This window comes from Pezoporus flaviventris, unplaced genomic scaffold (genome assembly GCF_033815535.1).
Source record: "Pezoporus flaviventris isolate CSIRO_AGI_PZ_B2104156 unplaced genomic scaffold, CSIRO_AGI_Pfla_v1 ptg000036l, whole genome shotgun sequence".
Lineage (NCBI taxonomy): Eukaryota > Metazoa > Chordata > Aves > Psittaciformes > Psittacidae > Pezoporus > Pezoporus flaviventris.
The window spans coordinates 1,007,505-1,079,593 of NW_026892584.1; the positions used below are offsets into that span (position 1 = coordinate 1,007,505).

Sequence of the window (72,089 nt, forward strand, 5' to 3'; positions counted from 1 at the left end):
CATCAGATGGCAGACCTCACTGTAGTAGTGAATATTTGCCTTGGTTTGTGGCAGACTACCATGCAAAGGTTCCTATGCACCTGCGTTAATCTGCATTGCCTTCTGTCTAATGTTACCTCTTAAAGGTTGTAACCAGTCACATTAAACAACATGAAACATTTAGCAGCAAAAAATGGATATATTTAAAAGCCACTTCCATAAATAAAATGCTGACACTTTAAACAAAAATCTGTCATGAAACCTTTCATAAAACCACTTAGGGACTGAGCTTATGTGTTTTTATACAATACACATATATTCTACTAAGTAAAAATGCAAAAACATGACGATCATCAGGAGCAACTTCTTGCAGACACAAGTAAAAATAACAAAACCCAACAGTCTTTAAAAACATCAGTTTCATACGTTAGAACCATCTGGCATATTCACAAATGTTTGTTAACTCTAACATATGTTTATCAGATCAAATACAAAAGGACTGGAGTTCAAATCAATTTTACTCAAAATATATGATATGTTCATAAAAATCTTGTATACCTCAATAACCTGCAGTAGAAGAAAAATAAAAAGTATTTCATGCAGTATTAAGAAACATCCAATCTTCTAAAAGACATTACAATAAAATATCATTAAAATAGAGACGATTAATCTAATGCTTAGTAAAAACTGTAAATAGTATGACAGGTAATAGTAATAGTATATAATATAAGACAGTAATAGAATAATAACAGTAAATATTATAAGACAGGTTTCCCATGCATGCAACCCTCTAAATACAAGAAGGAAATTTTTTGTCATTCATTTTTACATGAATAATCTCAGTACCACATTTTCAACATATACAGGCACATCAAGACTACTCAATGTAACTAGAAATACGTAAGGTCATTTAACTGCGGCATTGCTGAGGAACAAGAGAATAAGACAAGTACGTATGCCTTCACAGCATCTAACTGTTTTTTAAAATAACATCTTTTTCAATGTGCTTTTCACCTCAGTAAGTACATGCATATGTGTAAGGATACAAAACTATTGTCTATCAGAAATTCATGTCAATTGCAGACTGCAAAACCAAAGTCCATCAAACGTTTCAATACATAGAATCTGAAGTATATTTACTCAGTGAACCCCTCCACATGAACTTACAGAAGGCAACAAGGCTGAAAATGAGCTATGTATATTGCATAAATCAAGTATTAAGGCTATTTAGTACTTTAGAACCTTTATGCCTAGGCATACGAAGGTGTGCAAGCAAAGCCCGTGGTAGCTGGCACAAGGGGGAGCAGTCGGGTAATATTAACAAGGCTTGTGACCCCCCTTGGAAAGGCTCAAGATTCAGGTTTGCAGAGCCTGCTCGCAGGCTGACTCAGCCTTCGGACTAGCTGACATGCCCTCGGAAGAGCACCTACCAAAAGAACCAGAAAGCTCACTTTGTCACAACCATCCTCTCCATATGAGTACTCCAAAACAGCTTTGGCAATGGCAATGCCTGATGCAATGTTTGCACCTGTTTTCTAAAAGTCAAAATGAGTAATCACAGCTGCAATTGGTTTCTGTTTCTCCCTTAGCTTCAATACCCAAATGTTTGTTGGGGAGAACTTCCATACAATTATTTCATTTTGGTAATACAGCAACACTGCAAATCAAGTGAATTACAAGACATCAGAGAGTATCATGTCAGTCTCTGTGTGCTCCTGCATTTCAATTAATTTCAAATGTTATAAGGAAATACCAAATGTCGGCTTTTACTCCACCCTGAGGGAGCTAGTTAGTTGCAGCACACATTGAAATATATTAAAAGGACTCTGTAAATCATTGGCCCTGTGAGCAATCCCTCTGGAGATATCTGGAAGGAGATCCTCAGTCCATGTTCACTGTCACAGTCTACCGTGATGTTCTTACAGATTAACACAGCTGTGGCACTTCCTGTGTTAGCTGTCTGGAAACCACCTTCTCCAATACCCAGGACTGTATGCTCTATAAGGACTCTGAATTCTTTTAGTTTCATATTTGTAAAGCACAGAATTAGACACAACCACCTTCTGTCCATGACTAGCAATCTTTGCTACTACAGATAAACACCATTTAGAACAAAAACTGAAAAAATAATTATCTCTATAAAAGAGGTAACCATTCATACTGAAGTGCCAAATGAAAACTGATTTTAAGGAAAAACAAAAATCATCAAGCAAACAGATTAGAAGCAGTGAATCAGACAGTCAGAGTTCACTTCTAATCCAGAGCTTCAATCAATAACTGCTTTCTACGTAAGAGATATCTTTCATAAATTAATTTGTACTATTATTATATTTAAGTCTTCATAATTCTGAGAAAGAAAACTGCAAATACCAGACAGAAAAATCCTCCATCCAGCCATTTTACTAGTGATTATTCCACATTTTAGATAGCTTTATAAAATAAATTCATACGTGCAAAACCCCACCTCAATTCCACAGAAACCAAGGTGATTGTTTCCACAGAAACTGAGTGAGCTTCACCAGCTTCACATTGTTCACTACACCACAGACCGCAATCTGTCCATTAACATTTTGAAATGCACTAAAATACTAGAGCTTCATACTCAGGTAGGATACAAAAAAAAACCCAAGCAACCCATACCTTTTTAATCCTTCCAATCAGTTTTATGCAAGCTCTTTCATAAATTGAAAGGATCATTACCTCAGTTTGTTTAGACCTCGGACTTGACCTCTCCACCCTAGAAAAATTCTATAATCTGAGGGACTACCCTCATAGGATAATTTACTCTAAATACTTGAAAACCATTACTCGGCAACACCTGCAAGCAAGTTTTATCTGCACAGAATTGCTGAATTTGTTTCACCAGATGAGAAGACCATGATCATCATTGAAAGTAATGTAACAGAATCCCTTCAGCACAGCAGAATCTGAAATGCAGGTCCAATAAATCAGCCAGTTAGTTTAATTATAAAGGATATTTAGAGTGGAATCATTCCAAAAACATTACAGATAGGCCAATTAGTTACCATCTTCCCTCAGAATAAAGTGAACGTAAACTGTATTCTTACTTCTGTAGGTTCCATGAAGATTTTCATCTGGAAGAAAAACTTCTCTCATTTAAATCCACACTGTTCTTTTTCACTTACTGCACAAAGTTATTAGAAGGAAAGATTTAAGGTTTTTTAACCAAAGTATCTGTTTGAAGTTCCAAGTAAACCCTTGACAGGGCCCAGCTTGCCAAGAGATGTGCTTTCTACCAGTAAGCAAGGAAATCTATCCATAATTTTTTTTTTTCCTTTTTTTAAAGAAAATAAAACATTTCCTTTGGAATTTATTCTCTCTTTTAACCTTATGCTCACTGCCCAACACAAACACACACCTTTCCCCAAGGACGGGGAAAAGCTCCAAGCACCCCAGGGGACTCTGGTGGTGGTGAAGCCCCCAGGGCAGGGCAGCCATTTTGTGCCCCTTCAGGGCACAGCCCCAGGCAAGGGGGCTCAGACAGCCTGGTGTTTGAGGCTCTGGCTGTGCCATACACACATGACATTGCTTCCTGCGTCATTCACAGGTTGTTTCTCAGCATTTTTGTGCAGAAGACCCAGCATTTTTCTTCAGAAATACCATCGCCTCCCATGGGTATGGACATGGTGCCTGAGGCATAAGGGGGAGCACAGGGGAACCACTGCCAGAGAGGGCTGATAAATGGCTGGGGGTAGAGGAAAGGTCTTAACCTTGCAGTGTGTGTTTTAAAAAGAAAGGGGCAGTCTTTTTAGGCCTTGCATTTGTCTTCCTTATATGAGGAAAATGCTATAATCTGAAGGACTGCACTTTTGTTTTCAAGGATAGTTTGTTCTAAATACGTGTCATCATCAGTATGACGGACTGATAAGTAAATCGAATAAGAGTGTTCCAAACCATTCACTTTTATTACACAGTAGCTGGTATGTTACACTACAACACTGTCCACCTGATAAATCCAGTTCATACAATGGTGCTGAGATCCGTGATGTGCCTATGAAGAAAAAAGGACACTTATTTTATCTAGTCTAGATAGTAAGAAGATAGTCTCCTATCACCTGGTCCAAGGCTAGTTTCGCCAACAGTAAGAAGGAGATCTGTAGTACGTGGTAATCTGGGGTTTTCTTCTCTATAAATTATGTTGTATCACAGTGAGAGATTTGTACAATCTAATGAGAAAGCAGTGAGTGTATGAGAGCCAGCCCAAAATTCAAGAAAACATTAGCCCTGGGCAGGTTATTTAACAGGGCCTCTGGAGTGCAGTCATAAAAAGAGGGATGAATTTCAAAGGTAACACAGCACAACAAACGGCTGAGCAGCAACAACGTCATGTAACTGCCAAGCAGAATATGGCTGACGCTCAACAATTCACAAAAAGCAGAAACTTGATAAGAATAGAAAGGATGTTCATTTTCAAGCAGAAGATAAGATATAGATTAAAGTTCAATCTCAGGGTAGCGCACAGAAAGATTTTACGGCTACACTAACCCCAAACCAGAAAATTTCTTACTGAGTTAAGTAATAGGGTAAATGGAACCACAGTATTTATGGTACACACTGTGTGCTGCTGTGGGATGTAAATCCTCGCACATTCACAGTGCTGGGATTCTGGCAGCCTTTATTCTGGAGTTGTGGTAGAATTCAATTTTTGTATTCTTTACATTTCCCTCTCTGATTTCATCTACATGGACATTAAATTTATTCATTACTGTACGTTTTTTACCTCAGTCACTTGGTATTTAGCTCTCCCTCAAGAAAAGGAAATAACCACAAAGAGGGTGGTAACCACGTAACCTCTTACATACAAATAATGTTAACTTTCTTTCATTTTTTCATTGCATACATATCATTTCTACCCAGGTATATCTTGGCCTAAAGATGATAATTAGTTAATACATTGGAGAAGGAGATCTTGGGAAGGAAAAGTCCTGGACAACAGGAGCCAGCTCAAGGAAATAATTCCTTGCTTTCTGATAAGCATTGCATGCACTGCAAATTAACTGGAGAAGCAGCAAACAGATGGGTTGACAAGGCTTGTATCACTGGCAAAAAAAAAGGCAGGGAAGAAGGACTGAGAACACGATTAGTTAGGAAAAAGGCAAACAAAGCTATACATGGTTTTTAAGCCAACAAAGAAAATTAAAGTAGAATAAAAATCTACCAGAGCAATTGAGAAACTGTATTAAGTTTCTTACAGACCTGACAATGGATCAGCCTTCAAAAATGTTCTAGGACACTCCTAAGGTGTATAGTGTGAGCGAATTGAGTCCATTATTCAAAACAGGAATGAATATGAATCTTTAGCTTTTAGGAATCTGGTGCTGCCATTATATCTTGATGGAAGCATTGCGGGAACTGACTGACTCATTTTTGCCACCATTTTAGCTTCCTTTAGGTCATTGAGCAAATCACTTGATGCTGGCAGGTCTCCTTCTGTAATACAAATCTGTTGGAAATATTTCCCTTTGCCCATTTTTTGTCTAAGCAGGCTATAAACTCTCTGAAGAAGCATAGTCTCTTGCACAAAAGTGCTGCAGCAATGAAAATAATAATTTCTGAGGTTTTTTCAAACTGCAAATTCTTGCTTTACTAAGACAAAATATCCAGATTTGAAAGACTTGATGACATTTTCTGAAATGTTATTAAGGATTATCCATAGGAATACACCAGAATTCACCAGAAGTTCATTAGTCACCTTTTTCAGGCTATGAAGATGTATTTGTTTAGATTTATATGGAAAGGATCAGCAGACTTTTCCAGTGCCCCTCTTGTCCTACCCTTCCTTTCATGTCTTTCTCCCGCTCTCAGCTTCACTTTTTTTTCCATGCTGCCTCTTATAGTTTGAATAACTTCCCATCTGCCACATGCCAAATCTCCTTTAGATCCTTCTTTAAAACCTACTTCCTTCACACAGCCTATTTATGCTGATATTTTCACCAAGACATCTCCATTCATTCCCCATCTGAACTGTTGTCCCATAAATCATATTTGTCTTGCTTAGATTGTCAGTGCTAAACATAAAGCATGTCCCGGATGTTCTAGCAGTCATTCCTAGTCTGCTGCCATATGAATGATAGCAGGGTCTTGTATCAATTTCTGTACATTTCCCAGAAGGACAGAGGAGAAAAAATTATTCAAAGAACTTCACAACAGCCCTCAAGGCTTGTCTGTATTACACAGCTGGGAACAAACATCTTTCCCTCCTGTGAACTACAACTCACAACATTATTAGTTAACCAGAGGTTAAGGGTAAGAAACAAATGTTTGTTCCTATTACACCCGACAGATCCTTACACATACACAAGCATCTCAGCAGATATTTAAACATGCCTTTCTTCTTGCTTCTGGAAGTGAATATTTCAAATGACACAGGAAAGGAACCTGAGTAGGAAGAATAGTTATTAGTCCTTAACAGTCAATAACAGATATGAATTGCTTAAAATTTGATGAGAAAGATCTGTGAGCAGTTTTGAATATGAATTTTGTCAGGACATGTTCAGTCAACAGCTCTTCATTTCAATTGTGAAGATTAATGTTTTTTTCCATGAAACTAATGCCAAAACTTTGACTCACTGGAAATAAAACATTAGTTTAAAGAGCTACTCATTATCATTTGTTTTACAGTAAAAAATAAATTTCATGAATTAAGATATAAACCATTTTGTCACATAACAGCACTTTGGAAAAGACATGGAAGGTGACCTATGTACAAATAGTTCATCCAGTGTTTCCAAGTTCCCAACTACTGTAACACTTGCACAGTTTACATGGAAAAAGGGAAGGAAGCTTTGCTTGCTCAGGCTGTTGACTTAGATTAGCTTTCCTCTGTAAACTGAAATTACTATTCTGTAAAGTAGAAATTATAATGCATACCTTACAAGAGTACAGTGGTGACTGACTGCCATTTTCGTTGCCCATAGTGTGCAGAGTGTGCAGAATCCTACCCTGTATGTTAACACACGTGGATCTAGTATCAGCTGTGGCCTGGATGCACCCTCAAAAATATCTTCTGGGACATGACAACTTTACCCATGTGAGTAGAGATTTCTCAGAAAAAAAAAAATCCTGGCATAGGGCAAAGAGGTTGTATGGGTTGTAATAGCAAAGTAATGAGCGTTTCTTGGAAGTAGATCTGCATCTTCAGCACTTATTGCTGCTATGTGAAAGACAGTAGCAATAGATCCGAAAGCCATCTTCTTGTCTGCAAAGATTTTATCCACACAAGAAAGCAAAACTTGAGAGGTTCCAACTTCTGTGAAATATGAATGGGAACGGATGGTGTACAGCATCTTGCAGAAGAAATTCATGTTTGTTTGAAATCAAAACAAAAATCTTTAGCATTGAAAATCTATGTTAAATATCTAAATGAGACAAGAAAAATAGAGATAAGCATTTAAGTTTTTAATTTTTTTTATATATAATAATAATTGTCAGTTCTGGAGTATCAAAAGATCACACTGGGAATTCTTGCAAATTTTTTATATCGTTAACTTCAAATTCTCCTGTATTTTCTAGAAAATTCTGTGGACAGCAGTTGTTCTGTCATGCATTCAATAGGATAGATCTCATTTTATACTGCATTTAATTTAAGGTTTTATTCTCATTTTTGCTTTGTGACACACTGTTTCTCTCAATTTTGCTCTCAGACCACATTATTTTTTTCAGCTTTTCTTCCTCTACATAGTATTTTAGACTCATTATCAATTTACTGAGATCTGGAACTGGTATTCTTGGCTTTAAGGATGCTCTAAAATGACAAACCTGGGAAAACACTGGCAAATCATGACTTTGCAACTGAGGACATATATTCTGCAAAGGCTGAGAATCCTTGGAATCTGCAGAATTCCTAAACCCCAGTGGGTTTAATGCTCCTGCTGCCTCTAAAATACCAGTGCTTTGATGTATGTCCCATTTCCTGGATTCACTAGCACTGTGAATTTTGGGATATTTGCAGACCGTTTAAGTTTTCATTTCTGAATACACATCCTAAATATTCAGAAATACTTCATTTTCTGAAGAAACTAAAAGTGAAAAAGTTTTTACAGAGCACATGTAGATAACTTGAAATGTATTTCCTCTGTAAAAGCTGATTTCTCCAAAGTTCCTAATATTGGACATGATTTTGGTTCTGCAATATGAAATACCTTGAAAAGGTTGTGATTTTTCAGAAGACAGATGAGTAGTTTCAGAAAACAATACATTTTCCCTTTAGAAAACAATAGAACTTCAGTGTGCCCCCACTTGATTACTTAAAAATGGAAGCAAAGTTTTTAGTTTCTATGGATAAGCTGGGCATGCATAAAATCACTCTGGATTCTTATGCTGCTTCTTGTTCCACGTCCAAAAGTGCTCCGTTTGTAAATAGGAACTTCATCTTCCCTTACTGTCGGTTTTCTAAGCTCATTTGGATCTTAATATTTACAAGAAAGACTTTTCATGCTTTTCACATTATCACAGATGGTAATTGCTCGGATACATCTGTGAGAGCTCGCTACCTTCATTTCAGGCTCTCCAGTTCTAATTCAGGAATGCACTTCAGCAAATCCATCATTTCTAAGCAGTGTGTAGACTACAGACATTTTTCTGAATGGGAATGTTTTCTTATAGATCATACATCTGGAACCCACCAAATACATATTGTCATGCAACATGAGGAAGTTTTATATCAAATCTTATATCAAATTTATATCAAATCTTCCTGGGGTTAACTGTTCGCGGAATACAAAAAATCCAAAATAACAAAACCAAACATGTTTGGAAATGAAGTTATTAGATACAACTGAAGGAACAGGTTCCTTGAACAAGCAATTTTACATTGCCATTCTTGAAAGTCAGACTGGAGTTGAACAGTTGGGAAAAAAGCAGGAATTACTTGAATGAAGACATTATAAAACTGGGAGTTAAGAATTAATTTTAAACAGACTTTCTGGTGGAGACAGTAAGATCTTGCTAACTTATGTTTGACATTCTCATAGCCTGAGTGGTAGTGAGTGACACTGCTGTTAGGAAACCAGCACTGAGGACACAGTGCGCAGTTAAATCCCATCTGTGATGTGTGTGAGGGAGTGGTCTAGTGCTTGCCCTGTAGAAAGGACAGTTGCCATGAAGGAAGATACTATTTACATTTCAGAAGCCTGTGTATTTCTTACAAAAATAAACACCATCAGCATTATCTGATGCCAATTCCACAGTATACACAGTGATTCAGCCCCTGATTACAGCAAAGTTTTTAGGATCCATACTTCCATCCATTGAAAAAGTGCAAATACTCAGACTTCAGGGAAGTCAAAGTATTGTGCTTCTAAAGGATATTGTGCTGAGCATATTGTTCATTTCTTGATTCTATAAGATCTCCCTTGTTGAAGCCACTCAACATTGCGCCAGGATTTCCAGTCTACCAGTGAAGTTCAGAGCTGTTATCCCAGCAGTCTGTTCTGGCTTGCTATGCGACATAGAAAATATTTCTAGTAACTGATTAGCAATAGACTGTTTTTATAACAGTGTGTTCCTGTACACATGCCCTCCTCCAATACCCTTTCCCTATTCCCAGGACAGAGACACCAACTCAGTAGTCACAGACTACTATATTACATCAGAGAGCCTCATTAAATCACTCCAGACACAATTATCTTTTGTATCCATCAAACCATGAAAGGTTACCTGAGTTACTAAAAAATTCCAGGCTTGTCTTCCTAATAAACAACAGTATAGTGATTAATTGCCAAAAGAATCTGGTGCTTTAGGAATAGCTTTTATTTGGAAAGTTTAACATACTCATTCACCAGACAACTGAACTCTCCACTTCTCACTTTCTCAGGTCACCTGCAAGTACTAAAGATTTATGTGAGCAAGAAATATTGTTACTTTTTAACATGGTGATGTTTTTTTAAGCAACATATTTCAGATAGAGATTTAGCCCCATGATGCATACAAAGAAAAAGACTTTGCCTTGAGAGGATTTGGTATGAACTGGGTCACAAAGGCAATTAAAAGTCTTAAACCAGATGTATTATGTCTGTTCTATCCTTTTCATTTGTGTCAACGGGTGAAATCATTGCATGGTACGCCCTGGTTCATTTTGTCATTCTAAAGCTGGAAATGATGTAAACAAAAAAGCAGATTTCTTTTTTTATATAGTATTGTGAAAGATACTAATTTTATTCCACTAAAATCAATTATAAATTTGAAGCTGAAAATACATGTGTGTTTTTAAACATTCTGATTCTATAAAGTACATTCCATAGTCTGGATTCACTTTAATTGTGATTAATTTGCTTTCTTCTATATCCCATAGTATATATGCACAGGACAAAAACACACATAAATAAGTCACACTATTAACACAGTGTTTTCATTCACCTGTGGAATCCTGCATAAGAATTTTTTTTTTTATTTTAAGTGCACATTTTAACTTTCACACGATTGAGCTGGGCTTCCAATACACTTTCTGCTTCTAGGGAAGATCAGTTTAAACACAGTGAAGTAAATCATGTGTGTTATTGCTCAGTACAGAGTTACTCAAGTTAATTATATTTCTGTTGGTTTTGGCTAACAACTAATGCTACAATATTTACTTTAATAAGCTGAAGTAAGCTCTGAGCCTCTTTAAAATAATACTCTGTAGCGTGCAAAAACTTTAAACACCGCAGAATGAGTGTTCCACTTGCAAATAGGTTCATTACTTATTTGCCAAACTTTATGCAAATGGGGGAGGACTTGCTACTCTCTGTAAGGTGTCTTTATAGGTAACTGCTGGGAAAACTGTTGCAAGAACTCAGTAGCACTGAGCAACTGGTGCGGTGATATCGTTCCTGAACAAATGCCATCTTTGAGAGCCCACCCACTGTGGGACAGTAAGTCTCTTTGGCCTCTTTGCTACCTAATAGAGTGAAGATCAGAACCTAGTGAGTTAATAAAACTGACTAGCTTACATGTCCCCTTCTCTGCTCTGGTCCCAAACAGCTATTATGCCTGGCTGCCTAGGAGATCTCCAGAAATACAGGGTGCTGTGGCACAGAGGCATTACCCTTATTCCTTCAGGTTTCCTATATTCCCTGTGATCCCAGTCTCTATGGCAGAACTAATAAAAATGGGTAGAGATACACATGACTGCATGTGAAGAAGTTCATTTTCATTAACCGTCTGGTTCTTTTTTCAGCTTGCATTGTTTTGGTCATATTTGTGCTCTCGTCTTCACCTATGGGGCTTTCAGACTCATGCCTGACACAGTTATTTGCACTTTTCAGGGAGCAAAATGCCATATGTCATCCCTAAATAGCTTACTTTCTATAGCCAGATAGAAATGTGCCTCTAATTTGTTTTATACTGCCAATACTTTTTGTGAGAGGAAATTGTTGGGGCACTGGAAGTTATCTATTTTCCAATAGATTTTATTAGGTTATTTCCTGTTTTTCTTCCTGTTCCTTTGCTCTGTCTAATTTGGCAGATTGATTTTCTTCTTGCACTTTCCTTCCTTTTAGTTCTCACAGTTCTACTCACCATCTCCTTGTCCAAACTTCTGGACATCAGCTGAACGTTAGAAAGTAGAGCTGGCCAAGGATTTCAACATTTAAAAGGTTGATAAAGCTTTTGAGGTAATTCAAACTCTTGGGCTTGCCATTAGAGTTAACTCCAAATCTAGAAAACTGTCGTTTCCTCTCTGATTTTTTTTTTCATATCTACCTATCTATCTATCTATTTTTGCTTTCAATTTATTTTGCCTTTCAGTTTATTTCCCCCAAACTTATGTTAGCCCCCGCTTTATCTTGTTCCCAGTCCCACTGAAGACAGCTACACTGTCCCAATTCTTCTACTTTCTATATTAGGTATGGGCATTTTCCAAAGACCCAGGTGCCTCAGTAGTTTTTCAGCAGTTAGACTGAGACTGGTAGAGCGTAAAAGATGTGGGAAATAATATTCCTCATACCACCTGATGAGTGTTGGGCAAAACAGGACATTTGTTTGGGGTTGCATAAGTTTACCTGGCTTAAAACCTTTACTGCTGAACACATTCACCTGCCTTCTCTGCTAATTTCAGTGAAGTATAATTATATTAAAAACATTTACTTACAGGTGAGTACAGTATTCAGCTTTGGCCTCCAGCTCCATCTCTGTTCTGTATTGCTGATTTTATTGTTGTGTTAGGAAGGTAACATTGTTCATCGCATGATAAAAATTAACCATGTTTCTCTGGAGCTGGTACCAGCTCACGCGTTTCTAGTAAAATACTTTATGCTTCAGGAAACGAGTCCCTCTAAAGTTAGTGCTCTTCTAGATTCAGATAAATTGAACAATATTAGACGCATCTATAGCTTGGGAAAAGAGATCATTACATTCAATTCTCAGAGAAATAGCTGCAAGGGATCTTGGGCTTATTCAGGCTAGCCAAAAGCCATAGTCAGCACAGCAGAAATTCCAAAATTTGACATATTTAAGCTATTAACTTGAACTGCCAAATAGTCTTTAGACATATTATTACAGAGCTCTGAAGTGGAATTGCTCAGTGATTAGTTTTACTCATCAGCTGCATCAACACATGTTCAAGGAAGGCAGGAATGTTGGGTTATTCCTGCAGCTTTTTATGATTTTTCATGAAAAAAATAAAAAAGGATTTGTATTTATTTTTAACAAAGACATTACTTTACTCACAGTTCTTGAAAATAAAACTATAACAGAACACTGCTGATTTACCTCAATAGCTCGTAAAACTATTGGAGAAAAGAGACCTTACAAAATATTGTCATTACAAAACCCAAATGAGAAAAACTCATTTGTTTTAGTTACACATTTAGCAGTGACTGTGTGCAACACATCAAAACTGGAGAGGGAAACTCCTAACATTGCTTTCCTAATCAGTTTCTAAAATGTTATCTAGGTTTCAGGATTTGTTAACTAAGCACAAATTTGATAGCACTGAAGGGGAAGCAATACACTCAAAAGATATTACAGAGACAAGAATATGCTGATACTAAAGGCAGTGAAAAAATATTTTTTATGCCAAGAGAGAAAAAAAGCTTGGGGTATGACCTGGAAATTTGAACAGTTGAAGAACGAGGGTTCAGCATTTTTTATTTTTCTTTTTTGGCACACTCTGTTTGCTCCAATTTACAGCTCATGCATTTGGACACAGATTCAACTGTCTCCTGTATCCAAGGATAATGACCTACCGCTCCAGTGATTTAGCAAACCTCAACTCTGTGCAGCCACTCAATCAGTGATGGGCTAATCCCTTAATGGCCATTTGTGTCTTTCCAATGCATCCTAAGGAGTTCTGCAACACTCCAATTCTGCTGCACAGAATTATGTGCACTTCTTCCACCCTTGTTATCTTATCAGGTAGCTAATTCCCACAAATGATCATGCAGTCTCAAGTTTAAGATGAAATTGCAATTGAATCATAAATTTGTCACTCTCCAGACAGCTGCTAAGTCGGTAAAAACTTGATCAAGTGGGGATTAGACACTGGATTGAACAATTAAGACCTGTGAGTGCATCTGGCCCTTTGACAGAGACATGTTTATTGATAAAAAAATAGTTTATGTAGAGGTTTAAAATATTATTAATTCTTAAGTGGGGCATAATCCTTTATCTAGTATATTGTGACACAGAGCTAACTATCCCACTAATGTCTTGCTCTGCTCAATCAACTAGTTAAACAGGATTAATCTTTTGAAATAACGATGACTGTGAGCCTTTATAAATTACCAGAGCAGAGTGCAACGAGAGATGTAATATACAAAAATTGTTTGCTTCAGAGGGAGGTTTTTTCATGTAAAGGGAAACAGCCTTTCAGACCATCAGTTATGTTTTTATTAAAATGTTCATATACATTAAACAATATATTTCCTACACAAGAAAAATATGTTCCCTGCAGAGAACTGGCATATAAAAACATCTCCTAGCCCTATTCTGAAAAAAATTAAGGCACAATGGGATAATGGGATACTATCTTGTGGTGCTCATTACATAATGGAAATAAATAAAGGAGATAAGCACTTCCCTCAAGTTAGTGACCCATATCCAAAGTTTTCTGTAGTAGAGATTTCTCCCATTGTATCACATATCTATGTTTTACCATGATCTATTTTTGTTAGTTTATTGCAGGAAACAGTAGATCTCTGACAAGTGAAACATTACTGTTCCATGGGTGTTAATTTTGCATCTTTCATATTTTGATCATTGAGATAGTTTCTTAACTACAGGTGTAGATGGACTGAGATCCTGGCTACTTCTATAATTCTTCAGGTATGCAGTTTTCATTGTATTAACAACCAGGTGTGAAGAATTCAGCATAGACTATAAGCCTCATTTCAGGCACATCACTAACAGCAGCAACTTCTGTTCATCTTTGTTCTGACTGAGGTTTCAACTAGTAAACTCAAACTAAGTGATTTAAGGTATAATTCACTAACTATACCATGAGTGAGTACAGTCTTGTTACCTGACAGATTCAGCACCCATCAGGTCTGTAGTAGGTCATTACTGGCCAACCTCATCCAGTGCCACCAGTATCAGTGTTTCTGATTTATCTGGTGTAATGATAAAAAAAAAACAAAGAAACCCAAAAGCAGCATTACTGGATCTGCAGATAAAAATGTGATTTGCTTGCCTGATGAAAATCTCCATGTTGTACTTGCTTGTTATGAAAAACATTCACTGGGATTACATCAGGCAAAGGAGAAAATTGAACTTGTGTTTCCTGCAGCCCAAATGCTCTTATTCCACAGTGCTGAGTACAAGACTTCTTCTTTAGGCAGATCTGTACTCTTCAACCCCTTTGCTTTTCTCACAAGATACTGAAATGAAACATTCCAGTTGCGGTTTGAGAGAAACACATTCAAGTTGCCTTCACAGTTTTCAGCATTTTATTTCTACAAAAAAAGACCCAAAAGATTAAATGTAAACATGGCCCAGTGACATTGAAATCTGGGACAGATACCTAAGTTTAGCTGCCCATATGAAAAATCAATTCATATTTTTAATTAACTTAGCAGTGTGCCTTATACTGCAATATTTCACAGTTCAAAGCCACATCAACATAATCAGAATGGGTTAACTCCACACAAGAAACCAAGATGAACTAACATTATGGAGAAAATTAGTATGTCCCGATAGTAACATAGCGGTGATATTTTTTACTTGCACAGCTATGCCGAGCAGCACCAAATGCAATATCACATGCAATTTACAATCATCGTAACATTTAGCTGTGTTAAGTGTTCACAAAGCTCAGCTGGAAAGAAAGGTATACATAACTTTGACAGTGCATAATTACCTTCTGTGTCTTAAAAACACTCTTTATCCACCACTTGTTACCAACTCTGTGACTAGTGCAGACTTAAGTAAAGCATAGAAACAAAACCATGGTTGAAAACGTTCTCATGGAACAGTTTAGTCAGGCAAGTACTTTTACCTGTAGTATAATTATTGGCTGGATTTAGCACAGGGATATGGTGGAAAACTTCAAGTCTAGACTAACCACCTTCTGGGTTTTGAGCAGAAAAGCCCAAGAGAGAACCTGCCATTCCACAGACACATTTCTGCAACCCATCTGGCACAAGGAAACCTCAAACTCTGATTTCAGTGGCTCACCTATGTAAGCCAAAATTACACCCTCAAAGATACCTTTTGCAGAATTCCTGAAGTGCTTCATTCACACCCAGCTACAGGCTACAGCACACAGAAGGGGAAAGTTTAGTCGCTGTTTAGTCAAAGGTAACCACTGCCATAGGCAATGGTGTGCAGAGGTGGCCAAGACCCTCGGGACTGCTCCTTATCTGGACAATGCTCAGTGCAGCATTAGCACTGGCTGGTTGGTTAGGTGGGTGTTTGGGGCCAGGACCCACACACCTGCTGAAGCTGGAATATTTAAATTCCTATTCACTACGGCATATTCTTTCTCAGTATCACACCCTATGTTCCTTGTCAAATCACAGCTGAAGGGCCTCTTACTCAAGGAACACAGCCCAAATTCTTCTGACAACCAGGTTGGATTACGGTGATTCACTTCATGAATCAGACAGAACATGCCCTACGTTAGCTGTTGCCTTCCATGCTGCTCAGAAGCATAATTTTGTAAATATTCTAAATTCTCATGGGTCACAGTCATTTTATTTTGCCCTTGCCTGTGGCTGATTAATGCAAATCAAATTTCATACCAGTCAGCTCAAGCAATCTGCACATTGTACAGAAATCAGCATTTCAACTAGAAGGCACAATAGTTTTCACCAGTTATTAATGTTCTCAGAAAAGGTCAGAATTCTAAATGCACTGATATAAAAGAGAAGAATTAAACCATTCAATCCCAATAATCTTTGATTTAAAAATGCAATTGAAAAATCCAGCAGGGTAACTTGAGATTTTTTTTCTGAGTTTACTATATTTTTAGGGTATTTTTTTACATTTAAAATGTAAAACGACAGCCCTGCTTTTAAAGATGGATCTCTGCAAAAAGAGCCAGGAATGTACTAAATATTTCCAGCAAATGGCCAAGTTAAATAATGCACAATGACAAAATTTCCCCTGACTACAGTGTTACACAATTCATGATTATTCTCTATATTGCTCCTGAAGTGAGTTCATGTTTGGGGCCAGTATTTCAACTGAGTCTCAAGATTAGCTCACTCCTATCTTCTATTAAAGTAATTAAATCTCTGAAACTAAATGCTCATTCTATACAAAGAGTGGAAGTTAAACAAAATAAAAGCTAAAACCCATCAAAGCAACTGCCTTAGGTTTCCTTGTCACCTGCATTTTCATTCTACACAGAAGTGCTGGAATCCACCTGAACTACATGATACACAGAATATAATCCCAACATAGACCTTCCTGTACTCTTGTTATCAATGTGACAGAACACCCTTTAACTGTATAACTAGGATAATAAATTTGGAATAAACTGTGGGTTTTGAACCTAACCCAGCAATTTTTGGTCAGGTAAAAGTCTTACTTGTATTAGCTTCAGGACCATGGGGCTTTTCTAACTAAGAGTCTAATACTGCAGATTCAGCAGAGGCTCATAATATTAGAAGTGCATTACTTTATATTACATTTACTAACAAGGGAGATTAATGTTTTAACTGGGTGGTCTCAAAATTCATTGTTAATTGTGACATTCAGAGTCTTTAGTATTTTTTGGTTCCCTGTAGTACCCAGTTTCAATAAATATTCTGGTGCCATTACATTACATTGCATAAGTCTCTACCAAACAAAACATTTCAAGATGTAATCTCTTAAAAAGGGCAATATACATTTTGTTGAGGACATTCCCCAAGAAATGTTTGGGGCCAATTCCATATTTTGTATGATTTGGATGTCTAGCCCATTCAAAACACGAAGCAGGTCAAAGGAAAAAATGTGAAGTCTAGAGGCTCTTCACTAAGAAAAACTCACATCATTTTTTTCTTTGGCATTCTTTAATGAAGAATTTTAACTCTTGTATGCTCAAGAAAATACCTGTTCTCTAGGCAAATGCCATCTGTCTATCTATGAGGTTTTAAGCGTTGTGGTTCTAAAGCAAGTACCTCTGAACAGCCAAATAACACTACCAAGGTATCAGCTGCTTCATGTTTGTCATTGTGGATATGGAATATCCTCCTGTTAGCTGGCTGTCATTAATTTAGACCATAATAAAATGCTTGGCTAGGTGATCTGTGACTGAAATGAAGGGAGCCTGGGGCCTTTGGTCCAGTTTCTAGCAGCTGTGCTCTCCACATGTGAGGCTGTGAAGCATGAAAACCAAAGACTGGGAGAGCAGGAGGAGGAACCTGCTGCCTCTCCACAGGATGCGAGTCCAGGACTCTCCAGTTTGGATCTGAAGAACAATGATAAAGGCCTGGTGTGAAAAATATACAGCTACGACCTAGTCTGTCTGTGTTGCATAGCTAAAAGCAAGGGTCTACCACTTGGGTAAGGAGTATTTCCCCATCTCATATTCATTTTTTGCCTTTAATAGTTAATGATTTGTAAAGGAGAAAATGGGAATGTCTTCAGTGTTTGATTCAGCTTTAGAAAAAGAAAAGGAATGTTCTGAAAGATTTAATTACTGGATGTGTGCGGTAGATGAGAACTAAAGGGTTAAAAAAACTAATGGTAGGCAGCCATCAAGCAGCAGAGAGTAGCAAACATACTGGACACAAACAGGTGATAAAAGGCACTAAGAGAGATGACAAAATTAAGAAAATAAAGAACACTGTTATAAAGATTTATAGATCAGCTAAAGCAGAGCAAAATAAATGATAACAAACACTGACAAAAAAAGAAACAGGGCATCAGCCATATAAACATGCAGGAAACTTCAATGCTTCTGTATAGTACTATGACACTGCTTTGTTTACACCAGCATTGACCTTTTGCTCCCAAAGAAGTTTATTAACCATCTTGCTCTTTCTTTGTGTTGCTTTACGCATCAAGAGAAAGTTGTACAGGGTTGATTCTGATGAACGGCTTTTTCACAAAGTCAAGTTATCCTTGACTAGATGCAGATGGCCTAGTAAAAAATGAATGCTGCCAGCAGACATTGTCTTTATCAGTAGAAAAAGTTCAACAGGGACTAGACTTCCTCATCTCTGGCCAGAGAAACCCAGCCTTCTGTTTCAGCACCATATCACATATTGTCCTAATGAATTCTGGTAACACACTGCAGCCCAGATAAATATGCTTATATTAATGTTTTTTGGCAGTCTGGGGCATGGTACAGAATTGACACAAGTGTTTGGATTCTGCCTGTAGCAGACACTAGGAATTTATACAGCTTAGAAATATTAAGCTGTTGTTAGGTTGTTTGTACTGTGTGATAATCTTCAGTATTGGGAACTGCAGCTCATCCTCTTCAGACTGGATTCACAAAGGGGAAGCCTGCAGCAAGGCGCACTGAAGTCTGGCAGCTCTTAGCAGGCTGAGGAAGTGACTCCGCCAGTAGAGGGTTTCATTCATTCCACAGCAGTACCAAAGCTAATTTGAGATTTGTAATTCAGACAGTCCAGAGGACATTCACCAGGGCAATATTCACTGCAGGCAATTCAAATCCTGCTGCCATGTGACCTTTCCTTTCTTTGATTCTCTTTTAATTCTTCCTTCTAATACCAGAAACACGCATCTCCATAGTTCTGAGGTAACAGAATAGTGAGTGATTTAAAGCACACCTCTCCCCAGCAGTGTCCAAGGCAACCTGAAGGACAGCAAGTGCTTGGCCTTTGAAGAATGCCCCAGGCTACCAGATGTTTAAAACTCTGGTTCTCAATAGCTCCCCAATCCACTTGGATAAATGCTGCAATTACAATAACAGCACAATACCATACTCAGGCTACTGAACTGTATCTGAAGTCGTTACATGACAGTCTTCAGCTCTGACTGCTGCTTTGTAAGTCCTGTAACTTTCTGTTGCAGGTTAGGCAATTCCTCCAGCAGTGGCTTGGCCTGAGATGCAGCAGTCGCACAAGTGAGCAAACCCGCCAGGCCAAGCCGTCTAGTGGCTGAGAGCGAAACAACTCTCCTGCTCTAAATGTGGGTCTTTGTTGGGCTGGAGTAGATAAAAACCTCTTTATTTGACTTTACAATGTACTTCTATTGTGCAGCTAGACCGATAACTTCACCTAAAAACCTCAGCAATATGGTTAAAAATGTCAGAGACCTTCCTGGGAGGAAACACTGAGCAGACATGATTATTGTGCGAGTACAGTACGTGTGCAAGGACATGCTGTTTCCCAAAAAACTCCTGGGAAGGACTTTTTCCAGGCAGTGAGGATACTTTTTCTTTTTTCTTTTTTTTTTTTGGTAGATGTTTTTCAGCATTTTATTCAAATGAATGGCAGTTATGGGGCATGACTCAGATGAGAATAAGGCATAAAAAGTACCAGCCTGAGAGTAAACACAGTTCTAGTTCTTTCCCGCACCTCCATAATAAGGTGTCTCAGAGCCCTGGGGTTTTTTATAATCCCCTTGTGCCAAAAGGGCTTCTTTCATTGCTGGGGAGCGGCAACTAGTTTTATATTAGATTTACCTAGTCATTCAAGCCAGGATGATCAGCCAGGTCTTTCCATTCTCATTTGCAGATTAGGATGTTGGTTCTGCCCGAGTTCATCAGAACATAACTAGCCTGTTTCACATATTAAATCATATTAAATCATATTTCATGCTATTAAATCATATTAATACCTATGGGATTGGCATTTAGTCATTAGGAACGGGAAAGCCCTGCTGGGGACTAGACTTTCTCATTCGAGACTTTCAGTGCCTTTATACACTTGGTCTTTTAAACCCTCACCTGTGGCTGGCAACTTATTCAGGGCAGAGTATTCCTGGTATTCGTGGTTTCTACAGCACCTAGCACAAGAGCTGTCCAAATTATGTGTTTTAGAGGACAGGAGAATACATCCTTTCACACCGTCCTCACTGCTCAGAGCCCTTTGAGGCATCACAGCAAACTTTTTTAGCAGCAGAAGCTGGTGTTTGTGTTTGGATTGCAATCTTACATAGAAAACAGGACTTTGTGTATCTAATGTGCTGGCTTGATTCCAGTGGCCATGCTGGCCTTGGTTCCCTCACCACCACCATCTAACAGCCTTACTGGGCTAGTGGAACCACACCTGCTTGTCAGGGCAGAGATGGGAAAACCAAGCACGTAAAACCAGGCTTCTTCATGCCACTGTTTGAAGCCACAGAAGTTCTGCCAGCTTTTCCTATAGGAATCAAGCTATGCTGACATCATGAAAGTATTCAAAGCTTCCTACAAACAGAGAACAACATAACCTTTGTATATATTGTCTTTGCTTCATTTGACTCATATTCTACCCAAACTTTTCTTTCCCATATTACAAGCAGTCTTAAAAAAAAAAAAAATAAATAAATACACAAAACAAATAAACAAAACAACCCAAAGTTTCTTTCCTTTCTGTTTTTTCTTCCGGTGTTCCAGTGTTTCTGTGCTTTCCACTGGTAACTTGCAAGAAGACAAGCTGCTTGGGTGGAAGTTCTTCAAAAACCTGACTTTCAGCAAGCCTGGCAGTCATCTCACCTGTGAAACCAAGGGTAACTTTTGGGAGCAGCACAGTGAGAGCACACCCACTGCTGTCTGCCAGGCTCACCTTCCCCTCAGACTGCTCTGGCAGTTGCCCCTCATCCCTTGCAGGAGGCTGCCGACAGCCGGGTAATTCTCTGCAAGCACCAAGAGCCGCTCTGCTCCTCTGCTGAGCACCGGGACTCAGAGTACTCTCTGAGGCTATTGGCCCACCACTGTCCTCCAGGTTTATCTCAGCTCTACCCCCGGTTTTGTCACTGTATCCTTCAATCCCCTCTCTCCCCATAAAAGTGTCTATCTGTCTCTTAAACTCACTTTACCATTTGCTTCTTTGACCTCACTTGGCAACTTATCCTTGTGTTTATTATTTGAGGTGAAACAGTTCTGGCTACATTCCTGGTTTTACTCTTAATTGTCTAATTTTTAGTATGGTGTCAGTGAGGTTGGGATTTGGGTTTGGGCTTTTTTTAACTCATCGTTCTTCTGTTTCATTAGGCTCCTCTGTGTCACCAGGATTTCCAATAACTAAAAGAATCCAAATGAATCTTTTATTGAATCTTCCCAAATATTGCAGCTGGGATTTCTCATCCATTAGTGCCATTCTGAACTACATACACTGCCTTTAATTACTTTGTTATTAATTGGAGGGGAGGGAGAGGGAAGGAGGATTTTCCCCAAGGAAGGAAGAGTTCCCCACCTAAAAAACTGAGTGACTCCCCCTGCCCATACTTATCCCATGGGGAAGGTACAAACAAGGCTTGAGTGGGACTGAGCAGCAGAACTTTTTCTTGCCCTCTGGCAGTAGCAAACATGTGCCTGCTGGTTGCCTTTTTGTACCTACCTCATGTCCAGGTGGCTCTAAGGTGTGGGGCTGCAGGCACCTTCCCAAAGCCCCTCAATCCATGCCAGAGCCTTGTCGGACTTTTGGACAAGGTCACCATATTGGATTTGCTGTCAGGTCACACTGATAATGGGAAAAGACTGCATGACAAGGTTTTCCCAGTTCCTGTCTGGGGAAAGGGAAGGAGGAAGAAACACTGGTTTAAGTCACCTACCTGCACCTTCAGGAACTGTTCCCAGCCTCTGTAAGGCTGGTTGGTGGCACAGTGAAATGAATCCTACTGACATCCTGAAATAGATAGGCTTGGTTGGAGTGGCTCCTAAAATGAACAGTTCACCTAATCCACCGTGGAAAGAGAAGGAAAGAGCTATATCTTTGCAAGTCCCCCCTTTCCTTACAGGAACCTGAAGGATGAACTAGCTCCAGGTTGGGTGCCTAACTGCAGCAAGATAACACCTTTGTGCCTTCTCTGAGGTCAGTACAGTCTGTACCCTTAAAGAACCTCACATGCACCAGCAGCAGAGCACATGGTTACCATTCAGACACGTTAGCTCACATTTTCCCAAAGCAGAAGGGACACTGCTGCATTCACCTGCCTTAAAATAATTGGTGCAGGTAAACCCCTGAATCCTAGCTGACACCACCAGAGAGAGAAGAGACCACATTCCCTTTCCAACCTAACACATCTTGTACACCACAAAGAAAAAGTAGATAGAATTAACATTCTCCATCCTGGGGGGCTGTGAAAGCTACAGGACAGGAGTAGCATGCCTATCATGATACAATATTAACCATCAGCCAAAATAACATTTCCAGCTTAAGAACAGAGGGCAGAGCTATAAAAAATTTGCTCAATTAATTGCGGGACTGAAAATTTTCCAGAGAGCTAAGGGTACGTGTAAGATACAACAGAGCACAGCCCCCTCATCTTTTATATGGAGGTCAAGCTCACAGAAACTCAGCCTGCTTGCTGCAAAATGAGGTATTGCATGCTGCAAGAACCAGTGTCTGGGGGCTGCTTCTGAGAAATTCATGGAGTAAAGCATTGCCATAAAGGTGGCTTACCTTGCTGATAGAAATCCTGAAAACCAGGAAATGAAAGGGAATCACATAAAGTGTCTCCCATGACAAAGGCTGTAAAATAACTAGGAATAAAAATAATATCTAATAAGAATCATTTCACACTGTCCTCACTGTACGCGGTGGGGTGGGGGATGTGACAGTCATCAACTAGTGGCATAGCAGTAAATGCATTCATTGAAAAAGTGGCGACAGCAGCTACAAAAGGACAAGCTCTGTCACTCATCAGCCCTGCTTTGTTTCTGGTAGCCACCTACTTTTTTGCTTTTGGCACAAGACTCACCAAGCAGCAAACCCCTGGCTGTAGTTACTTACATGTCACTGGAAATGCGGCCGTGCTGCAGTGGAGTTCTGGTTGGAGTTCACAGGAAATAGTTTTATTTACGTTTGACTAATGCAGACACAATGGGAGGCTGCTTTTTCTTTTTTTTGGCTTTCAGTACAAGCACTCGTGGCAGCTCTCTGGTTTGGGTGCAGGCTGAAAAACAGACTGTTTTGTAGCTGTTGCAGACTGCTGCTGGGTAAATCAGAGGACGTTGTTATTGCGACTGAGCTTTCTCTGAAGAAAGCAAGAAGAGTTGCTTCATTTTTTAATTCTGTGTAGTTTTATGTACACCGTTCGCTCCAAATATTAGATGTTTGCCCCACTTGTTATGAGTTTCTCCAGAGAGATGCTGTCTTTTGGCAGCCAAAGATAAAGCTGACTGATACAAATGAGTCACAGTACCCCAACAGTAATTACTGTTAATTAACAGTGATGCAATACCCATGCGAAAAAGAGGACTTGAAGAATTAACTGTTGAGTTTTCTTGATGATGCAGCTGCTCTTTAAGATAGAAAGCTCAACCCATCATAGAACTCCATTGTGTACATTAGAGAAAAGAGCTTGGCAAGATACATTAAAGATTTTTGCTAAAGAGATACAAATATTTTGCAAGGTCAGAGGGCACTGAGGCAGGCTGTACTTACATCCAAAGGAAAGCAGGCAGTATGACAAAGAAACAGAAATATTTTTTTATCTGCATTTTCACACTTCATCATCTCAGAGAGACTTTTTCAACCTGCTGAACTGATTTAAGCCACCCCGACTCTAAGAAGTTAACTTTTACTTAAAAGTCATCCTGTGACATCCTAACCTACGAAGCTCTCTGTGCGCTGAGTTTCAGCTTGGTCCTACAGAAGGCCAGCGCTGCTATTTATAAATGGGATTTTACTGTTCTATAAAGTTCTTACGCAAATCTTACAGGTCAAAAGAAAAGGAGCAGTTTGGTAAGCAGATGAGGGATTGAAGCAACTGCTTTATAGTACAATACGAAACTTGACACTGTTTGCTCCTGCCAGTATGATTCCCAAGTGAGATGGATAAATTGTGGTCAGGACCTGGACAGGTTAACTAGTGGTCATCAGTGATGGTGGTACCTTTATATACAGGGAAAAAAAAATGAAAAGATACTATTGGACAGGGCATTTGAAATTTAATACCAGACATGAAACAAGACATCTGCTGGACGCTCACTTGTTTCTCTTTGAATGGGCTTTAATTGAAAGCTCAGTGAAAAATGCAGGTTACATTCTTAGTGTTATCAATAGTTTGTAACAGCAACAACATCAGAACAGTGATGCATCTAATATTTATACACTTTCTAATTTTAGATGTCTAAGAGCAATACATTATCAGATATACATATACACACAATTTCAAGCAATTAAAAGTAAATAATAAATCCCTCCTCCCAAACCCCTGAAACAATATATTTTGTTACACTAATAATGTCTTTTTCACATATACTTGACAAAGAATCTTTTTAAGTTACTTATCTTAAGAGTAATCTGCTAATGGAGATCCTGGACCAGCCCCATTAAAAGTTCAGTTTTAAGTTTATACAGCTCGCCAGCCACATAACCAGTGTGGCTTTACATTGTAAACAAATCCCAAATGTCTACAATGATTGCAATTAGGTTTGTGTAAAGAAGATCTATGCATCTTACAACAGAATAAATTTAAACCAATACATTAAGCAGAGACAGAGAAAGGGAGAGAGTTAATTGACAAAAAAAAAAAACAAACAGTTTGGGGAGGATCAATTATATGATTATTTTAAAAACAAGTTAACTTAATAGTAAGATTCTTATTTTCTGTACAGAGAGGCTCTGGGTCATCTATCTTTAGCTGCTCTAGAAATATGTCCTTTAAAAACGTTTGATTTGTGAAATTCAAAAGCTGATTTTCCAATTTAAAAAACTTGCCCTTTGGTAGTACAAGTACAAAGTTTACCTGAAGTATCTCAGGTGATTGGTCCATCTCATTTTGTGAGGATAGCTGTACTAGCATTGGGAAACCTCAGTGTATGCACAGATGAAGTAAGCATAAAGCTTACCTTCAACAGGGAGGATCCACCCACCCACTGTAGGACTTAAAAAGGCACAAGACTTTGCACCTAGAAAACTTCAAGTGAAAATAAAACCAGAAAACTAGAGACAGATGAGAAAGGTTAAGCATAGCTTATAGTATTCTATAACTGTGGCAACCTTGCTTACTTTTTAACAAAAGTACAAATAAAAATCTCTTGAACTTATTGAATGGGAACTTGTGTAAGTCCAAATGAAAGACAAGGCTGAGCAGAATCCTACAGTTCAGTTAACTTGTGTCAAATGGGATGCGAAGACAGATGCGGCTTTCTGACAGAGGTGATCGAAGATGGCTGATAAAGTTTGCAATAGCTCATAATGTCCCACTGGTTTATTCACTTGTTTGGACTGCCTAAAGGGCCAGCTGCAGCTTAGTCATGTTCCTCTGGTGCATGTTGTGATGACGAACTAATTCATCAGACCTGGCAAATTTTTTTTGACAGCTGGGCCACCGGCAACTGAAAGGCTTTTCACCTGTTAACAAAACACCCTGTTATTAACTGGGTATACAGCTTGCCTCAGACACTGCTATTTGTTTTCTTTCTGCAGGGCTGTAAGGGGTCAGGCAGAGCCCCTGTCAGGAGCAAAGGCATCCCGGGCTGTCCTAAGAGAGTGTGGGAGAGCCCTCAATCCCTGATCCCATCAGCACTCAGGGCTTTCCTACACCTCCCTCGGCTGATCTCTAACAACAGCCTTTTCAGATGATGTAGAACTTTTTGCAGTGTTTCATTCCTGATGACAGGCCCTTACTGAACATCGCATCGCCATGTCTGTGCTACTCTCAGCTCTTGAAGGAGCTAGTTTAAAAGTCACTCTGGCATTTGCACAAGCTTCAGTCACACCTTGGACTGTGGTGCAGACATACTGTTAGTCACTGTGAAAATTGTCAGTGACTATTTAGAACTTGACCTCAAGTCAAGGAGAGTTTTTCCAGCTAGTTCAATGAGTTTTGGCTGAAGTTCTTTGAAACTGGTGAGTGTAAGTGAATATGGTAGAAGCAATAGAGTTCAGCACGAAGTCTGCTGAGCCAGACTGAAACTTTCCCACTACTGTCTAAATAAAGTAGATGCACATCTACAGGAGGTGTTACAGGCTCAAACATTCCCATGAGCATAATCGCTAAAAAAGACAATTCAATTTTAACAAGAACTGCCACCACCTTTTTACAGTTTAATCTGGTCTCTTGATTTTCTACAATGTTTACGTGGAATATCAGGCCATGTTTGTGACGCTGCAGGAATGCTGATGGAATGCTTTCATTAGCTCAGAGCAGTGCCCAGTGATTCATGTTTCTTCTAGAATTGCATTTTCTCTTATTTCCCCAAAAATATTTTAAAGTAGGTTCAGCTCTGGGCTGGGCTCTTCAGTGCTGTCTACACACCTCTACTCTCCAATTCAAGACACCCTGGGGTGGTACGAGCTCACCCAGGCATCTTCTCCTCTTCCTTGCCTCACATTGTGCCTCACAAACATCAAACTCAGACAAAAGGGGATCTGGGGTTGGAGTAAATATGTATTTCTGTTTGCAAAATTTCATGCAATATATTTAAGGGTGTTTAAAATCTACTTTATCCACTTAACACACATGCTGGCAAAAGCATCAGCTATCTCACATGAGTGCATAAAACAGTATGAGAAAAAAATTACCTGGTCAGGGCTACTGATAAAAATCACAGATTGTATAAAGAGGTCTTCTTTCATCTCGGCAGCATTAGCAAAACCATCCTGTGAACTGATGTGAGTTACCTATCACTGAACCACCACAGTAAAAGCAGCAGAGTTTGGCTGTTTCACAAGCAATTCTGGTTGTCCTCTCACAACAGGAGGCAGCTATCTCTATTAGTTCTGTGCTGGGCACAAATTCCTTTGCACAGCTTCTCTGTACAGATATCAGAAATCACATTTCCATTTCTAACAATGTATATAGATGTATGGAGTTGTTTTTTGACTCATTTTTTCTACAGCAAAGATTGCTGTCAGAGTAAAATTGCTTGTGGAGACAAAACCCCCTGAATTTTTAGCCTAAGAAATAGTTTGGCAGTTGACTTAAAATTAGGATGGAATTAGATGGAAGTCACCTATGCTTTCCTTCATTGAGATTTAACATGGAGCCTGTTAACTTGAGCAAGGTGGTCATGTTGCAAGCATGGCAAAATTCAGGGGGTACAAGAAAGAAAGGGGAACAAAGCTACAGGGCAAGATGGAGATGGAAAGTCCCCACCCACCACTTGAGCTCATTCCCTTTGGAATATGTGTATTTTACAGTCAGAGCCTGACACATCCAAAACAGCCAACAGAACATCACAGCAGCACACAGCTGAGCTGCAGAGCTTCCTCAGAACCTAAGCCTGTGGCAGGCAGTGAGACCACCCAAAGGTCTGTGCTGTGAGGGCATCAGTGTGCAAGGGACGCTGCTTTCAGCAATGACAGCAGTGTGGGCTTGCAGCAAGGAACAACTAGAACAGGGATATGAGCCTCCTTATTAAAAAAAGAGCGAGTTCTTCACTGATTTAGCTAACCTGGGGTAAAAAATTACTGGAGTCACAAAAGTGTTGAACTGGCAGATCAGGTAGCAAAGAACTGTGATGGGAAATGTAGCTTATCCTGGCTTGCTAGCATGTGACAACCACTTGCCATTTGTTTCTACCAGAATGTTACCTCTTGCTGATGAAGAAAGGCCCTGCAACTCATCATGAGACCATGGGGTGAGCCCAGGAACACAGCCATGCACTTCACCATTTTCAGGTTGCAAGTATATATTTGGCCGTTACTTGAAGCATCTATTTGGCCAGTGCCGCAGAAAATGCCATGTTCTCAAGTGAATCATTTGTTTTATTAAAATTTCTCTTTTATTTTTGAAAGTATTAAATATGTGTTTTACGGTCCAGAAGAGAAATAAGAATCCTTAGCAGGGAGAAAAAGATTTTCAGGCTCCTTGTCCATCTGTGCAGAGACTGAATTTAAAAGGTTAACACCAGTATAGAAAACCCTGTGACATCTAATAACATGTCAAAGTGCTCGGTAAACAATTACTTAGTAAAAATACTGCAGATATAGTGGAAGGGAATAGAAAATGTCAGTTCACAGGAATAATTCTGAAACTTGAAACTAAAATGCAGAGGTTGCTGCAGTTGCTCCTTAGCGGTGTTTACACTTACATGAGAGCAGAGTAGACTAAAATGGCCTCCTATTTTTTCCCTGCATTTATACAAACTACTGTGTTTTCCACAAAAACGTCCTTGAATATTTGAGTAAGCTTTTACTTTAGTGTCTGCCAGTGTGAGTTTGCAAAAGGCACTCCTTTTATCTTCTGGGGAGATTACAGTACAAGCAGCAAGAGCAAGAGCTTTGCCATGCTATCCTGCATTAGGCTCAGCAGACACTTAAGCATGAGTACGCATGAATACTTTAGATTACAGACCTTCGGCTGAAGCTGGAATTAAAATTTCTGTCTTGTAGGGCTTTTTCAGTAAAGGCAATAGATCAACTTGACATCTGTGGGCTGAGACTATGATTTTCATTTCACAATAGCTGACAGAATAGATTTTGCCAAGCAGAAATGTCTTTAAACATGAAGAAAGCCTAGTTTCCAAAATCATCTAAAGCCCTTTGTGAAAAGTGACTGCAGCACCTGGGGAATGTAGTCATATTGAAAAACCAACACAGTCTGAAATTCTTTCTGTTATTTTGTATATTTAACTCCTGGTTAAGATACTTTCTAATCATATAATTTACAACAACATTGGATTTAAACTTTAAAAATAATGAAATATAAATGTGAAGAAAAGTTTACGCACTTGTTTTACCTGTATGAGTCCTGGTATGAGTCTTCAGATGATCAGATCTGGAGAACTTTCTCTGACAGGTTTTACATTGGAAGGGCTTCACACCTGAAGAGACCAAAGAAAAAAATAAAATCTATCTTATATCCCAACACCTTTTGGAAGAGTGAAAGAAATCAGCTATTTCTGAATTTTGAAAAGCCTGGGGCGTTTGTACTAGCTACTGTAACTGCGCCTCCTAACTTCATGCCTACAAATGATAGAAAGTCATTAATTAGGCTACCATCCCTTTGTAACCTCTTCTTCTGATGTTTGGGTCAGAAGCATCCAAACAGTACCATTATGAACAAACACCCACTGTTGGACTAAGCAGGATCTGCAAATGTTGTGAATTCTGATCCTGTGGCTTGGCACCAGCACTATCATGTATGAGCAACTATGACATAAAAATAGAAGTACGAAGGTATATATTTACATGCTCCAAATAGGCTTACACTTCTACTACTACTTTACACACTACAGAGAAGTCTTGGGGACTGCTTATCACAGATACGTTCTAGCAGGCAGTTGCTAAAAACTATCATAACAAGAGAGTATTTCTATACCAGCTTTAAAAAACACTTCCTACCTGTCCCAGTAATACCATTTAAATGAGATAGAACATCTTGAGCAAGAAAAGTGGTAGGCAGAAATCCACCACACAACAGTGAGTAAACCAGCTGTCAGGCCACTCCCCGAAATATAGGAGACCCAAATGCAATTTCTTGCTGCAACTCAGAGGAGCACTCTGAAGCCCTTTCTCATGTTCCATAGACTGTTCCCTCATGGTTCCACTCTTGGCTAGGAGGCTGAACTCATCACCATCTCATATTCTGTGACTTAGAGAAAGGCTGCTGCCTTCCTTGTCAATCTAATCTAGACTTCCAAGAGCTCCTGAAATGCTGAAATAGGCTGTCCTGACATCTCCAGAAAATGGTGTCTGTGCAAAAAAACAACGTACTGAATTTGGACTGAACTCACAAGCAATTTCAGCTGTCTCAGAACATTTCACCCTGTCAATGATCCACTGAGAAAGACAGGTCCTGGACACAAGCCTAGATAGGACCCAGACCCTCATGACTGCTCCGCCCTCTCTGCCGTACATAAACTGCTATACACTTTCCAGGCTATTTTTGCAATCCAACCAGCCAGATCTTTGACATTTCTCTCCTTGCTGCCCCTGGAATCCTTCTTTAGTTGGCAGAGTTCAGAAAAGGTTCAAATCTATGATGAAGTGGTTTGCTGAATTAAGATCTTAAGCATTATAGACAGTACGGCTTTTCTTTTTCCACTTCTGTCCATGCAGACACGCACAGTAATTCTGCCAGCCTTTCAGATGAGGCACATGCAGCATTCACCTGTTAGCGTTGCCACACAAGCATCAGAATAACAACAGTAGTGTTTATCAGGCAAGTTCTTATAGAACTGTTTGTTTTTTTTAAATAACTGATTCCCTACATTGGGGGTACAGTATAAAGCAAACAGTTAAATTAAGAAAGCTGTTTCAGCAGCAGGATGAAAGTGTTGCAATGCTGTTTGGCACTATGGGCATTGTTTATGAGCAGACACATCATAAAAAGAGAGGTTCAGAAGTAGACTTTTTAGATCACAATTCACATCTAAAGATGAACTCCAGTGAGTAGAGATGTGGTGTCAACAAACCTGTGTGTCGTCTTTGGTGGCGTTTGAGTTGGTCTGAACGAGAAAATCTTCGTTCACAGTCCTTAAAATCACACTGATAAGGCTTTTCACCTGTAAAAGACAAACAGTTTATCAGAACATGTGGCTAGATGAGGGAACACATCAGCTAGAATGAGATGTAGACTTCTCTCTTGCCTAAAGCAGCTTAGTGGTACCACAGGACTCATGTACTATAAACCCATACAGCTGTGTTGGGATCAGTGGGGAAAGGCTGGCATCATTCTACTGCATCTGCACTGATAATGAATCTGCTCATCCTAAAAAACGACCAAACCATTAGGTGAAAGCTACAAAAAATTTCCAGCTGCATGGTTTTTGGTGCTGTTTTCTACATGAAAAGAACAGAAATCTCTTGGTTTATATTTCTCTGAAAACCATATTAAGGCCTTTCCACCTGTTTCAGTAATACATATTCTGTACAAAGGAACAACTTTATTTTAAAGCAAAACCTAAATAAATGGCATCCATGTAGGTGGCAATTTTAACCACTCTAAATTAAAACTAATTAAAAGAAACAGCGCAAAATTCAACTACAGAAAAAGACATGTTCTTCCCCAAAATACAAATGATGTTTCTCTTATAAAGCACCATTAAATAGCATTTCTCATGTAGCTGCACACCTCCTGCAGGCAAGCCCGTGAATTATTGCAAAGCCCCCTGTAAACATAAACTCCTCCACCTCCCATGCAGCTCAGCAGAGACCATTGAGATGGCTTTTCTTTGGGACAATAAGTGAGATTCTGGCTTTTCAAACAAATGAACCCCCTACAAGATAGTGTCTCAAATGAATGTGGCTTTCAACCAAGGAAAAGGACCAACAATATACACATGCAATATACACATGCAAAAACAAATGCAGTGATCAAGGAGCTTGAAGAAAGAGAGAAACACTGCCTGCATGTAGTGTACCACACAGTTGGTGAAATTCAGCCAGCACACAAAACAATAGTCCTCATGCTGCTACAGAAGTAGCTGTATGATCTTTCAGATCTGATTCACACACTGGAATCCTGCAAAAGCCTCAGATATAATCACCTTTGTCCCTACATAAGGTCTGGGGACAGAGCCACAGCCCTGCACAGAGGCCTCAGGACAAGAAGTAATGAAACATCTCTTGCTTCAAAGCTGGGAGAATCCTGGGTTTTATCTGGAAGCTACACACAAGACCAGCTGGGACCTGCTTTTGTCTACTGTGGAAAGCTGAGATCTAAAACAAAGGTCCAGGAGGAAGGACCTAAGGAAAAACACCAGCTGAGGTGCTTAGTGGGGTTAATTTCTCCAGGTATGTTTTTAAAAACCTATCAGTTTCATAAATCTCCACAGAAGTGTCTGCATTTCTGATTTTATTATGATGACATGTGTTCTGGTTGCACTGGTATTCTGAGATACCGGCGCAAACTAGTTTAGTTTAAAGCAGAAGCCTTCTGACCTAGGCAACAGAGCATAAGTAGCATGTTAAGGACAACATTTCAAATACTGTGTAGCTAAAATCAAAATCTTACAAAAGCAAATTAATCTGCAAGAACAAGCTGACTTCCTGTGCCAGTCACCCAAAGGAGTTTACTGATTCTCAGACCTAGGTGTGGACAATTTCCATGTCTGCTGTGCTTAATTTATTAGAGTAAGGGATTAAAGTTGCCACAGGTGTTTGAAATAGCTCCGTACACTTTGACCGTGTGGACTTCCCAGGGGGTGCCTGCTTTTCAGAAATCACTTACTTCCAAGGAATTCAGCCCTTTGGCAGATTTAAGAGGAGGAATGTCAGCAGAGCAGAATGCAGTGACAGGATGATTGTCTGCTAATTGCAATATAAACTCAGAAGATGGTTAAGGAGGTATTTGGATAAAACAGTATCACGGGTCTAATGGCATGCACACAAAAGCATTTATTTAAATACTTTGAAATACAACCTTGATTAAATTAAGGACAAATTTGCCCAATGCATATATTAAAGGAATCGGTCCAAGATGCTTACACAAATATACGGTGACACTGCATAGAAAACAAAAAGCAAAGAAACAAAAAAGGCACAATATTTGGACAGAAATCCTAATTTTCTTTTCCTTCTACTCCTTCCACATCAGCTAGTGCCAAGCAAAATGCCTGCCAAAGCCAACTGTCACATACCTGTTACCGCCCAGAACTTGCATCAGAACAGCACAACATGAATGACCCAGATTGAAAGTCTGTGAGTACCTCATTAAATCACTATACCAAGAGGGAGTGGAGCACTGTCTAGTTCCCCAGCCCTATTAAATCCTCTCCAGTAAAAGACTAAAGTCTCTTAATGTATGGAAACTATTCCATAATGCTGTCACCTTCCTACAGGACCACATACAATTTCAAAACAAAACAGGACGTGAAGATGGAGCTTCCCCAGTCCTTCCACCTGCAACTCGCAGGCTTCCAGGATTACTTATATTTCATTATTGAGAGAGGGCACACAAAAGGCTAAACTCAGTGCATAATGAAGCAGTTGGGAGAGGACAAAGGGAATAGCAGTTCTTTAATATTTAGGGAAATATTTGGAAAAACTAAAGGTCAACAATGGCAAACAAGTATGAATCAGCCTTTGCAGGTATCATAATAAATGCTTCAAATAAAATAAACCTATTTGTTCAAAAATGGTTAAATCAGAGGAACCTGCACATTTTCTCTGGAGCAAACTCATTTGCCCAGACACATGGGAAAAGAGAAATTCCTACTGCTGTAGCAGCTGCACAAAATATTCACAATCATTGCATTTAATTACAGAGTGCTACAAGAGCAAAAGCCCGCTGCTAACAAGAAAGCATGAGGAGACCGGGCTGATTTTGAAACCAGAGGCTGCAAGCCTGAATGAGAATCTATACACCCTGCACCAATTTAAGCCCCTTTTCTTGTATACACACCTAAGCACATGAGTACAACCCTGTAATCACAACTTTACCTCAATAATATAATATATTTCTATTCAAAATAATTTGTTTCAGCAAACACAGATAAAATGTGTGTCTCTATTTAGTAGGGAGCCTTTATAGGTAACGTTTTCTGTCATTGTCACACCATAGGGCAGATGTGAGATGTCATTATTGTTTTGAAACTAATCTTGTTTACCATATCTGTACACAGAGGACATAGCTCTGTCTTTCAAAGGGGGTGTAATGATGAACTGCACTAATGACTGTAAAGCACTTAGCAGCACAGTGGCACGTGCCATAGTAAAATTATTTTTTTCAAAGCAAAGAAATCATTGTTAGATGATTAGGATAAAAGTCATGATTAGACTGCGTTACTTACACCCCCCAGAGCCCCAGAAAATCACCACCAAGACCTGAGTCCCTGACACACAAAAGACAACCTTCATCAGTTACAGATTCTCACACCTCACTGTTAGAAGTTCACACCCACAGTTGTGCATATTTAGGCTGAGGAATATCCATGGCAAGCAGGCAGAGGGTATTTTCTCTGCAAAAATGCTGTTTTCCATCAAGATAAATCCAGTTTTTCCAGTGTGTGGCACTGAACCCAAAGGATCTCTGGCAAGAATATTGTTTCCACTGTAAATGAAATTTATGGAGGTCTAGACATCAATTTGTTTCTGCAAAGAAGTTTCTGAAGTCTGCCACAGGCTGACAACTCAAATTATTTGCTGTACTGTTGAAAAATTAGATGTATTTTTGCATTTCCTTTCAGAGGCCTATCTACTGCAGCGAAATACACCAAGATAAGAAAAAAAGCTTTTTTGGCTGAACATGTTTCAATAAAGGCATTGTTAACAATGGATAAGCAGTCATGGAGGGTACAAAATGTCAACATATTTTCAACGAATGCAATGTTGAAACATTGGTAAAACTGATTACAGAATCCAACTTTGTGTTTCAGGGCCTTGCTTGATTTTGCAATACTGCAACTAGTGAAGAATAGACAATCGAGCTGGCCCTCTGCAAGTATCTGTTACAGTAAGGAAAAAAATCAAGAGCCAACATTGCCCTGCAAAGATACTATCTGCTGTATTGGATGTATGTAACAGCTTGTTTTCAGATCCTGTGGTCATAATTTTAAAAACTGCCCTACCACTACGCTAAGAAAGGTGCAAGAGCTTCAAGCCCACGAGTGCATCCTTAACCACAGTACGGGAGGGCTGTAGAGAGGTATACCAAACACAAACAAATTGTCCTCCATTTGAGCTGACATCTGACAGCTCTCCTGACTTCAGACTGGCTTGTCAGGATTCCTCCCCATCAAAACACTGAAGCATAAGAAGAAGAAACATCCTTTTTTTTATTAAGAGTATCAGGTGTTCTGACTGCCAACTACTACCCTAACTGTTATCAACAAGACAAGCACTCCTTAAAATTAGGACTAACAGACCACAGGAGGAGACAAGAAATAGAAATAATCATATTCTAAAATCTCTACAGGAGTTGGAAATTGATAAGTAAAATTTCCAGACCATAATCATATGAAATGTCTAGCAACCATTCAACAGCCTGAGGACAAAACCCTGCTAGGATGATGAAGAGGAAATCTTCTTTCTATTCCTAAATCTGAATGCATCAGCTAGGTGAGTTTCCAAGCAGCTCTCATACCAGCAGTGCACTATCACATGCTTTACTCTCTTTAGCTGCAACCAACTTCAAAAGCTTACATGGCCTTATTAATAGCAATGCTTGTATCAGCAAATACAAGGCTTGGAAATCAAGATGCCCTATTTGGTATGGAAAGTAGCTTGCAAAGGTTGTCAACACACCAAAATACAGTGGCAGAAAAATCTGGGCCCACCTGTACAGAAGAGATGTTTGAAGGAAAGAAAAGTTCTTCCCCTACCTTGTTCCACTTTAGCATAAGCCAAAGGAGGGGCATGTATGACCTCAAAGACAATGGGAGGAATCTCTCCAGGGGTGTCAGATGGCTGTAGTCCTAATCCCCTACTCCCTGTGTGTTTTGGGCCTTTCGTGACTCTGCGTGCCTAGATCATAATGTGGTGTAATTCTGCAAATCTTCAGTTAAGAAAAAAAAAATATCTAAGCTGAAGTCCTTGTGATACATCCAGGAATAACACTGCAAAAGCCAAGCAACTAAAGGGAATAAAATACAGGACCAGGACAAATAAATTATGACTGTTAAAATACAATTTAGGAATGAAAGAAATTGTGATTATGAGAAAAAAAAACAAAACTGTTTAGCCATACTCAAGAAAAATACTGCAGTTAATGGACCCCAAAAGATGAACACATTTTCTTGTTTCCAGTTTATTTACAGATAACAGAATAGCATTTCTGTAGATCTTCATCTCCAAAGATTAGACTCCAGTTACAATTTAAATTATCTTGAATTGCTCTTATCTGAGCAATGCTGAAGATGTCTATCTGAATATTTTGTGACTGGCCCATTCAGAGATTGAAAATCCTTTGTAATGCTCATTTCTCACCTGTAGAATTTTACACAATTAACTAATGTCACTACATGGTCTCCAAAAAGAAAAGTTATTATGAAACATCAGACAAGCTGCCAGGTCACACAGAATTAGTTGCTCTGCCCTCATCCATTTCACCCTTCTGACTTCCTATCAGGTTAATTGCAAGTGAACATCCATATTTACAGATTTTATCCACAGATTTCTAGCACAGAAAGAACTGTCTAAATGAAAATATGATAGGCAGTCCAAAAAATGTACAAGGAGCATATATAAAGTTTTATCATAATTCTACATTTCCAACAGAATCAATCTCCCAATAGGGAAAATAACTTTGTTTACTCTTCGGCAAGGTACATCAGAGCATTTGATTTTCACATTTTGAGGTGGAACATATATTGCCTGAGCTCAAAGAGAATTCAGATCTTAGCCTACAAATGACTGGCTTCAGGCTCTATTCTTCATGGAAAAATGCCGTTTGAGGAAACTCATTTGCCAATCCCTGCCTCTTACCCCCAGCCAGAAAAGACTTCCTCAGGAGGACAAGAGGCTGCTAATGTCTAGGTTCCTCTTGCAGAGGAAACTTCTGAATAGTTAACAACAGTTAAGATATGGAGCAAGCCTTGATGCTGCCAAATGGAGGGAACAGAGACAGGGACAATTCACAGCTCTGAATGGTGCCCTGTAACAGTAAGAGAGGGAGGGAGGTGATCTTCCTGCTGTCAGCACTGCTCTGCATTTTTACTCACTCGTTTCAGTCTTCTGCATCAAAAAGAGGGATTGCCCAGCTGACAGACTCTGTCTGCCCCTGACCTGGCAGATCATTTCTTGCACCTTATGCTATTTTAAAACCACCCTACCCACTCTGCTGTCCAGTGCTGTGACGTGATTTATACCATCCAATGCTGACACTCACCAGTGTGCTTTCTGCTGTGCATCTGTAAATGGGACAACTTAAAGTATCTCTTGTTGCAGCCAGGGTACGCACACATGAAGGGACGTTTTTCATTTGTCTCACTTGCTGATCGGACAATAGTCGGAGCTACTCCTGGCACCCGTCGGACATCCTACAATGACAGAGACTTGCTAATGTAACGTGCATGTTCTCAAGCTTTTACTAACATATTCAAAGACAAACAATCAGAGGCACTTCTCCAGGACAGAGATATTTAAATACACTGCAAACTGTAAAACTCTACTTTAACAAAGTACAACCTTACTATACCTTTAATCTGTTAAACTCTGTTTATTAAATTCTCACCAAATATTGGTGTGCAAGTTTAAGTAGGCCACGTTCTGACTTCACATATAACCACACAATTAATTCTGCAAGAACACTCGTAGGCATATAAAGCAGTTTCAGGCTTACAGTAGTGTAAGAGGTATGAGCATGAGCCAGGGTAGCATTATCCTCTTTATTTTAAATACTCACATGAAGTTTAAGGACAAGGAAATTAATGTATTATCTTAATTCAAACTGGTAAAAACAAAACAAGAAAGCCCATCTAGGTGGAGCTGGTGAGTAGCTCAGCCTTAATGCATTTTGACCACTGTCACAATGTTCCATCAAAGATGATCTCCTCCTTCTGGAACAATTAACTTCCTTAAAGAATGTCAACACCTTACTTTTACTCACTCCACAAAGCTGCCTCACGAGCCTATTTCTGAGAGCTTGCCACTGAATAATGACTTATTAAACTGTACAGAAAAGGAAAAGAAGATGCTATCTACAAACACTGGTGTATGTTGACAACAGAGAGCAATGCAGAAGAGACAGATACTTCTTAATGACTTTGCCATCAGTTTTAAGAACATATAGCTTCTACAGTGGTATTTATTGATTATGATTATATGACTTTCAGAAAAGGAGGAAATTAACTTCCTTGAATGGTAAGTTCTTCCCAAATATTCACTGATTACTTAGTCATTAGGAAACAACCACTTAGTATATTTTGTTTTAAGGAAATATATTTGCATTAGTAAAGCCTCAGAAATCCGTAAAAGATAAATGTTGCCTAACACTTTTTTCTATATAGTTATCAGACGTAGTCCATTGTAACCATGGAAGCTTCACACAACCACAGTGACTAGAGCTAGGAGGTAGAAATTGGGTCACATGTTTTGGAACATCCTGAGAGTCTGGTAAGGAATATTGCCCTACAGGCATACTTTAGAAGAAGAAATAAACAATTTTAAATGACTCTCAGAAAGAAATCTTACACTGTACTTCAATGGCTTCAGTGGAGTCAGGACACTATGTAAAGCATTTCTCGATAACACAGGGAAACCGCAAGCCAAGGATGGATTTATAAATACAAGTGAAATAGTACACAAACATTATAAACAAGCAGCAGTTTTACTTCCCGAGGAAGAATATCCTACTATACTCACTTGTATGCCTCTAAAAACTCCATGGGTATGTATTCTGTATTGGGCCCCACAGCTGTACAACATGGGAGCACTGTGGTTCTCATTTTCATATCCTGCCGTATGGCTGTAAATAAAGAGGGGAATAATGGGAAAATGAGATATTTTTCAGTACTCAGCTCCATGTGAGAGGTTTCATTTCTTAAGTCAGTAATAACACATGCAGAGTTTGCTTTCATAGCCTGGATATCCAAGTTCAAATGCAATTCACCAAAGGAAGCCTGTTCTACCTTCAGATAGCTCTGCTTCCACTGGCTCTATGCACTGACTCCATCCCTACACCTATTAGTATCCACTATGACAGCACAGTAAAAGAAAAAATTTAAAAATTGTCATGATTTGAACTCCGATGTATTTCCACGAAGATTTTAGGTAAGAGGGAAAAATCCACACAGCAGCATGACTGTGTAATGTGCACATGTACACATTATTTTTCAGTTAAATGTGGGGCTGCCTATTGCTAATATCTTTTGGAATGAGCAAAATGCCTCAAGTTTCACATTAAGTGCAGTGGATTTTTGTCAGCACCTCATGACTGAGATATTACCACATACTACCAAGAAAGTGATGACATTTATAAGAATAGCGGTCATGTACTCATAAACAGAGATTACAAATCAGTGTCCAAACTATTTATCCCACATATCAACTTGCAGGATACGTTACAAATTACCCCCTTATAAAAATACAATTAAAAAAACAAACCAGCCTCTGCCTACCAGGTATTTATATATCCTTCTAGGGGTAAATTTTCAAGATTGCTCATGCAGCATAATCACAATAGTTTAAAATGTCTGTAGCCCTTGTTGTGTTCTGGGGCTGTCACAACCATGTGTTCTATCTAGTTACATTCTTCAAAAACCTGTCTTCTCCTGCCCAGAATGTTAGCATCATTGCTGTGCTTCCTGTGTGCAACCTTCTTAATGTCAAAATTACGCAAATAAATTTGAGAGTTTAATTTTAAATGTGCATGTTACATTAGTGCGGACATTGACACGCGCATTAATATACATTGGCAGCGGTACGTGTTCATGTTTTATACTGCACTAGAAATCAGAAAGGCCAGAACAAAGCCCAGGGGCACACAGCTAGGGACAGAGATGGATACATAGGATGTTATCCCAGTCTTTGCCAAATGCTTGCAATAGCAATTTAGAAGGGTCCCTGAGGCCCAGGCTCTCATTTCACTGGTCCTTCCTTTCTCTTCACTCAAAGGTCATGTGCAGAGTAGAATTACAAGGAAGTCTTAAACCTCTTACATGATTTGCAGAGCAGTCAGAGGAACTGGAATGCAGGAGATGTCTAAATGGTTTGTGAACCTGACTAAGCAGGAGGGAGCAGAGCTTGTGAACAGCTCCCACTGCAGCCTGTAGGTTGCGTTCCTCAGTAGTTGTCCCCATAGTGGCTTGCAGGCTGCCATGTGGCAAATGACTTCCTTTACATCAATCCCTGTGCTGCTTAAAATACCAGTTTCAAACCCTGGCTTCAGCTGGCTATTCAAATCAAAGGCTACACCTTTTAGGAAGGTACTCTCTGATTATTTCAGTTTTAAGTAGCAAACAGGTGATCATACTGAATTAAGTTATAGGGCAGAAGCAGGAAATTCTCTCTCATGTAATAACAGATAAAGGAAGATGCCATTATCAGATTAAACTCCAGATATGTACCATGAATTTCATCATTAGTCACCCTAACAGCGTAACCTCTCATTCATGCCTGTACCAGCCACCCTACACATTACAACAAACAAGAGACACATAGCTAGATAAGAGGATTTCCCAGAGCAGAAACTTTGGAAGGAAGGTGTAGTAAAAACTGATGCCATAAAACACAGCCTAACTCTCCCTCCAGATTCACATGGTTTTTATCTTTCAGTGATAACTATTTCTGCAAAGACCAGTCAGTTCTGAAATAATCCGTCCCAGGAATAAGAAGCAGACAAAGACCCTGTCTGTGCCCTAAGGAATGGCTCTATGAATGGGAAGTATCCTCCAGATAAACTTCACCTCCCATTTTATTACACAGTTGGGAAGCCCTCCTCAGCATTCAGCCTTTTTCACATTTCCTCCCATTATTTCTAGTCATACTTCACTAAAACTGTACACACAACTGCAAAGCCTTGAAGAGTAAAACCTGTTTTCTGAGCCTTTTGACCCATCACATGCTAAGTGCTTAACGAGTCCCCTAGGAAAAACGCATCAATAATCAGTTCCCATGTTATGCTGAGCACATTTCCATCAACATTGGCTGGTACTCAGCATGCTCATACGGATGATGACAGCAAAATGGATCACATGAGATTTCTTGGATAAAATGCTATTTGTTCACTATGAAGCACTATGGAATAATCTGGCCTTCACCTGTAACAGAAATTACAGGTGAATCCTCTTTCCAGTCGGTGGAGAAACAGGAGTGCTGGAGTTTTCACCACTGCTCCCTTGAACTTCAACCTTCACTCTCCACCTGATAGTCACCTCACTGAAATACAATCTTTTTCTTCCAGCTTCTTTGCCCAATGCAGCCAGATGTCTGCCACAAACGCTGTTGCTCAGTTGGCTTATTGCATGTTGCTGCTAAAATTTATGCGCTAAAATAAAAGCATTGATAGAAAAATTGATTTATAAATCTCTTAACTACATTACTGAAATTCTGCATACAAGAGGTAATGATCAGATGCAATACCACATACATGAGCAATAGCAGTCACTGATGAATTTAACAGTACATTAACTAAATGAAAATCTTAAGCAGGTAGGAGATGCCTTAACTTTCATCTTTTCTATTCAAGGTATTCAATGTTTAACTAGGCAAAGAGATGATGCCTTATACACTTAGGCCACCAAATCTGTAATTATAATAATGAAAAATTACCCTGATAGGCTCTCAGGACTAGGTAACAGACTAGACCTCCACCAAAGCAGTGCAATGTGCCCACCCGACATCCACAAATAATACATGCATTATAAATGAAAAAGAACCATAGAATCACAGAATGTTTTGAGTTTGAAGGGACCCTAAAGATCATCTAGTCCAACCTCCAAGACAGCCAAGAAGATTACACTGTGCTGTTCGCATGAACACTGATAATCCAGGGTAGGTAAACACTGATACTTGGGGAGAGACAGGCTTCTGGGACCGGAACACATGAGCTCTCTCCCAGCAGGATGGGCTGCTCAGGCAACATCAGAGCAGTCTGGAGAACTGCCAGCAGAGCCCCTCACTGCCCTGCTGTGAGTGCACTCAGAGCATGGCTGAGAGCATGGCCAAAGCTCCTACACTGCACCTTCCCCTGCTTCAAGGGCTGAGCAGGCCCCAGGAGGAACTCAGCTAAAGCCAGGGGGAAAACACGGCTGAATTAAACAAAGGAGAAAAACAAAAAATCCCCAGTAAGGCCCAGAGTTATAGTTCGGAGAGACATTAAACCGATCCCGCCACAAGTCCTAAAAGGAGTAAAAACTAATCAAGGCCAGATGCAGCCAAACTGGCCTACCAGGATCTGACAGAAATCTTTGCTGGAACAAAGACTAAAGGACATAGCCTCACAGTCTAGTTCCACCTTTACTTGTAAGTACACAGCTCCCTTCGGCTTCAATGGGAAATGCACAAAGGCAGAACTGGACTATAAATACACAGAACTGGAGTTAGCTGGTGAAAAAAGGGCTCACTATATTTTGTTCTCTTGTTCTAGGCAGCCAGAAGCAGACCTGGAAACCTGGCCACAAACCCTGTCTCTAGATAACTGGGAAACAAAGACTGATACTTCTGCAACAGCACCCGCTAAGCAGGAGCAATGTGCTGCAGAGGGTTTAAAAGTGCTCACATTTACCATTAGCCCAGCAAATCCTTAACACTCGGAGAGCAGCTCTTTTAAAATGATTAATCTCAGAGTTGTACAGATCGTACAAAGATTAATAAAAATGAAGGTTTTACAGATGAGAATGTGTGATGGAAAACAGAACAGCTTTAGAGAGCTGTATCAATCTAAGTGGTTATAAAAAAACTCATAAAAGATGACATTCTAATCTGAATATTTTAAAAAACAATCAAGCTGCAATTTCTCTCTCACACCATTTTTACTTTGCTAAACTGAAACTGCCTGTCTAACATATAAAGCAGTTACAACTCAATCTGAAGAGTTAAGCTTTTTATTATTATTTCATAAACCAAAAAAGGGAAGCTTTAAGGTACACTGAGGAGAGTTAGAAAATTTCAAATGAAATGTGAATGCACATTGATTCATGAGATTCAGACTTGGAAGAGAAAAAAAAAAAAGCCAGAAAGCAAGATTACATAAACCAGGCACCACATTAAGCCTCAATTTAATTGTGTTTCAATGCAGGAACAGGAATTTTAGGGTTTAGAAACAGAGCCAAAAATGAGGCAAAGTGAGGGTGTGGGCTAGTCCGTTGATAACAGAACATAAAGGAAGAGAAGTAGAGTTAATTCCCTCTGCTAAAATATTTACCATCCTAGCACCCTGGGAAAAATATGTACGGAGACAGCAAAAAGATTCTGATTAGTTATAGAGAAGATCATGTTTCTGCCTGTTTTTTGTCTAATACTATTATGGAGGGTGGAGTAGAAAGCTGCATTTTTATCTGCACTTTCCAAGGCAAAGGAATATTAAAACATGTGATTTCACAGATTACAGCCCCTCTGCCATCTCCAATGAGAAAACCAGCTGGCTGAGGAAAGGAAAGCACTGCATCTTCAGGGGACCCTTGTCTCTCTGACTTCAATAGTCTTTGTTCGATTTGGTTTTTTTTTACCATTGACCTGAGTGGAATAAGGATTTCACCCAACACTTCCCTTCAAATGAGACCCTCAGCTATCAGTGGGAAAGGGGAAATTCAGTATTAGAGACAATAGGTTATTGTCCACTTCCAATTCATCTTGACTGCAGAACTGAACCCAAGTAGGAAGTTTTGAACCTCCAAATTTTACTAACAATACCAGCAAAGCTAAACAGAAAAAACTTTACAATTCACTCCTAGACAAAATAAGCATTCACTGTCTTGTTTTAGATACAGCCTTAATAGTGTTCGATACAAATCATGCCTAATCTTCTTTCCAAACAGCAACAAATATAAAGTTTCAAGGAATGTGACAACTATTTAACATCCAAGCAAACACAAAAGGGGGGGGGGGAACAAACAAAATTTGTCTGGCTAGATACTCAATCTCAAATGACTGTTTGACTGTGGGAAGTACGGATCAAACCTTTTTACTTGAGCAGCTAAAGAGACCACTAGGCAATATTTCTGCTAAGTCTTGCTGTTGGGTATGTGGCTGTGCTCCTTGTCTACCATGCCATATCATTTCCTTCTTGATCTAAGTTTTTTTCCATGTCACTTTTATAAAGAGCTCTTGACATATCAAGGAGGGTTTTATAGTCCCGAGGTCTACCTCGACAACACCACTATGAAGGGAAGCAGTGTTTTCCACACTGAACAAATAAGAAAGCAACACCAAAATATTAAGGACAGAAAGGCGTCCACCAGTGTGGGACATCCGTTTTGAGATGTCTGGGACCTGAGTTCTCAGGGTAATAAGCAAAGGATCCAGCGACTTTCCTGCCATAGTATAAATCTGATCTCAGCTGCTCCAAACAAAATACCACAGAATGAGGAAAAAACTTCAAACAGTCTGAGGAAATAAAATTCAGTCCTATGGTGATGTTCACTGCCATAACCACACCACTTTCTTTTCAGATCCTTAAAGCTGCCAGGTTGTGTGACAGCTCTGGCAGACAAGCCAGCTCTCCCTCATCTACCCCAAGTTCAGAAGATGGCAGAGAAGTCCCTGGACAAACAGGCACATAACCAACACCATAGCTCACACAGAACTCTTCTTTCCTCACGTGACTTACAAGTGTAACTTGAGCTCAGTCTTTGGCATTCAGAACCTAAGTGACAGTCTATAACACAGATTCAAGTCACTTGGACTACAGGATGGCAGTGGTGGGTTTTCTTCTCCAGGGACAACTCCTCACAGAGAGGAGCTCAGTTTGAGCCACCAGACCTCATGCTGGTTTGCCATCACATAGAAACCTCTAGAATTCATGGATGCAGCCTTTTCTATCTTCTTCCACATTTACACCTCTCTCTCCCTCCCCTGCCAGTCTATCACGTGGATGTACTCTGCCAGGAGACACCTCTAATCACCTTACATGTCTCTCTCCATCACTTAGCAGCGGCTGGACAGGCACTCTACTCCATACCTTTTACTGCCCACTTCTGTCATTCCAGCCATGCCTTCTGCGCTTTCTTATGCTTACACCTGCTGAAAGCACTCGAAGACTAAAACCAAGATGAAGAAACATTAAAACATCCCTAGATGTTTAAACATGAAAATATCCCTAGAGGGAAAAACAATCAGGATGAACAGTCTTCTAAAGCCTTAAAGCCATGGGCTAAAGAAGGCTCTGAGCAGATAAATTAATTCGATAGGTTAGGTGCCAGACTCTTGCTTCTGAACACACACAAACAGACTGTTCATAAGCTTGCAGCTCAGTGGGAATGACCTTCACAATACCTGAGAAGGACACAACTTTGGCCACCTGACAGTATTCCTTGCCAAATTCCAAACTTAGAATCTGGAGTGAGGAGATGAGGCAAACATTGGCAAGAATGTAAACAGCTAAAACCCAGAATGCTCCCAGATAAATTGCTAGATAACTCAAGTACAGAAGCCGCTAGCTAACTCTACCTGAAATGGATGGCAACAGATTCATTCCCGTATATTAAATTTATGCTGAAGAGGAACGCAGAAAGCAAGCTGCTGAGCTGGTCTGCTAACAAGTGTAAAGTGTATGACCCAGAAGTTTCATGTAATTGTAGAGTTCTCTAGCGATTTGCAGAACCTCCTGGTAATGTTTTCAACCTTCTTATGATGCACAAAAGTCTTAACAAGGCCAGGAAGAAGTGCTGGGGAGAACCCAAAGCAAGGAACTAAACAAGGACCATCATCGTTGGACACAATCTAGAAGCTCCGTATTTCAACAGAAAGATAGATTCCAAAATTCTTAAATTACAACTACAAGATTGAGGAAAGCATCTGAAATACTAAACGCCTGGGAATCACTTATGAACAGTTCATATATTTTAAAGATGTAAATCTTGGGAAGAATACCTTATGTTCATGGCAACTGAGATTGGAGGTACTGCGTGTTGTAACTCTCAGCCAGAAAAGACAGATAACTATTTTGGCTCATATTACTAGTGATGAGGCTATGTCTAGCACTGATTTTCCACAGATTCTACAATCTTGGCCTATACCAAAACTTTCAGCTTTGCTTTACCATAGATCATTCATCTTGATTTCTTCCCCCTCCCTTTTTATGCATCCTAGGTCACATACTTTACACTGCTAACAGTCTGACATCTGGACAAGTAAGAAGCCATTTATTTTGTTCAGTACTCCTTTAATATTTCTATTGTGTCTTTTTTTTTTTTTTCACTGAGTTCCCCAAAGAATAATGTCTTCCTTGCCTTAATAACTTGGACCTCAGTCAAGGTTGATATGTTTCTCCATTCTGCAGGACATTTTCTTCAGAAGAGACAAAACAGTGTCTAATATTGTAATGACTGATCTTTAAAGGGTACAGCTTAAAAAGGAAATCAAAAAAACTTTTGGAAAAAATAAAGTAGGAAATAAACTTTAAAAAGAGAGGATTGGCAACAAAGACACTGAACTGTACACAGCTGAAGGACTTGGGGATCTTCTCTGACCAGAGGGCTCCTTGAGAGAGCTCTGCAGGCTTAATTCTCCCATTCATTTAAATACAGACAGTTTAATATGCCACTATCTTCTCCCTCTAACCTTCAAGGAGCATTTGTGAATGAACTACAAGCAGACCCATAATATTTTTTCCTTTATCACACTACAGCATGGTACACCAACTCCATCTTGAAGCAGCATTCCATGTTTAAGGATAACTACATGAAAGCATAGGTCTGTACAGGCTTTTCTAGACCTCTCCTGTTGTACACTTGAGGCTGCACCACTTAGACACTGAGATCTCACAGCAAGTTGGTGATACCTGCCTTTGGTAGAGGGGCTCAAGGCCAATTACCTACTCGGAGCAGAGCAGGCAATCTTTGGCTTTACCTTGGCTAAGGACAAAAGGTGGCTTTTGCTCATGGTAGATGAAACAAGGTGAAGATTCGGTAGCGCACCAGACCAGCTCGGTCCTCTCTCGCGCTCCCCTAGCGCCAGGGTTACTGGAGGCACCGGGCACCGGCTGCCGAGCGAAGCGGCCCCAGCCCCGGCCCGAGAGCTCTTTGCCGCCCTGCTGACCCCTTCCCTGTCCTCCCCAGCACCACGCCGTGGCCTCAGCGCCGCGCCCGGGGCAGCGGTAGGCTGGGGCAGCCCGCAGCACGGTTCCCCCCGGCCCCGCTGCCGCCACCCCGGCGGGGCCCCGCGGCGCCTCGGGGCCTTTCCTGCCCGCCCAGAGGCAGGAAGCCCCGCGGGGGAGGCGGGCCGGAGCCTCTTCCCGGCAGGTGGGAGGGCGACAATGGCCTGGAGGAAGGAAGCCGGGAGGCGGCAGGGCCGGGACACAGGACGCAGGGCCTGGCGAAGGGAGGGAAAGGGAAGAGGGATGGTAGGAACAGGCGACAACTCGACGAGGAGAGCACGGAGGGGCCTCTGCTGTCCCATCGGGGACCGGCCCTGCCCCAGTGGAGCCCCGTGGCAGAGCAAAACAGCTCGCTCGTACCTATGGCTTCACTTCGTAACCCTGGACCAGGCAGCACCCCAACGCCCCACTTCCCGTTTCTGAAAACCGCAGTCACTCGGGCCAGGGGGTGCGCCTCTGCCGGGACTGTCCGTAGCTCTTCATGCTAGTGATCGGATCCAGGTTGTGAAATAAAAGATGGAGTTAGCTCAGCAACACAGCTATGCGAGGGCAAGAGATTAAAAAGGAATAGAACACCTTACCCCTTCAGCGTGGATCCCAAGTTCATTTGATTCCATGTCATGCACTCAAGCTGCGAGGTCATTTGGTACAAATTGTCACTGTTGCGAAAGTACAGAAAATTAGAACTAACGTCACATCGGTCAAATAAAAACCAATTTGCCAAGACAGCAACATTTTGTTATTGGTTTTCAGTATATAATAGCAGAAAGTTAATATATTTTATATAATTCATTTTATCGATGTATTGTGAATTTAAAAATAAAATAAAAGGAAACAGAGAAGAAAAGAATGGCTGCGGCTAGAGAAGCCTCTTTGGATCAGCAATCCTGTTGATTTGGAAATAGATGGGAGTGGGGACATACAAATTTTCCTTGCAGAAAAGCCGTACCGGTTATTGACATATTGAAATGGATGAAACGACTACGGGCGGCCCGGCTGGCTCGCGGCGTTGGTTATCTTTTCGAAAGGGGCAGCTCCGTTAGCGGGTGTAACCGGGAGGGCGAGGGACCACGCGGCTAATGGAGCGGAACAGCTATCGTGACTCCTGATGGATGTTGCTACACAGAGGGGCTTGACAAGCCGGAGAAAAATGGAGTGGCTGGGCGATAAGCGGAGCTCGCCGCTGGAGAGGGCGCGTTCCAAACGCGGGCAGCAGGAGCCCAGCGGAGCCCCCGTTGCCGAGCAGGGGCCGTGGCCGCTGTTCGGGGGGCCCAGCTCCGCGCCCTGCCCGCGGCGGACTCTGGGAGCGCTCCCGGAACGGCGGCCCGCGGCCCATGCAGGTCTCCCCATAGGTTGATTAATGACATCTCCGCTCGCTGGCCTTACGCGGCGAATTTCTGTCACTCTGGTAGTAGAGAAAGATATTTCTTTCCCCTTATTTTTTTTTTCTTCATGGCAGGTAGAAGCGACCTAAAAAAGTCAGATTCCAGTGGGAAGCTTTTGCATATAAAAACAAATTAAGTGACTTCAATCTCGAAGTATGCACAATATCATTTGTCAGTATCACTGGACGCTATTATTCATCCGTGTGTCTGAAGTGCTATTATGCTACTACAATGTCCCGCATATCAGCCCAGGAATTGTTCAACTCTCCTGCAGTTTCCCCATTCGCAATAGCAACCCGTGCTGGTCTGTGCCAACCACGTTTTGCAATTCCACAAATTCTTCCTGTAATGCTGCTGTAATTAATTCCTCCAGGACCCTGATTTTTATTAGAAGTGCCCGCCCGATGCATTTACAGCAGGAGATTTCCCTTTAACTTTCTTTCGCTTGACAGTCCATTTATAAGAGCCTCCTCCACAATATCCACTTTTCCCCCTCCTTTGCTTTTTCATAAAGCAATACACTTATTCATCTTGTCACGACCTCGCAGCCACTGTATTGCATTGCCGCCTTCGGGTGACGGCGTCCGAACCGAACCGAACCGCACCGCACAGCTCCGAAACCAGCGCCTGTCCAGTGGCGAGGGGAAGCCGCTGCTCACCCCGCCCCGTCTAACGCACGCTCTGCCCGGTTTGCCCCTGGGTCTACAGCTCCGATGGCAGCTCAGCGGCGGAGCCTGGGCTGGCTGCAGCCTTTGGAGGCGCCCGGGGCGGCCGAACCCTGCTCTGTCGCACTCGGTCCCTCCGGCTCGGGTGGCCTCAGGAAAGACCCGCAGCCCTCGGCCCTCCCCGGCCGCCCGCGGCAGTTGCGGTGAGGCAGCAGTCGGAGGAGCTAGTGCCGGCGCAGTAAGCTGCCGGTTCAGACCCCACGCCAGCCTCGCTTAGAGCCCCCCTGGCGCCAGGGCCGGGCGAGGCGCTCTTCAGGCTGGGGAGAAGGAGAGGTTTGACCTGTGGCCCTGCGGGATGCGCTGGGCCCTTTCGGCACGCCCCGGGTGGGATGTGCCCTGGCACTTGGGTGTCCCCAGAGGGGCATCCCCATACCCCTCACCCGGGTGCAGAGGGGACCGGTGCCAGCTCTGCTGCCCGCAGTGGCCAAGGGGAGAGATCTGTTTTCTGTGGAGATGCTGAGCACACGGCCCTCCGAGGTTTACACCTCACAAAACCTGGATAGCCCAAGCAGTAGCTGTAAACCATGCCCGGGGCCATCGGGGCTAAACATCTCACATCTATCACGGGACAGAAAGCAGGACATCCCTGTCTCCATTTACGCCTCGACATGCTTTGTTATTGACAGTACCGTGAGATCATCTCACGGAATTAACTGCTCCTCTCGAAATCTCGTCTTCGGACGAAGTTTGAATGATGAGAAGGAAAGCGGTGTCCCCAGGGATCCGCCTGCCCCAATTCCAATCTGAATCCTTGGCCCTCCAAACGGCCACAGAGAAGACACTAAAAATAACATTTTCATTACAGAGATCCTTTTAAAGAGAAACGAGAGGAAGGGGGGGGGGGGGGGGCATTTCTACAACGGGGATTAATGTAAATTGGAGTGGAATAAAAGGAAGTCAACGCTGAGCAAAAAGGGAACTCAAAAGGAAACCAGTAGTAGATCATATAGAGTTTGTTTTGGCCTGCATTGCAGTATTACCGAGTTCTTGACCTCTGCACAGAAAGAGCTATAATCTGTACCGAGACTCCTCCACTTCTAAAGTCTTTGTGCGACTCACAGTAAATTTTCAACATCGAGCATGTTTACTACATTAAACAGCGCGAGGTAGAAAAGTTCACATCACCGTTTTAATAGTCCCACAAACGCTAGTCATCTAATGCACACTTGCAATCTGCGCGGGTTTGTCATCCGTATCCAGCTATCAACCAACGCCGCAGCGCTCCTTGGCAGAGGAGCGGACTGCATTATAAACCGAGAGCAAGTAGTTGCCGAGACGAGAGATTTCGGAGACACTTTTCCTTCCTAGTAAAAGAATTACGATCATTTAACCGTCTTTCAAGCTGCTCCCTTCCCGAGCGCTTTTGCCTGGATATGGGGGAAAGTAAAAGCTCTCCAGCCCTAGGTTACCGCCTGCTACCCCGGCCCAAGGACCCTGCCGCTCACCCACGTTACTCCCTGGCGGGGAAGCAGGCAGGCTTCGCGGCGGTCCCTTGCAGCGGTGGGGCGACGAGGAGGGGGAAGAAAGAACATCACGAGGAGATGGGTCCCTCCCTCGTCTCCTCGGGTTGGCTCATCAGGGAGACGGGGATATGGGAGGAATGGCCCTGCGGGAGCCGGCGAACTCCAAGCCTCTGCCACAATGGGGTGGATAGGGATCTCAAAGGACTCCCGTGAGCTACCCGAGGAGGCTGGTACAGGGTGAACACCGCCTGTTGCATCCCGCCGCGGAAAGAGGCAGCACCTCTGGTTCCAAACACCTCCGGTTCCCGAGCTCGCCACACTGCTAAAAGCGAGCGGGGACGGCTGCCGTCCTTAGCCGGTGAAAGGAGGGACAGGGGCGTCACGCCGGGAGTTAGCACCATCCCCTGCGCACCCCGCGCAGCAGTGCCGTCCGCATCCCTATCCCATTCATCCCTGCCGGCCTCGCCGTTCAGACGCGGCCACCGAGCCATCCACTGTCGAAGCAGAGCTGGCAAACGGCCTGAACGGCGAAAAGCGAGGGAAAACTTCAGAGAATGGGTACGGAATAAGTACAGTCTTTTAAAAAATAATAACGGTTTGGCCAAATCAATATATGTGTATTAACACAGGAGGTCGGTTTTCAGGCCGCTGGAGAAGTGGCTAAGGAGTCGCGTCCGTTTCTGCACCTTAACTGCTAGTCTCCTTTCTCGATATCACTTCCTAGGAAGTGCACTTGTAGTAGGAACACCGTTTTTCAAGATGCTTCTGAATGTATGCGGAAGGGGATAAGGGAGTCACCCTGTGCTCGGGCTTCAGTGCTGAAGCTCTGTGTAACGGGAGCTGCCCTCCACACGGTGCAGGTGTGAGATTTAAGGGCTTAAACCCTTATCCTACCGAAGGAAGTAGCAAACCACCAAGGGAGGGGAGCAGACCAAGGCCAAGGTCGGGCAGAAACCGTTCCGGTATCGCCGCTCTGCCCGTTCGTGCTGGGATGCAGGAGCCCTAGGCGGGAGGCGGCGGCCCGGGGGCGATGCTTTTCCCCCCCTCTGACGCCACCGACGGACATACACACGGAGGAGGGAGCTCTCGGCACAAGCAGCGCTTTTCTATCGGAATCACACGTGCCGGAACGGGGCCCGCACAGCTGAAAGTACAAACGCCGCAGGGGACAGCGCCCGAGGTGCCGCGGCAGCCGGGAGCCCCGACACGGGAGCTGGGCAAGGGCCGAAGGGGCGGGGGAGCGGCCAGCCCAAGCGCCCCTGCAAACCTTATTTATAGATTTCCCCGAGCAATCTCTGCCGTTCCAGCGCAGGAGCTCCCCCGGCCAATTATTCGGCAAGCTAATCTCTCTGGATAGGCTTCTTTCCTTCCTTCATTACCTCATTCCCTCCTTCCCTTGACGTCAGCTCAAGTTCATTAGCAAAGTGGCTTCTGGAAGTGACAATTTTGTTGTCCCACATCCAGTGTTGATTAATCAGAGATGATATAACCGGCCTACAAGAGGAGCCGCTCGCCGCTTCCTTCACGGAGGCACATTGTTTTGTATGCGAGGGTCACTTAGCAACGCCGAGCTACGGGACTGGCTCCAAGTTCACAAAAAGTTGAAGAATAATTTTTGGGGAACTTCTTTGGTCACTAAACACATTGTAAAACTGCGAGAGACACTCGCAGCCCCCATGCCAGACCGAAGAGAACGGGAAGCCATGCTTCAAGGGACCCGTCTACTGGCCGGGAGCGCTAGCGCCTGCAGCAAGGCTCCAAGCGCACCTTTCTCCCCGCAGGGAAACCCGACGGGTTTATTGTCCCGTTTTCAATAAATAACCTCCCTGCAGGTCATTCCCCGTGGAGCTGGGAGCCATCGGAAGAGCTCTTGCTCTGCAAGCCGAAGCCCCTGGACGCGGCTGCTTTTTAATTGCCTGTACCACTCTCTGTCCATCGCTGCTGCTCACCAGCGAGCGCTCTCACATCTTCCCGGCCTGGAGGAAGAGCGGCTGGGAGAATCCCAGGGTGGAGTGGGTGAAGGAGCAGGGATCCCGTGGCCTGAGCGGGCTATCCCCACTGTGCAGCGTAAGCCAAGGGCAGTTGCAGAGCCCCCGTCTGGCCCGGGCAGTGAGAGATGCCCTGGAGCAGCGTTGGGGCTACCCCGGGCGTTTCCCCCCGGCGCGGATGAAGAGAGAACACAGGCGGGGCAGCCCGGCTCCCGCTTTCCGAAGGCAGTCAGTACCTGCCGCCGGAGCGAGGATCCCCGAACCGGTAGCCTAGTGCCCGACCCCCGGGGGGCTTGATGTAGTGCCCACGCCGAGAGGCCACGGACCCCGGCAAACCCTGGCCCGGGGTGGGTAGGAGGCCCCGTAAAGCTCTGAGACATGATGTGGCTCAGGGTGGGAGGCGCAGTGTCCTTTTTTGTTTTGTGGGGATTTGTTTTGGGTCGGTGTTTGTTTTTAACGCGTGAATCTTTGTTTCTTTTGAGAAAGGAAACCCCAGATCTGTTTCATTGACGGAAGGAGAAAGCTGTTGGGACGGCACGCAGGGAGGAGACCACGACTCGCGCAGGAGAAGGCAAGGCAAGGTACCTGTTGTAAGGGGTCCGGAGGAGCAAGGCTTGGCTGCCAGTGCAGCTGTCGGTGGGGGTGTGACAGCCGTACACAGGAGCAGGCACCGAGTACTGCTGTTCCCCTGCGGAGAGAGCGGCACAGAGTCAACCCCGCGCTACGGAGGGGGCTGCAGGGCTCCGTCCCCCGGGCCTGGGCAGCTCTAGCTCCGCGACAGCACTGCAGTGAGACAGCGGCATGACCCCGGATTGCCCTGCGGGCCGGGCCACCGCGGGGCTGACATTACCTAGCGAAGGCTGCTGGCTGATGGGGTCCTCGTGTTTGAAGGAGTGGTTTGTAAACTGGGCGGCGTGGTGCGACGGCGTGTGGCCATAGCTGGGGGTCCCGTCAAACGCCACGGTGCTGTAACCTGCCGAGGGAGCGAGCATTGAGGGGTTAGGACGTGCCTTGGGTTCGCTCGGCTGACAGTCCCCCCCTCCTCCCGCCAAGCCTCCTCGGGCGGGCGTCGAGAGAGACGCTCATCTCCCCCGGTGCTGCTGCCCGCCCACCATGAGAAAAACGACAACGAGTGTCCCTCCGTTCATCTCCCAGCACCTGAACTTTGCAAGGCTGCGGACCGGGCCGAGCCGCAGCGGTGGAAGCCCGGTGGGATCACCATGGACCCCGATGGAACCCCCGCGCGGTGGAGAGTGGCGCGCCGGGAAGCCCTCTCCGACGGGCGGAAAGTCGGAAGTCTCGTCCGTGTTTAAAGAGAACAGATTGGCTTCGGTAATAAAAAGGATGTTTTCATTAATTGATGCTCATATTAAAGAGGAAGGTTCCCATCTGCTCAGTGTACTCCTCTGCCGTTTCCAATTTAGAAGTTACCCTTTAATCTTCTTTTTTTTTTTAAGGCCGCTTTCTGAAGAGTCTGCAATAAGGCGGAATGTTACATGCAAAAATAAAACTCCTTCTTTCAGCGAAAATTACTCTCCCAAATAATAAACAGCTTGTTTTGTTTCCTACACCGAGCAGATTTAGATGGAAAGCACCCACCTCTGCTGACCCCGGGCCAACACCAAACCGTAAATCAGGTGTTTGGACACCAGCTCTCATTAATGACTTGGAGCTGGCTAAACAACTCAGCTAAAAAAGTAATTACAAAGTAATATTATCTCGGAGGCTTCTCGGCTCATCAGCGTTTACCCCGAGAGCCGAGCTCCTCTCAGAGTCATTCTTCCAAAACAACAAACCAAAAATTCCTGCCCGGGCTGGGAAAAGAAACCAAACGCAGCCCTGCTCGTCCCCCCGAACCCCACTTATCCAGCCGGGGCACACCCTCCCTGCCCGTCGGGATGTGGCGTGTGGCCGGGAAGGATTTTGTCAGTCCACTCCTGGGCTGTTTTCAGTCTCCCCTCTCAGCTCCCTTGGGTCCCGGGTGCTGGGGTCTGCATCGCAACCGCCGATCTATGGATATATATCACGGGGGGGGAAGAGGAGAGGCAAAAAAGCGGTGCAACTGTTGCTTCTCGATTTCATTCTCTTTGCAGACAGCCTGGATCTAGCGACATTACAGAACTTCATTAACCTTGCGAGGGAGCAACGACAGGGGCAACGAGGGGTGGGGGATGAGGGAATGAGGGAGGAAGAAATAATCCTTTGAAACATTCCCCTTCGCGAGGAATGTAAGCCGGCGCTGAGGCTGCGGGGCTGGGGTAGATGTGGGGCTGTCTTGTCCCACATCCCCTCGCCCCAGGAGCCCAGCTCTGCCTCGCTGCGGCAGCGATGACAGACCGGTACCTCAAGGGCTCCCATCCCACAGCTGCTTCTCGCTCCTTATCTCCTCCCTTAGCCCTCAGAGTAGAGCCTCAACCCTCAACTCCCTTTTCGCCGTTTTCCTGATTCTTTTTTAACTTTCAGCAAGCACTAACACTTTCCACGTTACTTCTGGCCCGGCGCAGACTTTCGGTGACCTTCAAAACTCAGCTCGGAGCAGAACGAGGTTTTGGCCGCGTTTTCCGGTGTTGCCTGACCCAAAGCTTCAGGAATGTGATAAGAAAGTAGAGTTCTGAACCGAGCTGCCGATAGTGAGGTCTCTTTAATTAGGGCGTTATCAGAGACAGTCCTGATTAAGATGTGCTGAAAATAATTGAAAGTTGTACATCTGGCGGAGAACTGGAGGCGTCCATTTGTTGGAGGAGCCCAGCTGGATGAAAGAGACAGGCGAACGAGGAGAGGAAAACTGGGCAGAGGTTTCAAAGCTTTGGTTCCCTAACCCCCACACCACTCCAGACTTGGCAGAAGTGTTACCGCAGAGCCAAGGTAGCATCTTTCCCACGGTCGGAGCAACCGGCTTAAAAGAAACAACCCAGGAGTTCAGCCTTGAGGAGATCCAAAGGAAGAACACTTTATCCATACGCACACACATAAAAAAGGAAATCAAACGCTCTTTGCCGAATTCCTCCTTGCCGAAGGAGTTCGCTGCGTGTTGCCGCCGAACATAACTATGGCTAAGCAGCGGCGCTGTTCATGCGGGGAGCAGCCCCGAACTTAGCGAAGCCCCCAGGCCCGGCGAATCACGGGAGGAGCGGGACTCCACTCTCGCAGGGTCTCGATCCAACCGACCGGGCCCGGGAGGTGCAAAGAAGTGTACGGCCACTGGGCCCCGGCTCCCGGGCACGCAAAGGGGTCTGTGTGCGGGACCTTGAGCCGCAGACCGAGCGCCTCCCGCAGAGAGCTGGGGACCAAGTAAATCGGAGCACCGGCTCAGTGGCGCGTTAAAGGCTCTGTTTCTCTCTGGGGTGGTTAAACTCAGGCTACAGGATGGGGCGGGGTGGCAGGTATTTTTTCCCTCTCCTACCCGCGCACACACACCCAGGGCCGAGCTATTCCATTACCCTCCTCTGCACCTTCCCGTAGCTATTTCTGCCCAGCCATTAAAATCCTCTGCGATATCTAAAATCCTTTCATATGTCAAAGATTTCCCCGGCAGAGCTCCCTGATCCACCGCGCTCTGTGTTGGCGCGATCACAGGACGCTCCCGAGCGGATCTCAGAGCCCCGCAGGGTACGCAGAGGCTCCGGCGCCCCGCCGCCAACCCGGCGAGGCCGACTCTGTCGTGGAGTGCCAGGGCTGCTGCTCATCTCCTCAGCCGGTCTCGGCGGCAAGACCCCGGAGCCCCGCTCTGCGGTTCCTCACATTAACTGTGAGCCAGGCGCCGGGCGGCCAGCGGGGCCTGGAAACGAAGGCAGCGGAGCGGTGGCACAGGGATGCACTGCCCGAAGGAGGCCCGTATTCGGCCGTGCAGCTGAACAAACACTTCCCCACGGTCGCCGTTACCTCTCCGCACTGCAAACGTCGCCCCGGGCCGCCTCGCCGGCCTCGGCTGACACACAGCCTAGGCCTCCGCTCCGGCCCTTCGCCGTGCTTCCCTCCGCCTGCAGGCGCGAAGGCCCGACCCCCCTCGGTCAGACGACCCTGGGGCAGCTGAAGGAGAGGGAAACAGACCCAAAAGGCCCCGGCCAAGCTCTCCGCAAGCTGTCCCCCTTTCCTTCCTCCTCCTCCTCCCCTTGCACCCGCAGATATTTGTACTGCAGCCACGGGAAGAAAAACGACTAGACGGTGATCCCGGGGCCACAGTCAGGGAATGACCCATCCATCGCCCTGCCCTGCAGCCCACGGGAATTTCTCAGCCGCTGCGAGCGACAGCGCAGTCGATTTCGGCCACGGGGATGATGAAGATAAATCACGGCCTGGGGCATTCAGTGCATAATTCTCTAAAGGACTTGAAAGCACTAACGTGAGGACAGCGGTTTTCGGATTCGGGATGGGGTTTGGAGGTACACCCTCTTCCCACCCCCGCATAGACTTGCTGAGGGAATTGTCTTGGGGCACCAGCCTCACATCCACTCCAGCACCGGTGCCATCCCCAGCCCGAACAACCAGGCGAGAGGCTGCTCCGACCCGGGGAAGGCCCGGGGGGTCCAGCCTGCCTGGCAGAGCAGCGGGCTGCGGGCGAGCAAGTCGTGGCTTCTACAGCCCCCTCGGAGTGAAGTGGCTACCGCCCAGGGAAGGAAAGGACGCACGGAAGGGCTGTCTCGCTTAACCCTGCTCGGCCCCTGCGGAGAAAGGCTGAGCTCGGTGCTTACATTCAGCGCTGCCCGGCCCGGCCAAGCGGGGTCTCCGAGGGCTGCCCCCCGAGCCCGGCAGCTCTGCCCTTACCCTGGTTGCGGATCGCTTGCTGGCTCTCCAGGCAGTTGGGCAGGTAGGGAGCGTTGGGGAACATCCTCGCCTGGCCGGAGGGCGGCTGGCTGGGCGGCGGGGCGCCGAAGGGCCCATAGCGGCAAGCCCCGGCCGTGCCCGTGAACTGACCGGAAAAGTGGACGGTGAAGGCGCTCAAGTATTGCTCCTCGTGCGGGTCCGACCCGTTCCAGCTCGGCTCTTGCTTGATGAAGGAATGCGCCCCCAGCGAGCCGTAGGAGGCCCCCGGGGGGAAGTCCAGGACGGGAGCCCACTGCGCCGCGCTGCTCACCGGCATGGTGCAGTTGCTGTTGCCCGGCAGAGAGGGCACGGAGGGCAGCAGCGCGTTGAGGTCGCGGACATCGGAGCTCATCTGCTCGCAGACCTTCTGCCTGCCGCCAGGCATCCAGTCTGTCCCCGGGCCGTACTTGTTCCAGGACACCTGGCCTCTGCCCGCCAAGCCGGAGGCCGGCTCCGGCTGCAGGCACCAGGCTGGCGAGCTCAGCCCTTTGGGAGAGGTTTGATCCGGCACGGAGCTCCCCGGGTCCAGCCCGGCGGGAGCTGGCAACAGCGACAGGGAAAGGTTGTTCTCCAGGATCGCCTCCGGGGCTGCACCCGCTCCCAGCGCAGGGCCGGGCAGGGCCGTGTGTGCGTGTGCCTGTGCGTCCGCGTGTCTGCCTGCCTGCGCGTGTGTCCGTCTGTCTGTGCAAGGGGGGCACAGCCTCCTCGCACGCCTAACTTCGGATGCTTGCCCGTCCTCAACTTTGCAAAGCTCAAATAGAGGCGCTTGCAGGGGAGGAGGAGTCAGCCACGCCGATCCTCCATTCACACAACCTCCGCCAAGGGGCTGCCCACAGCCAGCTCTGCTGAACCCAGCCGGACAGACACGTGGGGGAGGAGAAAGGGGGACAAGGAGAGCCGGGGATGGAGGGGGAGAGGTTACTGTGGGAGAATATATCTTCCTACACATCACTCCCACCCTTCTGGTGCGAGTGCCACTAAATCTCACCCTAACGTCCCTTCTCTTTAGAAGAGACCGTTAGCGGGATCCAGGTGGCCAGTAAGTACGTGTGGATGACTTCCCCACCAGGTCCGGCCGTGTCTGTCGGGACTCCCGAGGGTGGCCGTGTCGCAAGCCCCGGGACCGGGCGGATAAGCCTCCGCCCTTGCAATAGGTGGGGAAAGTGATCCGGGCCGGAGCGGGCGGACCCGTCCCTGCAAGGGGAAAGTGTCTTTCCGATCGCTCACCAGGCGCTCGCCTCAGGGGGCTCCGAGCCAGCCGCGCCGAGGTAGCAAGAGCTCTGTCGGCGAGGACAGGAGTGGGCGCCCTTTGCAAGAGCCCGGGGCCGGCGTGGGCCTGGTCCCAGGTCCGTCCCTCCAACCTGCCCTTGTGTGAAGGGGAAGGAAGAGGTTAGGCAGGCGGGGGAGGATCGCAGTGCTGTAAGTAACCTGCTTTTGGTAGATTCACCTGGCCCTTCTCCTGGGCAGCCCTGGACTCTCTCTTCCCTCCCCAGCCTCCTAGACAGCAGCTCCTCAGCGTGCAGCCCGTCGGCGGCAGAGACCCGATGGCGCCTTATCCGTTACCCCCGGACGGTCCTTCCAGGCTACTCGACGGGTTTAGGGTCGGCACCAGCAGAGAGGGATGCCGAGATTTCGGCGGCGCGGGAGTCCTCCCAAATCGGCAGGAAGCCCCGGGGCGGGCGGCAGAGACCCGCGGGACATGGCGGTACCTGCCGCAGCCAGGTGAGACGCGGGGCACAGGCGAGTCCGCTGCCGCGCCAAACGTGAGAAGAGGAATCCTGCCGTCTTCCTTCAGAACTGCTAATTAATAATCACCGGAGGGGTGGGGGAGGAAGCGGTGTTGCTCCTACGAGCACGCGTGGCGCAGCTCCCGCGGGCAGTGTGCTCGCAGGGTACGCGTGGGAGCACCGCCCCGGCCCCTGCGCATCTGCACCGGCCACTACCAAAACCGAAAACGCCCGCAGCTCATAGCCGCATCCTCCCCAGCAGCGTCTCCCTCCTTTCGCAGCGTTTCTTTTTGATAGAAGAAACGCCACAAACACCTGCCGCTGAAAAGACCGAACCCGTTGTCTTCTCGGCGACAAATTACACTTCGGTATTTTCTTCCCCCCGCTCCGTTAAAGGTTACCTCATGCATCGCCAATCTTGAAACAACATTTTAGAATTCAGAGGGTTCTACGACAAAAGAGATTAAAATCAGCATTATTAGATTAGCCAAGTATTCCATTTTCTCTTTAAACTTTCACCAAAACTGTCAGGTTTTGTTATTATGAAATTACGTTAATTTTTACAAACTAGAGAATTCCCTTTTCAAATCTTTTAATGCGTGAATCTATTTATTGGTGGAATCTACGTGTAACGTAATAGCGAAAGACTTATCTTTGCCGGTATTGAAGATCGTCTAAGTTTACAGGATCCGCCGCTTCCCACGAGTACACCCGAATCTAAACCACCCTCGGCCGGCACCTGGGATACTACCGGCCCCGGGCCCTGCTCCCCCTCGCCCTGGGCTCCCCGCACAACGCAGCCCTCCCGCCCGGTACCCGCGGGGGGTGCGGGATCGGGACGGCTGCTGGGTTTGCCAGGTTCTGAAGTGCCGACCCCTGAGTTTGGTCCCTTAATCTCCGCGTCTGAAACGGACAACAGACATAAATAGAAGTCTTTGCCCAGCCTAAGCGGAGTATTTAATTTCCCGTGAAAACTAGACCTCTCCTGGTACAGAAAAAGCCTTTCCTGCAGGGGTCTGTTTTTCGAACCAGTGTGGGGGTGTTTCTTATCTTGAAATAACCAAGCTTGATAAAGTGAAAATGTTTTCTTCATCGCTTAGGTCTGCGGTGTTCCACCTGGGAGGAAGAACTGCCAAAGCCCTTCCAAACCTTCGTCCCTCTCGCCCTTCCAGCGGTAAAACAAGCAGACCCCCTGCTCATCGAGGGTGGGAAAGCAGAGGTCGTCGGCAGCTGCGTGATGCCCTCTTGGCCCTGCGCAGCGCCGGTCACCGGCACCCTCCCGGGCCGCCTCAGCCGTGCAGGGCACGGAGCGGTCGCGGGCTAAAAGGCCGGGCTGAGACAAGGATTCTCCGAATCAGGACGAGTACCGCGACTTCCCGAGAGAAACCCTCAGCACTGCAACCCGAGGAGGGGACGAGAAGCCCGGACTCTTCTACACGGGGACGGGTTGGGAACTTCTGGAAACGGCCAGCGCTACTTCCCGCAGTCATTCCCTTCCAGCCAGGGAGAGAGTTCCCCGCCCTGCTGCATAGCCGGGCACCCACTCCTGCAGCCCAGGCCTGGAGCGTTGGCAGCAGGTCCCTAGGGAGCACCCCGGCATGCTGGGGGGAGCTGCTTCCCCGTGCCTGGGTCACCTGCTCACCTCCTCCCCGGAGATCCCGACCTCGATGACAGTCACTCCGTCTAAGCAAACCCTTCGCCGGCTCCCTGGCCTCGGTGCACAGCCGAGAGCAGTGGCCGAAGAGGTGGCAGTTGAGGAGACAGCATCTTCTTTGCCGAGGTCTAGACGCGGGCGGGACAGAACTTTTTTCCCTCTCCTCTCCAAACACGGCCCGATCCAAATCTTTGCCAGGGAGCAATCAGGCTTGTTTTGCTCGGTGTTCCATACCTATGTTAATTCCCGATAATGCTCAATCTCCGATTGTGCTCGAAGGCACACTGTACAAGATTAACATATTTCTAGGAGGAGAATTATTCTAGAGTCCCACGCGATCCCAAGCAAAAGGGGCTCGGGAACCTGTTCCAGCCCGGGCAGAGCTGAAGCACCTCCCCAGCTGGCGTTTCCCTGTTCCCCTTTCTCACCTGCCGTGCCAACCAGCTGAAGGACTGGTAATTCTTACTACCCCATACTAAATATCCCCTCGCGGCTTGGTGGGGAGGGGAACTGACTTCAACAGAGATAAATCCCCTACCCAATCCCGCTCACAGCACGCAGTGGATCTGTCTCACTCAGGGAGCTGTTCAGAGTTCGAGTGCCAAGAACAACAGAAACAAAGCTGCGAAGCACCTCCGCAGCGGCCCCGATCCTGCATCCCCCGATGCCCACGGCACCCCGCCGAGCACCGCGGGCAGCATGGCAGCTCCGGCAAGGCGGGCTCTGGCTGAGGGGGCCACCGGCGCGTTTTTGAGCTGGGGAGAGGACATTTCGGTTATCTTTTCAGGGGGCAAAAAGCCTCTTTTTACGGCAGAAGGTGCGTGTCCGCTGCACGGCTCTCCGCGAAGCCGCTCGGGCATTCCGGTTCCCCCGAGGCGAGGGACAACCCGATGGCGGCTCTCCAGTGAACAGCCCCTAGGCTCCGGGGGACATCCGGAGCTCTCTCCCCACTCCCCCAGCCCCGTATCTCAGGTCTGCGCCATCGGCTCCTCCCCCGCGCCCACCGCGGGCTGTGCGCGCCGCTGCAGGCCCCGCCAGCGCGGCCCCGGCCCGGCCGGGAGCAGCGGAGCGAGCTCACGGCCCCCGGACCGCCTCCTCTCGGAGGGCCGAGCCAGGCCAGGCCAGGCCAGGCCGGTGGGGCTCTGGCCATTATTTTACCGTAAATCTTTGAAACGCTGGAACTAATTACGGAGAGGATATGTCTCAATTTGTTCCGCATTAGTGCCGCGCCGGGGCTCAGACACCGAGCACGGGAAATTGATGAGCCCAGCCCAGCCGCGCCGGGACCGCGGCCCTGACCCCATGTTCACCTCGGCTCCAGCCCCGGCACCTGCGGGACCCCTGGGCCGAGCCACCTCGTCCGAATTTCCCCTAGCGCTGTTCGGTTCGGTGCCGGAGGTGTGAGAGGTTCGGCCCGAGCCAAGTACGACGTACTACGAGGGCTCTGCTAAATTCATCGGTGCACTGCCTTTGACGAGGCTTAGCATAAATCACAGGGCTGTATAGAGCCCTAAAGTATCCCTCTGCATCCCGCCCTTGCCGGGGCTCTGGTGAAGAGGAGTTCACAGAAAACAGGGTATTGGTAACATCCTTCAGATTCAGTGTATGTGATGCCTTAAAAGTCTTAGATATATAATGGGATATACTGATGGAGCAGCTAAAGCTATTATATAGAATTTATATAGGTACTTGATACATACAAAAGAAATTGGGGGCATGGGGGAAGCTCTTATGCTCAGTTCTTGTCTTCTCTAATGGTTTTAAAAGTAATAAAACTATTATTTTGGGAAGAGAAATTAAAAAATATTCTGAAACTTAATACATAAGAAACTGATAGCTGAGGAATTCATTTCTCCCTGGTCGTAGAATGTAGATCCCACTATAAAGGCAAACTGAACTCTAAATGTAGTAATATAGAAGCAAATCAGTAACAATATTGCCACAGACACAATCCAAAGAATTCTTTGAGCCACCTGGAACAGCATCTTTGAATACACGTTGGAAATGTAAACCAAACATTTGTACATCCACAAGCATTACCAAAGCCCTGGTGGAAGTGGACCTGCTGTCTCTAGCCACATGCTGCAGTATTTGTGGTACCTCTTGGGTAAGGAAAGGCAGTTTACCACCAGCAGCCTCAAGTCTCGCTAGCTGCTGGGTGGTACAGGACAGAGACAGAAGGTGAATTGTCCTTTACCAGTTTCTCCAGTAGACTGACTGGTCATGAATGTGTTTTCCTAAACACTAACCATCCATGCCTTTATCCTTCAAATTCATTCTTGAACAAACACACTAACAGTGCAAGCAAAGTCCAAATCTCACTTTGTCCTTGCAAAGCTGTTCTGCAGCCCTGTACGGAGATACTCCCTTGGCTAGTCTTCATCAGTGGGAAACTAGTGGGGCTCCAGTGAGGCTGCTCTGTCTTACTTCAACTGGGAATATGAAACCCTTTTCAGAGGATTTTGTTCTCATCCTACACACTTCAGAGGAATTCACAGATGTAAGCACCTGACTAGGGATGCTTTAGAGCAAGAGTGGTCCCACTGAAATAAATGCTTACGGACTTCAGTCAACCAGGGTCTAACACCTTGTACCATGCAGCAGGGGAAGCCAAGCATCTCCTCTGCCTACAGATGCTTAGCTAGCGCAGAGGGCAAGCAGTGAAGACAATGTGCCTGGTGCGTAAAGCAGATAGGAACAAAAGCTCATGGGTTCTGTTCAATGCTTCCTTCAAGCTAAGGAGAAATGAAGAGGTGATGGCAGTTTTGCCAGAACACTGCAGGACTCCAGCAGTATTTGTGGGGTGCTTGGAGACCTTGGGTAAGCAAATACACACAGATAGTTGTATTATACAACACAGCTCAGGGTGATCTGTCAGGGATGTGTGACCTGTGAGAGGGTGGCAGGGCTGGAGCTGCAGAGCTATTGCAACACGGCAAGTCCCTGCTCCCAGCCCTGCTAGCAGAGCATAGCCAACAGCTCCTACACTGCCTGGGGAGAGATTCCACTGCCCTCAGCCTCTGACACAGCCCTTAAGCTTCAACTGAGCATACCCAGTTCTTCACTGAAGTGCAGCTACATAAAGGTATGAGTCTCTCTTCTCTCTGGGCTATATGTACTGCTATGTGTGTATTGCAGCAATATGCCAAAGGCAAACAAGCTCATTTTTCTGATCTAGTTGCCTGGAAGCAACAGGCAGCAAAAATGTAGCTCTGACCAAAACAAAAGCTTTCCCAATTCTTTATTCTGAGGCTCTTCAGAATTTTTCTTTCTTCAAAAATTGGAACTTTACAGCCAGTCTTTCCCTTGTGTATGCATCACATGCTGCTGCATGGAATATCTGGCCTGACCATGAGGGTGAACAGTCATCTGAAATCTCCATTACCTGATGCAAGCAGGGACAGGAGCCCTGGTGCCCTTTACAGAATTAACTAGAACATCACTGGGTTGTGCAGGTGCCTGCATGGCTCTTACCAGCAGGTCACTGCAGGTCTCAGCTGTTTCCACATTTGTGGCTGTCACTGCTCAGCAGCAGCTGCTGACCCTGCTGCCACAAGCAGACTTGTCTGGCAAAGCTCATGACTGTCACAGGGACAGTCAGAGATGGTGCTTGACAGAGAGAGGTGGGGGAAGAAAGGAGGGGAGGGAGGGAGCCCATATGCTGAACTTGCCTTAGAAGTCAAATTTCTTCTTCAGAAGTCACAGGAGGTTGCTCTCCCTTCAGATTTTGTGTATGTTTGATTCTGCTAAATTCATCTGAGTACTAACTGCTATGACACAAGAATCAAAAGCACTGAGAGTTTGCTGTAGCCATTGAGTCGTGGACTCAGACTGATCACTTGTTTTTCCTTCCTATTATATGAAAGCAGGGTTCCGTAAAGTTCAGATCAGAACTAAGAGCTACTTTTGCGATATCTTGACAAACCTCTCTTGAAATATTTAACGTGTTAGTTGAAAAGAAAGAAGCACAAAGAAACCCTATCAACTTGTTATTTATGGCTTTTTAACTGAAACAATGAAAGGAACAACTAAGTGTTATTCCTTTCTTTAGATTGCACTATCGTAGAATAATAGCTCTATGAACAGATTTGCAAGTAGCACCATCATGCTAGCCAAGATATTAAAAAAGTTTATGAGCAGTTGCTTAGAAAAAACAAGATAAAGACTAAGGGAATCTGATACTGGTCAATGGTGTATTTATTCAAAACATAATACTCACTTCAAGTCTCCATAAATCCTTAAATCCCTTGCAAATGAAACTTTCATTGTGATCACTTTTCCAGATCTAAATGATTTTTGTTTTGTTTTTTTGCTTTGGTAGACATTAGATATATCTTTATCAGTAGGTACAAGTCATGTATGTTTGTTCAAATGAGGAGATAATTCTAAGTAGTACCTTTAGAAGGAGATTTTTTTATTAGTAGTTATTAGTAGCTTAATTTACATGAAAATATCACATTTGTGTGATTTGTTTAGAAATTCAGATCTTCCACAGTTTCGACCAGTTAGCTTTGAAACTGCACACAACCCAATGCCTGCTCAGCTCCCAAGAGCCTCGCTTTTTGCAATATTTATTACATTGCTGCACTCTAAGCAGCAGCAACGTTTGCTACTTTACATGCATCTGAGGAAATGGGTTCTACTGCTTTGAGCAGCTGTCTGAAAACAAGGAATACACTGAAAGGCCAAGCAGAAGAGACCCACCAGGGGAAAAAGTCTGTCAGCCCATTTTCCCAGCCCCATGGTCTGAGCTTCCCAATTTGTAGAAGCCTTGTAGTCTTCACTACCTGGGTTTTTGCATGCTTCTCTCCTCACTGGTCAAAACCAAATGGATTCTCAGCTATCAGTTTACTCTCAAAACCTCTGGGCAGAAGTAAAAATAAGTTCAGCAAATTGGTTGGGTATCAGCTAAAACACACCTAATTTTTCACCAGATAAACTTCTCTTAGGGGAACTACTGGAGTCAGCTTTAGACAGACACCAGATCTATAATGAAATAATTCTACGTATGCGTAACACAAACACCTTGTAATAGCTACATGTGCTTTATCATCGAATGAAAGTTCTTGAATAAGTTGAGAAAGTTCATGAATAATTTTCCTTATTTTACTAGTTGCTGTTTAAGGATAAAAGCCCCTCTCTGGCCAAATAAGGTTTTCAGAGTACTTCGCACTTGCAATATACTTCACTTCAACACCATCTATCGGCAATATCCATCCAGATATGGTAAAGGCTTGGGTCCAGATTGATGAGGACATATGCAAAGGCATATAAAATTGCCACCTAATGCATCTTCAGAGATCATGTACCTTTGGATAGCTGACTCCAACCGCACAGTCTCCTGCATCAAAGAAATGGGATCAACCCCATAACCATAGAAAACATATTTGCACACACTATCTCAGAGGAGGCAGGTTTCTTCAAGAGCTGTAATATACGGTAATGCTAACCAAAAAAGCAGCCATAGGCCAGCCAGCACTCAAGGGATGCTCTGGGCTGCCCAGCAAACAGAAGGAATCCAAAGAACCTGAAACACAGTTAAAAGATGGGAAGAGTATCCACTCCTGGATGCCAAGTTATTAGGTGACTACAGAGCTATGCTTTGTGGAGCACTGTGAGGCTCTGAATAGTCTTGTACAACTTTTCCCAAATCACAGAAGTCCCCTGGGAAACTTCAGTAATCAAACAAGATCTCGTGGTCAGGAAGCTTTTCTTCATCCAGCCAATTTTATTTCCCCTTCATCATTCCATCTATTACTCATTACATCCTCCTGCCAAACTCAACATAATTCTTTTCTCTCTCTCATGCTTACATGTTTCAGTTACATATAAACCATTATGGCCTTTCATTCCAGCTTTTCCTACCCCTTATTCAGGTTGCAGATGTTTAGTCCTTTTCATTTTTCCTGCTGTCCTCCTCTGAGCTCCCTCCAACAGCATCCCTCTAGAACAGAAGCACTTGAACTAAATATTCTGCTAACAATTACATGCGGCAGTCTCTAAATGTAAGGACACACAAACAGATAACTAAATCACCTTGAACAACCGAGTGAGAGTTCAAACCCATAAAATTGTCAAATCAGGATAGGGAACTTTGGATGACACTGCAAGATCAACTTCACAGGAAGCCCTCAAGGATGTCTTAAAAAAGTTTCCCTAGTCTGCTTTATGGTCCTTGTATCAAGGAACGTGTCGTTAAGTACATATCTGCGGTGATTTTAACGTACAAAGTATTTTACAAGCATTGTGCTGCTGTGACATTAGGAAGATACCAGTAACTGCACATTATTCTTACAATCTTATAATATATCCTTGAGATACAACTTATTATTCTGGGATACTGAAGTTCATGTAAAGGCAATTATTTACCCAATTAAGTCATACATGGTTGAGGAACTCATGCTTAACATATTAGAACATCACCACGTTACACAGTTACAGTAGTTTGCTTCTACTATCACATCCTGCTTCAAAGAAACAGCTTCTGCAGCTTTCACTGCTGGAAAGGTATGGTTCTTTTCCATAAACAAGGAAAGGTCATGTCACAAACCAGAGCATATTACAAATTATACTTCATCTATACATCCTAAGCTTAGGTCAAAAGACTTTGAGTTTAGTCTTCTGAAGATAGCAAATATGGTAATTTACCTCTTCAAAACTTGGGAGCACTATATACTTGAAATTGGGTTTACATCCAGTCAGAACAGACAGTTATCTAAATACCTATTTCTGCTAAACTTTATCAGATTTATGACTAGACCTGGATAACGGTGTCTGCTTGTGTAAGGTGGCAAAACTGACATGGAGCTACATTATCACTCTCTGAATTCAGAGTCTGATTTCCTTTGAATAACAGACAAGCCAGGTGAAGTTCCAGGAACTTCAGAGCACACATCACAGAATCATAGAATAGTTAGGGCTGGAAAGGACCTTAAGATCATCCAGTTCCAACCCCCCTACCGTGGTCAGGGACACCTCACTCTAAACCATGTCACCCAAGGCTCTGTCCAACCTGGCCTTGAACACTGCCAGGGATGGAGCATTCACAACTTCCCTGGGCAAACCACTCCAGTGCCTCACCACCCTTACAGTAAAGGACTTCCTCATATCCAATCTAAACTTCCCCTGTTTAAGTTTTAACCCATTACCCCTTGTCCTATCACTACAGTCCCTAATGAAGAGTCCCTCTCCAGCATCCCTATAGGCCCCCTTCAGATACTGGAAGGCTGCTATGAAGTCTCCACGCAACCTTCTCTTCTCCAGGCTGAACTGCCCCAACTTTCTCAGCCTGTCTTCGTACAGGAGTTGCTCCAGTCCCCTGATCATCCTCATGGCCCTCCTCTGGGCTTGTTCCAACAGTTCCATGTCCTTTTTTATGTTGAGGACACCAGAACTGCACACAGTACTCCAAGTGAGGTCTCACAAGAGCAGAGGGGCAGGATCACCTCCCTTGACCTGTTGGTCATGCTCCTTTTGATGCAGCCCAGGATACGGTTGGCTTTCTGGGCTGTGAGCGCATACTGGTCTTCCAGGACCCGTGGATGGATTTCATCAGGTCCCATGGACTTGTGCACGTTCAGGTTCTTACAATGGTCTCGAACCAGATCCTCTCCTACAGTGGACCTAAGGTCTTAATTCTCATAGTCCCTGCATCTGCCTTCCAAGACTTGGGTGGTGGGGTCAGAGCATTTGCCAGTGAAGACTGAGGCAAAGAAGTCATTAAGAATCTCAGCCTTCTCCAAATCCAGGGTAGCCGGTTCTCCCGAGAGCTTCCAGAGGGGGCCTACATTGTCCCTAGTCTGCCTTTTATTTGCTGTGTACCTATAGAGTCCCTTACTGTTATCTTTCACATCCTTAGCCAAGTTTAATTCTAACTGGGCCTTAGCTTTCCTAACCTGGTCCCTAGCTTCCCAGACAACATCCCTGTATTCCTCCCAGGCTTCCCACCCTTGCTTCCACCCTTTATAAGCCTCTTTTTTCCTTTGAAGTTTCCTCAGGAGCTCCTTATCCACCCAAGGAGGTCTCCTGGCCCTCCTGCTGCACTTCCTTCTAGTTGGGATGCAACACTCCTGAGCTTGTAGCAGGTGATCCTTGAATATCAACCAACAGTCTTGGGGCCCCCTTGCCCTCTAGGGCTATATCCCATGGAACCTTACTAAGCAGGTTCCTGAAGAGGCCAAAGTCTGCTCTCTTGAAGTCCAGGGCAGTGAGCTTGCTGCATGCTCTTCTCACTGTCCTGAGGATCTTGAACTCAACCATCTCATGATCGCTACAAGCAAGGCTGCCCTGGAGCATCAAATTTCCGACCAGCTCTTCCCTGTTGGTGAGCATGAGGTCAAGCATGGCACCTCTCCTTGTCGGCTCCTCTATTACTTGCAGAAGGAAGTTGTCTTCCACACAATCGAGGAACCTCCTGGATTGCTTGTGCCGGGCTGTACCGTCATTCCAACAGATCCCAGGGTGGTTGAAGTCCCCCATGAGGACAAGGTCCTGTGAGTGTGAGGCTGTTCCTATCTGTCTTAGAGCGCTGCATCCACAGAGTCCTCTTGATCAGGCGGTCTGTAACAGATCCACACAGTAATGTCTCCTGTAGCTGTTCTCCCTTTAACCCTGACCCACAAACTCTCTGTTGACTGCTCACCTGTCCCCAGACACAGTTCCATACTCTTCAGCCTATCCCTAACATAAATAGCAACTCTCCCTCCCCATCTGGTGGGCCTGTAACCTTCCATCAGGCCTAAAGAGCCTGTAACCTTCCATCAGCCTAAGGAGAGAGATGTGAGACGGGTACTGTCACTGTGACATGCAGTGCAGCATGTTAAATGAGTTGTGTGCAACATACTGCTAAGCAGTAACTTTGGTTTTAATCCATGGAAGGTTTCAGGTTTGGAGTGAGTCCTGATGCTTTCTGGGCCTTCGCCCAAAGCATGCACTAGGGCCTGTCTAACAGCACAGTCCACCTGGGGTCACTGAAACATTCACCGTGCCTGGGAGCAGGGCAAGTTGCCCCAGAATTAAGACAACTATGTGATCTTTCAATGCCAGAGCAAGAAACATCAGGGCATCATTCAGAGTGGGGAACTGGCAGACTGAAAGGATCATGAGTACACAGCAGGAAGAAGACATCTCAGCGAAACACCTGCATCTACCTGCTAAGCCTGTAACTCTGTGGAGCAGGAATGGCACATAATGTGCACGTCCCAGTCCAAGCCCAAGTGTTTGTACTAGAACTACAGTCTTACAGGATGGTTTGTCTTTCCACAGATCTGCATTTTCCATCTTTCCCAACTTCTGTGCTTGATCTCCTCCCCCTGAATGTGTACTTACTATAAAAGAGAAGGATGCATTCCATTTCTGTCTTTCCTAGGTAACTGAGACGAACTACACTGCACAACTCTCACAGATAATTTTCACACCAAGGACAGAAAGGTGCTCCAATTAAGGATTATCCCTCCTCCCTGTCACCTGCCTTTAACACTGCCTGCTGCAGCACATGGCTTTGCACCCCATCTCATGCAGTCCTGGACTCTTGGCTGTTCTCTCACTTCTCCCATGTGAACTGAGGTCACATTCTTTCTTGACTGGGGCCAGAAAAAAATAGGTGGCACACGGTATGCAGGTATCAGCCCTATGACCGCTGACAAATCTCAAAGAACTTACGTGGATTACGCTGGAAACATATTCCTAGAGATACTCTTCATGTTTATAAAGTCTTTTGGGGTGAACATTGCTCAATGGAAAAACAGCATACAAATTTAACAAAAGCCATGCTGCAAAAAATGTAAAAAAAATAATTCTCCCACAGGAACTGAAAGGCATTTCATACATGTCCAATGAGACATTAAAAATAATTATGTGGAAGAGTAATAGCTCCCTTGGTTGTTTTAATATATTTTTGTCTACAAACAAGAAACGTTCCCTAAACTGCTGCCTTGGCTTGACTTGAAAGGTCTCTCAAACAAAAGCCCTTCAAGTGACCCTTAGATTATTAAAGCTCAGTAACAATGAATGTGGATCTCAGTTCAAACAAAGACTGTAAAAATAAAAAGACAGCAGTTTCGGTCTTGGAAGTGAGTATGCCTCGATACACTGGCAAGGCACAGAATGTATTTTTGATCAAGTCATACCTTCTCTGAACAAAACCAAAACGTTTTGTCTGATGTTTTCAACATTGTTTTTCTCTCAAACAATAACTGCAAATAGACTCACTTGTAGTACAAATGGAAAGGTTGGATGCTGTGTCTGAATTTAAATTTCTCAGAGTTCATTAGGAGAGCACCTCAGATCACAAAGGTGGGTTTTTTTAAATTCTATTCTTAATGATTTTTCCTCCAAAACTTGCTAGATGTCATTAGTATCATCTGAAAGGTTTGTAACAAACAAAAAATGCCAGCAATGCCAAATTACAAAGCTTAAACACTCTAATCTGTGTTTCCCATGAGAAAGATACAAAGCTTGAGGTGTTCAGTGACAGACATTGATGTCAGATGCCAAAGCAGGAAAAACAAACATAGGAGTGGGGAGAGATATATAGGCCCCACAGAATAGTTTGTTTTGAAAGTCATATGTCATTTAAATGGTCTTTATAACCAAAGAAGTCAACTAATAATAATTTTCTTGTGTGCAGTTTGCTGGCAGAACATACCCTTGTGCCAGTTGATAGAGTCAGTTTTGTACTTGTGAACTGTTGAGTTCACAAAAAAAAGAGACAGCTTTCTGGTATACGCTTCATCGCTGTGAGTGCCAACAGCTGTTCACTGCATTCCCTCCAGGCACAGGCCAAAAAGGATGTGGCCAAAGCAAGTGGACCATACAAAACATCAGAATGATCACAGCTCCATCTTCTTTGTGTTTACTAGACTTACTGTTGCAGCCAGTGAAAGAACTGAAGAAGTAGGGACTGTAGCTATAGCTGGGAGAAGAGGACAATCTCCCTAAAGAACAGTAGTCACCTGTCCCTTCCACCTAGCTCACCAGACCATTACCAGTTGTTCTGGTTTTCCATGTGTGCTCTCACTCTCCTTCCTTTAGGAGCAGCAGCCCAGTTCTCCCATCTCTGTGGGACACCCTTCAAATTTGTTTCATGAGTTCCATTTGCTATTAATAGCAGTGGCATCAGGCAGACAGAAGTGCTTAGCCATTTCTTAGTTGAGTAGGCCATGTCATACTAACACTCTCTGATGTTTCCACTATAGAAGCTCACTACCACTGGGAGTACTGGTAGAGCTGAACAGGTGGATAAAAAACGAACACATTTTCCCCAGACACCCCCCCCTATACATTAAAAAGGCAGACAAT

At 44.1% G+C, this 72,089-nt stretch overlaps 1 protein-coding gene and 1 long non-coding RNA gene across 7 annotated transcripts; one reads left to right on the forward strand and one right to left on the reverse strand.

Moving 5' to 3' along the window:
* The first annotated feature begins 3,153 nt into the window (after positions 1-3,153).
* Positions 3,154-34,816, forward strand: LOC133274051 (uncharacterized). Of its 2 annotated transcripts, XR_009745011.1 has the most exons (6): positions 3,154-3,615; positions 6,927-7,030; positions 10,743-10,901; positions 14,091-14,241; positions 32,950-33,053; positions 34,730-34,816. It is a non-coding gene; the product is annotated as an uncharacterized LOC133274051 (long non-coding RNA). The 2 variants fall into 2 exon arrangements; XR_009745012.1 differs by lacking the exon at positions 10,743-10,901.
* WT1 (WT1 transcription factor) lies at positions 24,398-58,165 on the reverse strand. Of its 5 annotated transcripts, none has more exons than XR_009745007.1 (10): positions 57,372-58,165; positions 53,458-53,580; positions 53,193-53,295; positions 47,628-47,705; positions 38,655-38,757; positions 37,180-37,330; positions 30,827-30,916; positions 29,150-29,233; positions 26,991-27,075; positions 25,687-25,817 (listed from the first exon to the last, which is right to left on the reverse strand). XR_009745007.1 is itself a non-coding variant. In XM_061462797.1 (9 exons), the coding sequence occupies exons 1-9, from the start codon at positions 57,793-57,795 to the stop codon at positions 25,696-25,698; spliced, it is 1,278 nt and encodes a 425-aa protein (XP_061318781.1). In that variant the 5' UTR covers positions 57,796-58,160; the 3' UTR covers positions 24,398-25,695. The 5 variants fall into 5 exon arrangements, 3 of the variants coding, with proteins under 3 accessions (XP_061318781.1, XP_061318780.1, XP_061318782.1); XR_009745006.1 differs by having other exon boundaries at positions 29,141-29,233; positions 57,372-58,164; XM_061462797.1 differs by lacking the exon at positions 26,991-27,075 and having other exon boundaries at positions 24,398-25,817; positions 57,372-58,160.
* Positions 58,166-72,089: the final 13,924 nt, after the last annotated feature.

Bases quoted from the DNA above. Each gene is read 5' to 3' on its own strand.
- WT1 (XM_061462796.1), bottom strand. From the start codon at position 57,795: ATGCCTGGCGGCAGGCAGAAGGTCTGCGAGCAGATGAGCTCCGATGTC. The intron at 47,706-53,192 runs GTACCTTGCCTT...CTTTCGCAACAG, and splicing joins CTCCGGACCCCTTACAACAG to TGACAATTTGTACCAAATGA. The intron at 38,758-47,627 runs GTAAGGTGTTCT...CTTTATTTACAG, and splicing joins TTGGGATCCACGCTGAAGGG to CCATACGGCAGGATATGAAA.